The sequence below is a fragment of the Zea mays genome, chromosome 5 (genome assembly GCF_902167145.1).
Source record: "Zea mays cultivar B73 chromosome 5, Zm-B73-REFERENCE-NAM-5.0, whole genome shotgun sequence".
Taxonomy (NCBI): Eukaryota; Viridiplantae; Streptophyta; class Magnoliopsida; order Poales; family Poaceae; genus Zea; species Zea mays.
The window spans coordinates 155703011-155774321 of record NC_050100.1 but is presented as its reverse complement, the minus strand read 5'-3'; the positions used below and the strand labels follow the sequence as shown (position 1 = coordinate 155774321).

General features: G+C 47.9%; 2 protein-coding genes and 1 long non-coding RNA gene across 3 annotated transcripts; 2 read left to right on the top strand and 1 right to left on the bottom strand.

Annotated features, from left to right (window-relative positions):
- Positions 1 to 30401: 30401 nt before the first annotated feature.
- Positions 30402 to 31327, bottom strand: LOC103627078 (adenylate kinase 4). Its single transcript, XM_008647409.2, has 3 exons — positions 31088 to 31327; positions 30878 to 30997; positions 30402 to 30760 (listed from the first exon to the last, which is right to left on the bottom strand). Exons 1-3 carry the CDS (start codon positions 31310 to 31312, stop codon positions 30569 to 30571), a joined length of 537 nt encoding a protein of 178 aa, XP_008645631.1. The 5' UTR covers positions 31313 to 31327; the 3' UTR covers positions 30402 to 30568.
- Positions 31328 to 32830: 1503 nt separating this feature from the next.
- LOC109939548 (uncharacterized) lies at positions 32831 to 33603 on the top strand. Its single transcript, XR_002262028.2, has 3 exons — positions 32831 to 32937; positions 33063 to 33257; positions 33562 to 33603. It is a non-coding gene; the product is annotated as an uncharacterized lncRNA (long non-coding RNA).
- A 1256-nt stretch (positions 33604 to 34859) lies between these two features.
- Positions 34860 to 36339, top strand: LOC100502503 (uncharacterized). Its single transcript, NM_001196981.1, has 4 exons — positions 34860 to 35075; positions 35206 to 35327; positions 35427 to 35640; positions 35729 to 36339. Exons 1-4 carry the CDS (start codon positions 34917 to 34919, stop codon positions 36110 to 36112), a joined length of 879 nt encoding a protein of 292 aa, NP_001183910.1. The 5' UTR covers positions 34860 to 34916; the 3' UTR covers positions 36113 to 36339.
- The last annotated feature ends 34972 nt before the right edge of the window (positions 36340 to 71311 follow it).

Below are 71311 nucleotides of genomic sequence, written 5' to 3'. Positions count from 1 at the left end.
GGACCTTGGCAAGGTGCTACATGGTGTGGAGACGAAGGCAAAACACTCGGTGGGGTTCTTACTAGTGCTGGTGCAGTGTGAAGCCTCAACGTCGATGTATGGCGGCTTGACAACGATCTCCAAGGTCTGTCGCGCGATTCCTACCGTTCTCATCACTCCCCTCCCTCGAGAATGCCACGCACACATGTAGCGCCTCCCAACGATGCTTCCTAGCACAACAGAGACCCTGCCGATGACGAGGGCGCGATCTTCCCCATGGTGACACTACCCTTAGGGCTAATTATATATGAAAGCAAGAATACCAGAGAGGATTGGAGGGGCTAAAATCCCCTTGATATTCAAACTTTAATAGCAAGGGGAATTTAGCCCCTCCAATCCCCTATGGTATCATGGCTCCCAAACTAGCCCTTGTCTCTCACTTCTTTCTAGCAAGGTGGTGGTGCTCGGTGTGTATGCTACATGTGTGTTCTGGATGGTCGAGGGGGTGGTATAAGAAAGAGATATGAATGGAGTTATATGGTTATTTATGTTATTTCCCACATTTCGTATGCTTCTACTTTCATTAATATATACTGCAATGATGAAGGTACATCCTTCATGACCTTCGTCTAAAGATCATTATATCCTAAGGGAGATAATGCTTCAAAGGACGAAGGACTTTAACCATGAACATTTTGTGTTGCCTTGTTCTTAATTCATAGCATTTGAGAACAAGTCCCCAACATTGGCGCCCACCTCCGGTGAACTCATTCGACCACCTTTGGCAAGCTGTGAGCTGCGTCATGCCGCCGAAGAAAGCTTCTTCAGGACTAGGGGCTGCACTTTAGCCACTAGACGTTAACCAGGACACTCTACGTGAAGCCAGAACTCAAAAAAGGAAGGCTACTAGTCCGACACCACAGGAGGAAGAGTTGGACCAAGAGATCAGGGACCTCGAAGCTATTCATCAACAGGTCCAGAGGAAAAGGGAGAAGATGCTTCGTCTCGCCGATCTTCAGAAGAAGATCGATGAGGTCGCTGAAGAAATGTGTCATCTCACTCAAGATGACCAGGACCAAAGGTCTCAGCACAGGGAGCTTCATCAAGACAACTCATTCAACGAAGATGAATGGTATGACGACTTTCATCATGGTAACTTTACTTTTGATGATGCTTCTCCCCTGGCAGTAGAATTGCAGGCTATTCCATGGCCACAATCATAGTTGCCCATGTACGATGGACACTCGGACCCAAAGCAATTTTTGATGAGTTATGAGGCAACAATATCCTCATATAGAGGCAATGCTACTGTCATGGCAAAATCCTTCGTCATGGTAGTCCGAAGTGTGGCCCAGACATGGTACTCTTCTCTCTAGCCAAGGACAATCACGTCATGGCAGAAGCTTAAGGACATGTTGGTCACCAGTTTTCAAGGGTTTCAGACGAAGCCAGTCACCGCTCAGGCCTTGTTTCAGTGCACTCAAGACCATGAGGAGTACCTTCAGGCGTATGTCCGAAGGTTCTTGCGCCTGAGAGCACAAGCGCCTACGGTTTCTAATGAAATCGTCATTGAGGCCATGATCAAAGGTCTTCGGCCAGGGCCTACGGCTCAATACTTCGCCAGGAAACCCCCCAGACTCTGGAGAAGCTGCTTCAGAAAATGGATGAGTACATCTGGGCTGACAATGACTTCCACCAAAGAAGGGAGGAAGCTTACAGATTTTCTGAGATGACTAGGGGCTTCGGAGGAAGAATCCACCCTAGGCCTGTCAGATCAATCCACAGCTCCAGTCAGAACAATGACAAAGGAGGCCAGTTTCAGAGGCCACAACACAGCTCACAGTCTTCAGGACAGCAGCAAAGCTCCTTCAGACCACCGACTCCAAGGGGCCGAGGCGGCAGGGGCTTCAGAGGAAGATATGGGGATCAGCCTAGGAAAATCTATTGCTTATTCTGTGGTGAAGACAAGGGGCACACTACAATAACGTGTCAGATTACCATTCAGAAGCAAAAAGAGATTGCCGAAGCAGAAGCCAGGCAGAACCAGCCGAAGTAAGTTTTACATACTGCTTCGTGCTATTCTCCCTACATACCAGAATATGTGGGCAATCAACCTGCAGCTTCTGTTGCTTCAGCAAGCCACTCACAAGCTTCCTGATCCCAGCTTCCACTGCCACCGCCATTGCCACCTGCTCATACCCAAAGCCAGCAGCCAGAAGGGCGCTAGCACCCCCAACAGCAACGCGACTTCAGGGAGGAGTCCGAAGCTCGTACAGTCAACAGCACTGTACCAGAATAAAGCACATTTATTGAGGAATATCCTACTTTTTGAAGTACCTTTGTCTTTTATATCATTTTACTTTTTTGTATGTAGAACAAGTAATGAAAAATTCAGTTTCAACTTCTTGTAATAATGTTGCAAATACCAGAATGAAATATATCTTCTTCATAGATTTACGAAGCTCGAAAGACGACTCTTAAAGAAACAAAGTAGATTCTGAAGCTCAAAAGTCGTTCCTAAGGGAATGCAGAGCCTAAATTGACGAAGCTACAAAAAGTCGTTCCTAAGGGAGCACAGCGTAAGTTTTATGCTCAAAAGTCATTCCAAAGGGAATGCAGAGACAAATACCGCCGAAATATAAGGCGAAGAAGTTCAAAAGTCGTTCCTAAGGGGATGCAAAACTTATACCACCGAAATATAAGGCGAAGAAGTTCAAAAGTCGTTCCTAAGGGGATGCAGAACTTATACCACCGAAATAGAAGGTGAAGAAGCTCAAAAGTCATTCCTAAGGGGATGCAGAGCATAGAATCAACAGATGTTCCTAAGGGGATGCAGTCTTCCGTGTACCAGTGCGAGCGTATGTGTGGGTGTTAAAGCATCATCATATTGCATCATATCATCACACCATCTAGCATAGCATCACATCATACATCATACCGCATCAACAGAAAGACTGAATACGAAGCAAACCCTTGGAAATACTTTGATTGAATGAAAATGTGCTAAGGCACGAAGCAAGCTTCGGGTCACAATTCTACCAGATCTACCCTAGAAGGGGTTTCATTCTTTACGAAGCATGAAAAGAAGGGAAGGTGTTTTTTCGCCGAAGGCTCAAAAAGCGGTATGTGTGTACGTTTCATGCATCACAAAGAAATAAAGTTACAACAATTTACATATTCGATCCAATGTCACATACATCAAATGTTACATAGTTTTGTTACAATAGAAGCTTAATCTTCCTCTAACTGTTCCATACATTCCAGCATTTCAAAATATTATTACAGTAAAATCTACTCCTCCCTAAGGACTTTTTCTACAACTTCGTTCAAGAGTTTGTCGACAACTTCGTCAATAATGGAGTCTGCCATGCTTATAATATCCAGTGCTTCCTTCATTTCTGGATCAGCTAGGGTATCGTACGGCTCCGGGGGCGGGGATAATTCAGCTGAAGTAGGCAAGTTGATTAGTCCAAAGTCACAAAGAAAGTACTGAAGCTAAAAAAACTAAAAAACAATACCTATACGCCTTTCACGTTCAGCAGCTTCTTTAGCTTGCTTTGCTTCTGCCCGGGCGTCGTGGGTGTCTTTTTCACTCTTTTTTATAAAATTGTGGGCCAGCTCTCGGCCACCATTCACCCAGACATCGTTATAAAACTTCCCGCCCATTAAAGTTGCTTCAGCTGAAGGATCCTTCGTATCGTCTATGGAGAAGGCAGCTTCGGCCTGGGATATTGCCTTAACGTGATCACATCCGGCCTTCTCCAGAATAGCTGAGATTCCCCGCGCACCGGAAAACGCGCAAATATCTTCGCGATCACTCAAAATTTCCTCGAAGGCTTCGACTTATCCACTTATCCATTCAACAATGCCCTCGGGGTCGCCTCGTATGAAGTTTTCTTCAGCAGAGTAGGCGCCCACTTTGGCGAAGCTAGTTTTTAATTTCTTCACGCAATCCAAGGATTTCTCAAAGCACATTTCCTTGGATTCGCGAAGTTCTTCAACATTTTTCTCTAGCTTATTTTTCTAGTATTCACTGATCTCTTGATTAGCCTGTGCGAGTGCGCACCTCTCATTAGCTTCGGCCAGTTGCCTCCGAAGGTCTTCAACCTCAGCTTTTTGGATTTTGGCTTGAGCTTTGTATTGAGCTTCGTCTTCTTTTATCTTATTTACCAATGAAATCAAAATCTTGTCTTTCTCTAGACCTTCGTTTCTTAGCTCAATCACCTCTGAGCGAAGGTTGTTAAGAGCCATCGTATTGCCTTCGTCTTCAACGCTCTTTTGTGCCCTCAAGGCATTACTAAGAATTAAGCCCTGCAAAGAAGAAGAAAGAATTGAGCATGGCAATAAAGTACTTCATTTTCAACTTCAAATTTAACTTCTATACCTTTATACTGTTGTACGCAAGGCTATCAGCAAGATCATCCTTCGACAAGACCGAAAGGCCTTCTTCAAGCTTAGGAAATCCCATACTCTTAGCTATCTCTCGGCAAACGGATATTTCTTTGATGTCCGGGAGACAGTATAGGAAATCATCTTCGTCAGTGCTGTTAAACACTAGAGCTCCCTTCGGATATTTTAATTTTTGCGCATAGTGTCTGGCTTCAAGGATTTCTTCTTTGGATAATTTCTTCCCCGAAGCATGTCGATAAATGTAATCAACAGCTTCGGCTGGGGCTTCGAGGGCAGGGGATTTTGCTTTTTCTGCCATGCTGGTATCCGAAGTTTGCTGATCACCTTCATGTTCAGGTGCGACAGCCTTCGCCTCAATGGGTGTTGAAGGCCCAGCTTCGGCCTCTTCTTGGATTTTGGCAGCTTAAGTAATTTTCTTAGTAGGTCCAGGGCTCAAGGCCTTCGTAGTCTCCAAGACAGCGTCCAGCACGCTGGTCGTTCTCCTCCTTTTAGGAGTAGCGGCAGGAGCCTTTTGCACCTTTAGCAATTTTGCCTCAGCTGGTGGGCTCAGAATTTCTGGCGTTTTCTCTATTTTTTCCACCTGTGGCTTTTCAACCTCATCATTCTTAGCTTCGGCTGGCCCGACTGCAGGTACCTTCAACACTACAGTCGACTCTTCAACGCTCTGCACAATCGGAGCAGTTTGTCTTGCTTCGGCAGTTGAAGAGGCTTCTTTGCCAAATTCAGGCACCACAGCCGGTTCAATATAACGCGGCCGGTGGGTCAGAACCTTCATCTTTTTGCCCTTCGGCACAACTGTGGTGGCTGAAGCGACAGTCTTTCTCTTTTTTCCTTGCCCTCGCAACGGGTAGCGGTAATCAGGGTATACGAAGCCAATCGCATCAAATACCCTGTTCAATCTTTTCTTCCCCTGGCCCCCGAAGGCTGCGGAAAGGGCATCATCTTTGGCCTTGGAATATGTTCCAACCAGCTCGTCACTGGTAGCTTCAATACACTTCAACCAGTCATCGTCTGTCTCATCAAACTTCTCCCTAAATCTGAAGGTATACTTCAATCGGACCAGACCACCCTCACTGGAATCGGCAGTGGTCTCCTTCGGCATATCCCAGCTCTCCACAAGTGGCCATACCCTGAAGGCTATATGCTCTTGAATTAAATCCCTCGTGCCAGTACTAAAGGCCTTCTGACATGCTTCAACATTGCCATCAATTTCCACCTCCGGCCTTCAGAGGCTGAAGCGAGACCAGATGGGGCGCTGGATGATTCCTTTGATATCTTCCCTTATCTTTAAATCATTTTTAACATAAAACCACTCCTTCATCCAGGCCCCGGGCCATCTTTTGTGGAATGTTGGCACCGGGTGGCTTGCATTAGAACGGGCAATGAACCCGTAACAACCGAAGTTGTTGTGGTATTGTTCTTTGCCAATAGCCTTCGTCTCATATAAAAGCTCGTGCATGCTGCAGAAGCACTTTGCGCTCGGCTCCAGCCCCTGGCTCCTTACAGCCCAGACAAATATCCCCATCCTGATTATAGCTTTAGGGGTAATCTGATGAAGAAAGATTTGAAATATCTTTAATACTTCGACCACAAATTTACTCAGCGGAAACCGAAGGCCTGCCTTCAAGAAGCTTCGGTAAATAACAACTTTGTTTTCCTCCGGAGCAGGGGCAGTACTATCTCCTCCAACTCTGACAATAGACATGTCGCGAAAATACCTCCCCCTCATGGCGTCGATATGACTTTGCTTGATAGTTGATTTTCCGAAGATAGTATGACTTGGCCGGCAGGGCCGATCCTCAGAATCTTCATCCCCGGCCACTCTCCACGTCATAACTATCACTGTCTTCAGAATCTTCGGATAAACCCTCCATGATCTCCTTAGTAATTTTCTCTGTATTTGTTTTTGCCATGGACTCATAAAATCCAGCAATGAAAGGATCTACAACTTTTTTCTCTTCATACAGCTTCGTCTCCTCGGTTGTTTTCTTCTCTTCAGTCATCTTCTTCTCTCCACTCATCTTCTTCTCTTTAAATTTGGAGCAAACGTGCCTTTAAACCGAAGCTCTAAAAACTCGAAAATCAGGCAAGAACTAATGAGCAAGAGCTAAAAGTTTGAGAAAATAACGCAAGCGACAGAAATGGTGTATCAAATGTTGCCGCTATGGTCCATATTTATACGCCCAATGCATTGCAACTTGGAGGGCCCCGTCTGTCATTGGCTGTTGCTATTCTAGCAAAGGGAAGGTGTTTTTCAGACCTTCTGCTTAAGGCCTTTTGTTGGGGACATGTTCTCAAATGCTATGAATTAAGAACAAGGCAACATAAAATGTTAAATATCAATGCCCTTCGTCCGCTGAAGCATTATTTCCCCAGGGATGTACTCCGGACGAAGGTTATAATGGAAGAACTACGAAGGTTATACTTTCATAATTGAACTCACAAAGATAATATAAAATAACGTAAGGCATAAAGCATTAAAGACAAATAAATTGGAAATAAATAACATCATTTATATATTATATAAATTTAAGATGTTCAAACATAATATTTAGACACATTTATACCTCTGCCTTGACAAAGGATAATTTCCGAGTGATGCGATTACAATTGCAGGAATGTGTGAACAATAAAAGAATATTGTTCACTATTTATAGGCACAGGACACAGCCCGTGAGGAATTACAATCGTACCCCTCATAAAAGTTTACAATAATGACTCGGACTCTTATGGATTAAAAGGTCATTCTATCTTTAAGTCGGTTTGTAATTCCGAAGCTTCACGAAATGGCACCTTCGGCATCACGTACGAGCAGCTTCAGCCGAAGCTGTTTCTTTCTGCAGGACCTTCGGCGACAAAGCATGGTCCCAACAGTAGCCCCTTCGCGGTGCTAGATCATTTTTCGTAACGAGCTTGATCCGTGAAAAAAGTCTCTTAGGCTTCAGGAAGCCGAAGGTCCGAAAAACACCTTCCCTGAGCTCGTTGTCGAGAAACGATACAGTTTCTGAGCGTAGAGCGGTCCCACAATGCAGGTTCACTATTTGGTTTTTGCGGCCCACCGCGCAGCGGGTGCGAGCAACTGTTTGCCTGGTGTAAAAATCCTGACGATTCACCTTCTTACCTGCAGCACTATATAAACAGACAGGTAGGTGTGAAGTTACCACAGCATTCATTGCTATTGCACTGTTTTGCTGCCAAAAATTTTAACCATAGCCGAAGCTTGACTTTCGCATTCAAACGAAGCTCCTGCTTGGCGTTTGCTTCGTCAGAAGAAGAGCTTCGGAAGAAAAGGTTGTTAATTTCCAAGAAATCTTTCAAGAAATTCAAAATTAAATGGCCAGAGTGCGCTCTACTGCTAGAGTTGAGCGTGAGGGAGACGAAGCCGAAGGTGTGGAGACTGTTCCTATCTCGGAAGCAATGCAGCGATCTGGATTGGTGACATCGGAAGAAGTTCCCGCTGCCGAAGCAGAACAAGCTGCTGCCGAGGCAGAACAAGGAGACATTGAGGAGGCTGATTCTGACAGTGACTACAATATCACAGTACCGAGCAAGCCTAGCCATCTGGACTTCGGAAAGTCGACTATCTCCAAGGCTGATTTTCCCAAGATGGTGAAGTCGGGCTACTTCATCGAAGATGAGAAAAAGCTGATTCGCTTCGGTGGAGAGGAAACTACCCCGAAGCCAGAGAAGGATGAAATAGTGATTTTTCAAGAGTTTTCTTAAAGCTGGCTTGAGATTTCCTTTGAATAGGATGATTGCTGATGTGCTACAAAAGTTTGGGATCTATTTTCACCAACTGACTCCTAACGCCATTGTTAGGCTTAGTGTTTATATCTGGGCTCTCCGAAGCCAGGCGGTTGAGGCATTTGCCGAAGGTTTCTGCCGGGTACACGAGCTACATTACCAAACCAAGGCCAGAGAGGATGGGTTACACGAAAATTTTGGTTGTTATAATTTTGCCTATCGGAAAACCACAAAATTTCCTGTGATCAGCTATCGAAGCAAGTGGCCGGCAGGCTGGAAATCAGAATGGTTCTATGTCAAAGTTGACGATGACAAGGAAAAGCTGGTACAAAGTCCACTTGAACTGATCTTCGGAGAAACCAGACCCCGATGCAATATGACAGCAGAAGGTCCAACCCGGATCGCGCTGGCTGAATTCAGGACTATTGCAGAGCACATTGGCACTAGAGATTTAGTGCAGGAATTTCTAGCCTTCAGAGTATTTCCAACTATGAAGGAGTGGACTATGCCGAAGCTCACAGGGGAGAAGAAAAAGGGGGAGCTTGTCCGGCTACCCTACCATTATAAGTTCAAGAAATATTTTAAGGCACCCTGCCAAGAATGGCTCGATACAATCGAAATAATGAGTACTGAAATTCTTGGAAATTACTCTAAAAAAGAGGACCAATTGATGACAGCAGCCTTCGGCACCCGGCCGAAACGAAGGCTAAACAGAGTACTTGATGCTATAGGCTTTGAATATCCTGACTATGGGCGATTGGGCGGAGATGCTGGCGGCCGAAGAGAAAAAGAATTGCCAGCGCTGTTGACGAAGAGAGCACCAAAGTGGCCAAAAAGAAAAAGGAGATTTCTGAAAAACTGAGTCCTGAAAAATTGAGCCCTGAGCCGAAGGTGGCTGCTGCAAGAAAGAGAAAAACTGCATCTCCAGAACCAAAAACGTTGGTTCAAGAAGAAGATACTCCTGCAACGCCTTCTACTGCCGATGTAGAAGAGATTATGAAGGTAATGACTGAACCCTTGCCTGTCAAGCTAAGTCCGCTGGCGCCGGAACTGACGAAGTTTTTTCAGAAGGACGAAGCAGCTTCGGCAGAAGAAGGTCCTGCACTGCCGAAAAAACGAAGAATTATTCAGATAGCAGATGTGATTCATCAGACGCCGCCATCGGCGACAGTGTCAAAAGTTGCTTTTGTCGAGACCGCCGAAGCCAAAGGCGCCGTAGCCGAAGCCACCAGAGTGAAAGCCCCCAAAGCTGAAACCGGCGCAGCCGAAGCTACCGGGGCCGAAACCGGGGTCACAGAAGATCCGAACCTGGAAGACACACTTGAAGTTATTGATAATATACTCCTGAAAATGGCTGAGGAAGAAACTGTTGTGGCTGCAGCGAGCACAGCTACTGAAAAGGGGAAAAAGCAAATTGAAGACATTTTGGAAGAAAGAGATTTTAACTTTCAAGATTTACTTGGGCAAGAATTGACAGATGCTGAAAAAGAAGAGCTTAAAAATATGCCATATCCTGCGGATATAAGCCAGGGGCTACACTGTTTGGTGGGGTTAACGAAGGAAAGCTGAGATGTCTTCGAAACCGCAGCGAAGCTAAAATTGTTAGAACCCTATCAAAAAACATTGGCCTGCCGAAGCTGGAAGCGGACCTCTGCCGCTACCAACGACACCATATCGTCGGAAGCTTACTTTATGCTAATTTTAAGGTAACAAATATTATTGCTATTTTATTATTATTATTATTATTATTATTATTATTATTATTTAGGTCGTTTTTTAACGAAGATTGTTTTGACAGAGCATATTGTTAAGTAAGGTTCTAAAAATGCAACAAGACCTCGAAGACGAGAAGAACAAAGCCATCATCCAAGATTTGGCTGAAAAAGTTGAAAATTACGAAGCTGATCTGAAAAAGAAAGACTTCACCATCCAAGACCTTGAAATCATGGTTAAAGAGCACGAAGGTGCATTAGAAAAGAAAGACTTTGTTATCTAGTCTATAGAAGGCTCCTTGGCTGAAGTCCAAGCAGAAAACGACAGTTTAAAGAATGAATTGCTGAAACAATCAGAAAAATTTGAGCAAGAAAAGAAACACCTTGAAGCAAGCCTTAAAACTGAGATGGATAAAAATTCAAATTTGCAAAAATCCTTGAAGGAGCTTCAAGGGAAATGCCTAAGCTTCGGCAGCCGATGCGTGCAGCGGCTGAAGGATGTGTTTCATTCTATCAGAGCAAGCTCTGAAAAATTTACACCTTCAGCTGAAAATCTGCCCAGCACATTAGAATATATTGAAGGCGAGGTTGATGCTCTTGACGAAGTTATTGGTGGGCATGCCGACTTCTGCGCCCTGGTAGCTTCTCGGGGCGCAGCTACCGCTTTTCTGAAGGCTGGCTGTACGCATGGAAATATCGTAAATAGACCAAACTTCAGCTTATCAGCATCAGATCTGATAGATATCCCAAGCCTGGCCCGAAGCATTGGAAATAGATTCATGACCCAGATCTGGGTAAGTGGCGGGCGAAAAATGGCGGGTAACGAAGCTCGAAGTCATCTTAAGCCGGTAAGAAACTTATATTTGTTACTTTTACCTTCTCCTTGAAATTTGCACCTTTCTTATTCTGCTGTTTGATATACGCAGGATGACGAAGCTGAAAAATGACGAAGCTGAAGTTTGACGAAGCCTAGCCTGAAGCTTGATAGTTGCTTACAATATACTTTCCTGCAAAAATTCTGGAGAAACTTTTGTAATATAGTTATGGAACAACTCATGTAAATTTGTACATACCTTGTAATATATTTTGTTTCTGCTAACTGTGTACAATCTGCTTTGCTGTGGACGAAACTTCTCTTTTGAGCCGAAGGCGAAAAACACCTTCCCTTCTTTTCGTACACAATGAAGCATAAAATTTTTTCCTTCGAAGTTTTTCCTCATTACTGAAGCACCTGTCTTTTTTGTGTGGTATGACGATGATTCTATATATGTCTAAATGAATGTTTATGAATGCAAATGACATGATGAAATGTATTGTGCAAATGAATATTGGGACACATGTTCAAAAACCATAATCACAGCCCTTCATCCCCTTAGGAATGATTCAAATCTTTTTGCCGTTTACTTTTCGGCTTCACCGTTTACTTTTCGGTGTATCAGCGTTGACTTTTCGCTGTAAGCCTCCCTTGGGAGCTTCTTCGCCTTTTACTTTCAGCGGAATCAGCGTTTATTTTTCGCTGTAAGCCTCCCTTAGGAGCTTCTTCGCCTTCTACTTTCGGCGGAATCAGCGTTTATTTTTCGCTGTAAGCTCTGCATTCCCTTAGGAACGACTTTTGAGCTTCTCCCTGTTTCCTTTTCTTTTTTTCCTTTGCATTTATATTTACATTTTCTGGGGGATATCACTCTCATAGAACTGAAATAAGGAAAATTATATGTTGTGGCCCCATTAAAAACCTTTCTCCCCCTTTGGAAAGGAAAAGGGTGCCACAAAAAAGAATAGAAAAAATTACATCAAGCTAAACATAATATCGCCAAAGCTCATCCGCATTCCATGATCTAGGAATGTCGTTGCCGTCCATATCCTTCAATCTGTAGGAACCAGGTCTTGACGAAGATACTACCAAAAAGGGGCCTTCCCACTTCAGCTGTAATTTGCCTACTGTCTCAGGGTTGGCTACTCTTCGAAGTACCAAGTGTCCTGGTTCAATGTTCTTCAGCTTGACCTTTCTATCACGCCATTTTATTGTTTCAGCTTGATATTTATTGATGTTTTCCACAGCTTGAAGTCTGATCCCTTCTATAGCATCTTTTTCTACAGAGAAATTAGCTTCGTCTTCGCCTTCTGCCGAAGCTACTGTTCTTATTGATCCTGCTTTGGCCTCCTCCGGGGTTATTGCTTCGTCACCAAACAATAGTTTGAAGGGCGTAAAACCTGTTGATCTTGACATGGTTGTGTTATGGCTCCACACCACTTTGATTAACTCGTCTGGCCACTTTCCCCTGGGCTGATTGAAGATTGACTTCATTATTCCTGTCATTATGATCCCATTAGCTCTTTCGACAAGTCCATTTGACTCTGGATGTCGGACTGATGCAAAATGGATCTTCGTGCCAATTTGATCACAAAATTCTCTGAAGGCTTCATAACCAAACTGTGTCCCATTGTCCACAGTAATGGCCTTCGGCACTCCGAAGCGACAAACAATGTTTTGCCAGAAAAACTTTTGAATAGTAAATGAAGTTATTGTGGCTAAGGGCTTTGCCTCAATCCACTTGGAAAAATATTCCACTGCCACTACCACATATCTTAAGTTCCCCTGTGCTGGTGGTAATGGGCCTAGCAAATCAAGGCCCCACCTTTGCAACGGCCAAGTGGGTTGTATTAATTGAGTTAAAGACGAAGGTTGTTTTTGATCTCTTGCACATTTCTGACAACCTTCGCACTTTTGGACTAAATCCGCTGCATCTGAAGCTGCCTTTGGCCAATAAAATCCTTGACGAAAAACTTTCCCAAGCAAAGGCCTAGATCCAATGTGAGATCCACACAGGTCTGCGTGTATTTCCTTCATCAATTCTATGCCTTCGGATCTGGATAAACACTTGAGCAACGGGGAACAGACCCCTCGCTTATATAGTTCCCCTTCTATTATGACATATGGTCGAGCTCTTGCTTCTATCCTCATGTTATAAGCTTCGTCATCTGAAAGAAAATTACCCTGAAGGAAAGAGATGATTTCAGTTCTCCAATCTTCACTATAGACAGGGGATATGTTAAGAACCGCTCTTTCAAGAAGCTCGACCGAAGGTGCTTTTATTGTTTCGAAAAATACTTCCGAAGGTAAAGGCAGCCCTTGTGCTGCTGACTTGGCCAATAGATCAGCGTATTCATTTTCTCCACGAGGATTATTTTTGACAGAGAATCCTTCGAAGGAAGCCTCAATCCTTCGGACTGTATCTAAATATTTTTCAAGCTTCGGGTCTCTTGCTTTGTAGCTCTTGTTAATATGACCAGAAATAACTTGGGAGTCAGTTTTAAGAATGGCCCTTCTGATTCCCATTGCCTTTAACTTCTGAAGACCCAAGAGCAGAGCTTCGTACTCAGCGATATTATTTGTGCAACTAAAATCAAGTCTTGCCGCATAACAAGTTTTAACTTTGGAAGGTGAAATCAACACAGCAGCCGCTCCTGCCCCGAAGGTTCCCCAAGACCCATCGCAAAACACTGTCCATGCTTCGGCATCTTTACTCGTTTCTTCCTCCTGAGCCCCTGGCGTCCAGTCAGCAATGAAGTCTGCCAATGCTTGGGACTGAATCGAAGATCTATGGACATAATCAATACAAAATTCATTGAGCTCTGCAGCCCATTTTCCAATCCTTCCAGTAGCTTCTCGGTTTCTCATAATATCCTTTAGAGGTTGTGAAGAAGGAACAATTATGTTGTAAGCTTGAAAATAATGTCGAAGCTTCCTGGAGGCCATCAAAACAGCATACAGTACTTTCTCCAATTCTATATAATTTTTCTTTGATAAACTAAGAACTTCAGATGCAAAATATATTGGAGCCTGCCTCTTAACTTGGCCTTCAAGCTTCTCCTGGACAAGTGCTGCACTTACCGCTGAGTGCAAAGCTGCCACATATAATAACAAAGGAGCCCCTAGCGTTGGCGGAGTTAATGTTGTTAGATCTATCAAATATTGCTTCAGTTCTTCAAAGGCTCTCTGCTGAACTGGTCCCCATTGAAAAACTTCGGCTGACTTCAGCACTTCGAAAAATGGTAAATTTTTCTCTGCTGATCTAGATATGAATCTGTTAAGAGATGCCAGCCTTCGTGTCAATCTTTGGGCCCCCTTCTTTGTACTTGGTGGTTCCATTCGAAGTATAGCTTCGATTTTGCTTGGATTAGCCTCAATTCCCTTTGTTGAAACTAAGCAGCCAAGAAATTTCCCCTTCTTTACTCCGAAGACACATTTTTCTGGATTCAGCTTTAAGCCAGCCTGTCTAAAATTAGCGAAGGTCTCCTGCAGATCAGCAATGTGGTTATCTTGCTTCGTGCTTTTTACAATGATATCATCAACATAAGTTAGCACATTCCTGCCTATCTGAGAATGGAGGACCTTCGCTGTCATTCTGCTGAAACTTCCTCCGGTATTCTTGAGCCCCTCAGGCATCCGAAGGTAACAATATGTTCCACTGGGGGTTATGAAGCTGGTTTTCGGTTCATCCTCCTTCTTCATCCAGATTTGGTGATAGCCTGAATAGCAATCCAGCAGACTCATAAGCTCTAATGAAGCTGCTGCATCGACTAAGGAATCTATCCTTGGCAATGGAAACTCGTCCTTCGGACAGGCCTTATTGAGATCAGTAAAATCGATGCACATTCTCCATTTACCATTGGCCTTCTTTACCATAACAGTGTTAGCCAACCATTCTGGATATTTTACCTCTCTGATAACTCTAGCACTGAGGAGTCTTTTCACTTTGTTGTGAGCACCTTCGGCTTTGTCATCAGACATCTTCCGAAGCCTTTGCTTTCTTGGTCTGAAGGATGGATCAACATTGAGCGAGTGCTCAATAACATCCCTGTTTACTCCGCAAAGATCATTAGCTGACCAAGCAAAAACGTCTTTGTTGTTGAACAAAAACCTTATCAAGGTTTTCTCCTGCTCTTCGGACAGTTGAGATCCCAATAACACCTTCTGCTCTGCTATGTCCTCACATAAGAGCATGGACTTCGGCTGATCAGCCGAAGCAGCTTTTTCCCTTCTGAACTTGTATTGCTCACAAGCTTCAACTCCATCTATGTTATGGATTGCTTTTGAGTCTGTCCAATTTCCTTCGGCCCTTCTGGCAGCTTCCTGACTTCCATGAATAGCAATGGGCCCTTGGTCCGAAGGTATCTTCATGCAAAGATAGGCTGGATGAAGGATTGCTTCGAAGGCATTGAGAGTACCACGACCAATGATTGCATTGTAAGGGTATTCCATATCAACAATATCAAATACAACTTGTTCAGTCCTTGTGTTGTTGATGAATCCGAAGGTTATTGGCATTGTGATTTTTCCAAGTGCTACGATCTGCCTTCCTCCGAAGCCACAAAGGGGATGTGTGGCATCATGAATTTTATCCTCGGGCTCTTGCATCTGTCTGAAGGCCTTAGCAAATATGATATCAGCTGCGCTGCCTGTATCAACCAAAACATTATGGACCAGGAATCCTTTGATCACACAAGAGATAACCATAGCATCATTGTGTGGGTAATCCTTGAGTTGGAGATCCTCTTGAGAGAAGGTAATTGGAATGTGAGACCATCTTGACTTGATGAAGGGTCCTTGCACCCCAACGTGTTGTATCCTTCTTTGTGCTTCCTTCTTCTGCTTCTTGTTGGCTGGCTCTGAGCATGAACCGCCTGTTATCGGAAGTACCAGCTTCGGAGCCGAAGCAGCTCCAGCTTGATCGTTGAACGAAGCCATCAGCTCAAAAAAGTGGAAGTGAATTCACCGGAGGTGGGCGCCAATGTTGGGGACTTGTTCTCAAATGCTATGAATTAAGAACAAGGCAACATAAAATGTTAAATATCAATGCCCTTCGTCCGCTGAAGCATTATTTCCCCTGGGATGTACTCCGGACGAAGGTTATAATGGCAGAACTACGAAGGTTATACTTTCATAATTGAACTCACAAAGATAATATAAAATAACGTAAGGCATAAAGCATTAAAGACAAATAAATTGGAAATAAATAACATCATTTATATACTATATAAATTTAAGATGTTCAAACATAATATTTAGACACATTTATACTTGTGCCTTGACAAAGGATAATTTCCGAGTGATGCGATTACAATTGCAGGAATGCGTGAACAGTAAAAGAATAATGTTCACTATTTATAGGCATAGGACACAGCCCGTGAGGAATTACAATCGTACCCCTCATAAAAGTTTACAATAATGACTCGGACTCTTATGGATTAAAAGGTCATTCTATCTTTAAGTTGGTTTGTAATTCCGAAGCTTCACGAAATGGCACCTTCGGCATCACGTACGAGCAGCTTCAGCCGAAGCTGTTTCTTTCTGCAGGACCTTCGGCGACAAAGCATGGTCCCAACACCTTCATTCACGTCGCAGTCTGAATTCGTTGTTATAACAAATTAATACTGCGAGGGGCTACTGTTGGGGGCCTTCGTCTTCCGAAGGTCCTCAAAAACACGATTAACAATGTTTCCCAAGTATAATATATGTACAGGAACCTTCGGACTCGGAGTGAAGCTGTACACAATATGAAAAGCATGGTCGAGACGAATGTTGAATCAGTTCCGAAGCTACACGCAAGGAAGCTTCGACTCAGCAGCAGAAAACGGAACCGACCTAAAGAGGAAAAGATCGATCAGTCCATGATAGTTTGTGTCATGGTTATAGTTATTTGTTGAGGGCATGAATGTAATTTCGACCGGGCTGCGTCTCGTGCCTATAAATAGATGAACAGTAACCCCATACTGTTCACGCTGACTTGTATTCACTCGTGCGTCACACTTGGACTTTTTGCCTTCTGTCAAGCCGAAGGTATAAATGTAATTCAATATTGTTCATGTTAATTCATGATGATATAAGAAAGAGATATGAATGGAGTTATATGGTTATTTATGTTATTTCCCACGTTTCGTATGCTTCTACTTTCATTAATATATACTGCGATGATGAAGGTACGTCCTTCATGACCTTCGTCTGAAGATCATTATATTCTAAGGGAGATAATGCTTCAAAGGATGAAGGACTTTAACCATTAATATTTTGTGTTGCCTTGTTCTTAATTCATTGCATTTGAGAACAAGTCCCCAACAACTTTGTACCTAAAAAGGCTGATTGTTCCTCAAACTTCACCGTCTCGATTTGGTCGTGTGTTTCTCGGCCATTTGGCACAACTCCTCTAAGACTTATTGACTTTTCATTTCTATGTCTGCTTCATCTTCCTCAGGATGAAGGTCATCACATTCTTCATTAATGAAAAAAACGTGGTGAGGCCTCAGGAGCTCGGAGTCAGAATCCGAGCTTGTCCGGTTGTTGGAGTCGAGCCGAGATTATGGGAGCTCGAAGTCTAAGTACGACTCTACCCAATTGTTGTCATTAAGTTCGCTTTCTAGTCCCATTGGTGGTGAGGGAATCGAGCATGTTGTTTTATAGATTAGATCAAGCCCTAGTGCCTTTGTGGTGGAGGGGTCTAGCCTAAGCTATCCTACCGCGTTCTTGGCAAAGTGTAGTGACCCAAATTTAATACAATTGATAATTGCATCTGATACTAACCTAATATTGTCAGAGGGGTTGCAGACAAACTTGAGATCTCTGAAAGTGACCTCCTGTCCTTGTGCGAATGTGGCCGCCATCGAATTGGTTGCAATCTACACACCCTTTACTGGCACACCAATCGTCTAGAAAATCTTGATAGTGTTTAAGATATTAGAAAGGGGTACACACGCAAATCAAGTTTCGAAAGTAAAACACAAAGACACAAGAGATTTATACTAGTTGAGACTCTCGAAATGAGATAACACCCTACGTCTAGTTTGCTGATGGTTGTGTTTCTGATTGATTCATCCCTTCAGGATCATTCCCCCCTTTATAGCTGAAGGAGGAGGCTATTACAAGGAATGTTGATCTAAATTCAAACCCTATCCAAACGGATTCCTTATATTTTTGTTGTCGTTTGTTACAACAAAATCACATAAATAAGTTTCATCATCCTATCGCCCGATCTTTTCTCTGATACTGTTGTCGAGTCGTTCCGATCCGTGTTTTATTCTAAGTCCGAGTAGCGGGTTTGGCCGAGTTACACACTCGACTGAATTGTGTTCTTAGCCAAGTTGTAGGTGTCCCCAAACGGGGCCCCACAAAACTATTGTCTTTACTTTAGCATCTTGAGGTATCCCTAGTACACATCTTTTAGAGGTTGGTTGACTTGTTCATGAACTCGTCTGCAACTTGCCTTGCTGACATGCATGTGACCCATGCCAAGTATCAGGCTAACCAACTACACAAAGGTAGATCTCTTAACTTTGATAAGAAATATCAGGACTCTGCCTCAACATTGTGCTGACATTTGTGTTGGAGATATGCCTAAGAGGCAATCACAAACAATTATAGTCCAACTCATATTAGATTATAGGTTTAATGGGCCACAACCCATTAACACACTCTATAAATATATGAAAAGGGATTAGGGTTACATTATCCCATCACACGTGTAAACCCTAGCCGCCACTTCCGTTGAACCTGATCGCGTGACTCTCGTTGTTCCTCCCCGTATATGTGGACTACATGAAGATGCGGCTATGACTGGTGTGCTGACCAACCATAGAGAAGGAGATTATCGTGACCGACTACTTTCTCTCCAACGACATGCGCCTACGTTAGATTGCTACTCTAACTCTTCTTCCGTTGATTTGCGTGTATAGGGATAACGATCCATAATCTCTTACTTGTAAGTTTTCTAGGTTACATGGCAGATGTATCTAGCGCATTCCCTTACAATTTGCCAAAAACCAGTGATTGAACAACAATTCAGAGGAGAACTCAGAGAAGACGAGGAGCATCTACGAGAAGGCTCTGTAGACGATGATGCTACACACGCACGCTCTGCAGGCGAGCTAAGTGCAAAGGTGGACCTAGGCGCCTTGAAGATGCTGATGTTGCGAGCAAAGGTGGCACGACAAGTGGTGGTGGTGTGGGGGGCATGGACTCGGAGGGCGTCACCCTCATCCATGGAAATTGCGATCGAGGCTGCCAAGGCAAAGGTCGAGGAGGAGCACACCACTAGGCTTGTTAGACTCTGCCAAGGATCATCATGACGATGCTTTCGATCGAAACCCCAATTTGCTTGCATGATTATGTGATATAGGAATAAATTACGAAGAACGTCGAACCCATCAAAAGGATGCCCTCAAATTGAATGAAAGGAGGTGGTGATGGGCAACGACGGGAGGTGGCGTATGGTGACAACGTGGAGCGGCTAGCTAGTAGACGATCACAGAAAAACGTCGCACACAAATGCTGACCGTGTCTAAAATTTGAAATATTGAGGAATTAATTATTAAGATCTGATGTGGGAAGATAGTATTTCGGTAAAAGAATTTTTTTATAGCTCTAAAGTATTCTCTCCGTTTTTTATTTATTTATCGCGTTTTAGTTAAAAAATTATTTGACGGACAATAAATATTCGAGAACGAAGATATCTAAGTTATTAAAACCACAACGCCTTCGGGCTCACGCCCGCGTTTCCCGGCCTTGTGCTGTCTCCGCGTCTTGACACGTGACACCGCTTGACCCACCCGGGTCGCTGCACAGGTGTAATGGGCATCTGCGTCCGCTCGATCCAAGTTCGCCAACTCCGTCGTGGGGCTCCGCTCAATCCAAGTTCCCCAACTCCGGCGAGCCCCAACGGCGTTTCCTCTCCGATTTTAGGTGCGCAGAACCTCCTTCCTCCTCTCGCTCCGCCGCCGCCTTGCCCTAGATCCGTCGTCGCGTCGGCGTCGAGGGTGCGCAGAACTTCCTTCCTCCTCTCGCTTCGCCGCCGCCTTCCCCTAGATCCGCCGTCGCGTCTGCGTCGAGCTGCGCCGTTGGGGACGCCATACACCGGCGCCCTCTGTTACGGCCGCGCGGTGCGCCAGCTGCGGCTCACGCGTGCCCAGACAGGCCGCGGGGGTGCAGGCAGACGCGAGCGCCTCTCCGACGAGCAGTGCGCGGGGATCAACCACTTCGTGGCGCTGTACGCCGTGCCGGTGCTCATCTTCCACATGGTGTCCACCAACGACCCGTACCACACGAACGAGCGCCTCATCGCCGCCGACACGCTGCAGAAGGCCGTCATGCTGCTGGCGCTCACGGCCTGGGCGTTCTGGTCCCACCTCAGCAGGCGCCGCGACGGAGGCCGAGGGAAGCGGCAGGTCGTTCAGGGAGCGGAGTCGCCGATCAAGTGGGTGGTGACCAACTTCTCGGTGGCGTCGCTGCCCAGGGTGCCAGGCGGGCCCCGCATCGGCCACTGCTCCACCGCAGATGCGACCGCCTCCGGATGCCGGGCGGGCCCCGCATCGCCCGCTGCTACACGGTGTACGACGCTGGAGTTCGCCTACCTCCCATCCGCGGTCGTCAGCGCCTCGTCGTCGGATGACGCTGCTTATGTGGTCCGTGACGCCGTGCGGGTCCACGTGCAGCCTGTAATAAGGAAAGAGCGGGTGGGCGCGTAGCAGTCGTCCCTCGCTCCCATGCCTCACCAGTGACGGGCATGGCTGAAGACAGCACTGCGCACTGTGCTGCACGACGGTGAGTACTTTTCTCCCCTTTAATATTTTCTTCCCTCTCTCCTCAATCCAAGTTCGCCTTATTAGGTCCTGGAATCGATAGCTTCTCTAGCCCGTCTTTGTAGTTGTTCTCCAGTTTCGTTTCGGCACCCACCGTCGTCATGGCAGCGTGTGGTCTGCTCCTGCTGCCCGCCGCCCTGTAGACATTGGTTGTGACTCCGTAAGTCCGCGTTTGCTCTGCTAGACCCCCTTATGCCGTCTGCATCTCCATTAGGATGTTTGTTCTTTGCACGAAATCTGTTACCGTCTGTCATCCGGTGCAGAATCCGTGTGTGGTTGGTTAATTTTTACTCTTTGGTGCGTGTGTCTGTGTTGGCATGAGTTCCAGATACCTGGATTTGTGAGGGACGGGCTATGCATACTACATCTTTGGTTCACACAGTTTGTTACTTGGAATATGTATGATCTTTTTGCATGATTTGTTCCGCTGTTTGTGATTGTTGAGCTTTAATACTAAATGTGTCGTCAGCCAAGACTATGTTACAAAAATGCTATGGTTGACCAGTGAGTTGGCCATGGGTTTCTTTCATCCCAGCTAGAAATTATGTGCTAGGTAAATACTTTTTTCTTAAGGCAATCGAGGCACATTCATTGCTAGGTCTAAATTGGTTAGAAAGAAGCATACACAAACCAGGGTCTTGATGATGGGCTCCTCTAACGTTTAGGGTATCGTTTGGATTTTGGTGGTCTGGTCAGGATTTGTTTTCCAGTAGTAACATTTATTTTCGGTACCTCAGTGGTACTCAGGTGTCTGATAACTGTCTGGTCTCTCAGTTACAATGGGGAAGTTTGGAAGAGGATAAACAGACTAAAGACATGATAGCTGCTTCTGAGCCATGATTAGAGGCTACACTTAGATGGTGCAAAATCAGAACTTACCGCTTGATTTCTGTTTTAGGCCTGACAAAACATTTCAGTCCTCCATAACTAATCTAGATCCAGGTTTTTTCGATACTAATATCATACATACATACACACATACTACCATTATTGGTTTGTAAAGTGGCAACAAAATATGGCCAATGCAGCAAAGAAATCTGCCTACGTATGTGTTACAGGAACCAAGGAGAGATGATATATGTCATCATGTACTATTGGAGTGTTAACTAATGTTTTTGGTACTTGGGTCTTGATGGTGTGCTCCTCTAACGTTTAGTGTACCATTTGCATTTTGCTGCTCTGGTCAAGATTTGTTTTCCAGTAGTAACATTTTATTTTCAATAGCTCAGTGGTACTCAAGTGTCATCCATTGTTTGCATTGATTTTTTGGTATTTTTTAATAATGTGGATGGCTGGGCTGTTTCTCAGACATAATTAGAGGCTACACTTAGATGGTGCCAAATTAGTACTTACCGCTTCATTTCTGTTTTAGGTCTGACAAAACATTTCGGTTATCCATATCTAATCTAGATTCGTATTTTTCCATATTAATATCATACATATACATACACACATACTACCGTTATCGGTTCGTAAAGTGACAACAAACTATGGCCAATGCAGCAAGGAATCTGCATACATATGTATATTTGCGTGCCTATCTGTATACATATGTCCTTGCTGGTTAGCTAATTCTTTTTTGACTGTTTTTTCAGTGCTCTGGGTGCTTGCTGCCTGGGTGAATTGTGGCGCAACGTGGACGAGACGCTCAACAGTTTGCCTTTTTCGATCAGCGGTTAGTCTGTACACCTATGCACATCATTCTCCTTTTACCTACACTATATTTTCTAATGCCCAGCAATAAGAAAAAGTTCCACGCTTAAGGAGCATGTAGCTAGCGATCACATTGATGTGGCTTCCTACATGGATGTTTCAGCATTTCCAATTTTTGGATGCTTATGTGCAGTTACATGCTGGGTGGTCTAGGTTTCCTACCTGCTGCCCAGCATGTTTAGAGCTTACCAATTTTTACTACGATCTAGATTCTTTGGAATTGATATTCGACATACCAGTCTGCCAGTCTCTAAAAGAGGCACTAGCCTCTACTATGTATAGAGATATATCCTTACTGCTCGGCAATGTGTTGTTTGCTACGGCCCGTTTGGTTCACCAATTGTATGTGACGTTCTTCCATACTATGCGATATATAGAGCTATGCCTGATTCTCCATGTGTGTGTGTCGCGAGATGCCACGAAGTGAAGCGGCCGAGGCACAGTGTAGTTGCAGAGGGTTAGTCCTCACAAGTTCGCTGCTTTGTTTATGCATGCTATGGCCCACCCATCCTAATTTGCGATACTTCTCTTGCGCGCCAAAAAAAAACGCAACCTCTTTAGGTTGCCCAGTCTTTGGGACAACTGATGGCCATCACATTTTTCATGGTGAAGACGAGGTAGACCCATCTAACCTTTCGGGGACCTCTAACCAGCCAATACCTGCGCTACAGGGAAAACGTGCGTACAACCATGTTTGTTCAGCCATTGCTTCAGCAAAAAACAATATGGTGTTAGTGATGCTTATGTCGGCACAGGTAGTAGATCTATAATGTCATTCCCTTCAGCGCTTGCCGCATCCAATAGGCAACGCCGGCGCAGTAGAGTACATCACATGCTACCTGGCGAGCCATTGTCGACCACGCTTCCTTTGGACAGGTCATACGTAGATGCTCTAAAAGGTGTGTATTATGCCCGACATTCCTGGTAACGTTCTTCCTGCTTTGCTTTGGTGCTACCCTTTCTCTTCTTCCTGTGTAGATGCATACCCTGAGAGGTCATACTACGGTGGCCCCGAACATGTATGCCCATACTGCCACGCTGTTTTCTGGTTCCAAGAGCGTGTCAAAAACGATTCCTTCTCCACCCAGAGGAAAATTGTGTACAACCTTTGCTGCAAAGGAGGGAAGGTGAACCTAAAACCATTTGAATATCCGCCGCCTTTGCTTGCTGATCTTTTGAAATTTGATGGAGGTACTCGCTCGAGGCGTTTCTTGAGGCTTATCCGCTCCTACAATTCATTGTTTGCATTCACCTCTTTCGGTGCAGCTATCGACAAAACCATAAATAACGGCACTGCACCTTATGTTTTCAAAATTAATGGGCTGGTGCACCATAGGATTGGCACGCTACTTCCACAGCGTGGGACACAGCCAAAATTTGCCCAACTGTACACATATGACACGGAACATGAGACCCAAAACAGGCTAGGCATTTTTGAGACCGATGACGGTGCTGGTAGCCAGCCAGACCCTGAAATGGTGTCGTCGCTGCTCGATATGTTGAATGAAAACAACTCGCTTGTCAAAGCGTTCCGATGCGCGAGAGAACGCCTTGAGCGCGAGGGTGATCAAAAGATAACGCTCAGATTGCTAGGTTGTAACACACGCCATGATGTACAATACATCCTACCCTCAAATGGTGAGATTGCTGCCATTATTGTTGGCGACTACACGACCGGGGAATACACATATGATGTTCTTGTGCATGATAGAGAGTGCGGCCTCAAACGTGTTTCATGCTTGCATCCAGCGTACATGCCTTTGCAATACCCTTTGTTGTTTCCTTACGGTGAACATGGCTTCCATCTTGGTATTAGGTATTTTGGTGATGACGATGTTGGTTCATCAAAACGAAAATACGTCACGATGCTTGAGTTTGTAAGGAGACACATGCACTACAGATTGGACGAGCCAAACCCATATACATGTTACGGTAGACTAAGTGATCAAATAGATGTCGATGCGTATTCAACTATCGAAGGAAACAGACTACAGTACATAGCAAGCCACCAAAGCGATCTACGGTCAGAAACTGTGCAGGGCATAGCTGACGCCATTGATAAGGGCTTCGTTAATGCTGATTCGATTGGCTGTCGGGTAGTTGTCCCTGCCAGCTTCACTGGTGGTAGAAGGTACCATGTCATGAACTACCAGGACGCGATGGCTATATGTAGGGTATACGGACCACCGGATATTTTTGTAACTTTTACTTGTAATACCAAGTGGAGGGAAATAGCAGATGCTTTACGCTTTGAACCTGGCCAACAACCATGCGACCGTTCTGACTTGGTGGTGCGTGTGTTCCATATGAAGGTAAACGAATTCGTGTCGGATATTAGAGAGGGGAAGACGTTCAGTTCCATACTTGTAGTCCTATACACTGTTGAATTCCAAAAGCGTGGCTTGCCGCATATACACTGCCTTGTGTGGCTAGCCGATGGGAACAAAGAGTTTAGCGCTTCTATTGTTGACAGATTCATTTGTGCTGAGATTCCTGATATCGACGCTGACCCTTTAGGGTTTGCTTTGGTCGACGAATTCATGATGCATGGTCCCTGTGGTGCTGACAACAGAAGGTGCCCATGTATGAAAAACGACAAATGCAGCAAAAATTTCCCAAAGCCCTTCCAAGATGAGACCATCTTAGACGGCTTTGGCTTTACTATCTATAGGCGCAGGCCTGATGACAGACATGTTCTCAAGAATGGTGTGAGACTTGATAATAGAAACGTTGTTCCATATAATATGCACCTCCTGAAAAAGTATAATGCGCACATTAACGTTGAATGGTGCAACAAGTCAAACATGATTAAGTATCTATTCAAGTATGTTACGAAGGGAATTGATAGAGCAAAAGTGTACTTTGAAATCACCGCAAACACATCTAATGTATCGCCTGGTGCGCAAGTAGCACCACCGAATGAAATCCAGGAGTACATCGATGCTAGGTATTTGTCTACATGCGAAGCATTGTGGCGCGCATTTGAATATGACATTCACTTTAGAGTGCCTTCTGTTGAGCGACTTGTTGTACATCTTCCTGGGTTAAACCACGTGCGCTACGAACCTGGCGCGGACCTACATGCGTTGCTTGCTAGCTCCGCGGCCAAAAACACAATGCTAAATGAATGGTTTGAGACTAATTTGAGGCACGAACAAGCTAGATGCTTAACGTATTGCGACTTCCCAAAGAAATGGACATGGGATGCCTCCGCCCGATGTTGGAAATCGAGGTCTCGCTGCACAAAAATTGGACGCATGTACTATGTACATCCTACTGCTGGCGAACTATACTACTTACGCATGCTATTGATGATAGTTAAGGGTTCGACGAGCTATGTTGATATCAGGACGTTCAATGGTCGAGTGTATGACACATTTCGTGATGCGTGCGAGGCGCGTGGGTTGCTTGAGAGCGATAATGAGTGGAAGCTGTTGTTTGACGAGGCGATCATATCTGCGTCGTCGTACCAGCTTAGACAGCTTTTTGTGACCGTAGTTATGTTCTGCCCTGTTGGTAATGTGCGTGCGTTATTTGATACATACTGGCTATCTTTTACAGATGACATTGGTCGACAACTTAGAGATACATTGGGAAATCCTAACTACAACATACCACAAGAACAACTCATGTCCCTCCTGATACGCAAACTATCAGATGTCTTTGCTAATAGTGGTGGCAACATAAATGACTATGGTTTGCCAAAGATAGATGTCCAATGCGCTTTTGTGGATGAGAACATATTAATTAATGATGAAATTGAACATGAGCCATTAATGTTGTCGATGCACGCTGATTCCTTGGTTACATAATTGAATGCGGACCAGCGAGCCGTTTACGATGCCATAGTTGGACGTGTTTGCAGTAACTCACCGGGTTTTTTCTTTGTCTGTGGCCATGGTGGCACAGGCAAAACCTTCCTATGGAACACTATAATCGCAAGGTTACGTTCCGAAAAGAAAATAGTGCTTGCAGTGGCCTCCTCTGGTGTCGCATCCCTACTTTTGCCCAGAGGGCGCACTGCACATTCAAGATTTAAAATACCATTCGATGTAAACGATGCTAGCACGTGCAGTGTCAATAGGGGTACCATGCTTGCTGAACTTATACAGGTGTCCTCCCTCATTATATGGGACGAGGCGCCAATGACCCATCGTTGGTGCTTTGAGGCTTTAGATAGGACATTGCGTGATATTCTTTCAGAACATACTCCTTCAAATGCGCTCCTCCCGTTTGGTGGCAAGCCTGTAGTTCTTGGTGGCGATTTCCGGCAAATACTACCTGTTGTTAGAAAAGGATCTCACTCTTCCATAGTTAACGCCTCTATTACAAACTCTAATCTATGGCGCCATGTCGTCTTCCTTAGGCTGTGCACCAACATGCGCCTTTATGATCCCTCTTTGCAAGTAGATGCGCGAAACGAGCTCGACATGTTTGCCAAGTGGGTACTATCTGTTGGTGATGGTGCCTTGCCTGCTGAAAGAAGAGGGAGCGAGCATGAAGCTACGTGGATTACGATCCCTGAAGATTTGTTGCTCCGGGTTGACGGTGATAAGGTAGCTGCGCTTGTATCAAAAGTATACCCAGATTTTCTACTGAATTACCGAGATCCCACATACCTTTCCTCGCGTGCCATTGTTTGCCCAAATAATGCCACAGTCGATGACGTTAATAACTACGTTCTCTCGCTTGTCCCTGGAGACAGCATCCAATACCTAAGTTGTGACGTTATAGCAAAATCATCGGAACACATACCAGACTTCGACGTCCTCTACCCTACCGAATTCTTAAACTCAATTGATGCGAACAATTTCCCTGCCCACAAACTCGAGCTTAAAAAGGGTGCCATTGTGATGTTGTTGCGCAACCTGAATCAAAATAAAGGTCTCTGTAATGGCACACGGCTTCTTGTCACTCAACTCGGTCAACGCATTTTGCACTGCGTAGCGCTTACATGATCAAATGTTGGGGAAGAAGTCTTAATACCAAGGATTGCCCTCAACACTACAGATGTGAAGTGGCCCTTCACACTTCAGCGACGGCAGTTTCCAGTACGTCTGTGTTATGCAATGACGATAAATAAAAGTCAAGGCCAAACATTATCAAGAGTTGGCATTTACCTCAAGAGACCTGTCTTTACACATGGCCAGCTTTATGTGGCTGTCTCCCGTTCAACGTCTAGAAATGGACTTGTAATACTGATTGAAAATGAAGATGGCTCGTGCGGCTCACAGACTCGGAATGTTGTTTACAAGGAAGTCCTCGCTGCAGCTGATGCGGCTGCCACTTAGCCCCTTTTCTGCTTGGTTATTGTAGTGCCCCGTGTGGCGTTTGTAAATAAATAACGTCGTCGAGTACCTACACGTTTGTTTCTTATACTTTTGTTTCTACGTTTGCAGCTGCTAATGTGTGCTATGTATAGGTTGGTACGAGAGCCATGTTTTTTTGTCATGCTTTGCACATGCTGTTTCATGCATGGCTTCCGATGTCCTTGCTCTTATGTTTTTTCTTCCTACTTTACGTTGTAGATGGGAGACGTGTTGATCCCGGAGCTCCAGCGTGGGAACACTTCTGTGACCATATGCGCTCGTGTTTCTCGTTTATGGGATTTCTGTGATCCTCAGGATGAAGCAAAGTTGCTCCATTGTGATATGGTGCTGCTTGACGAAGAGGTACAACATCTGCACGCTTATTTATTTGGTAAAGGGAATGTGGCATTGGTATGAGATTAATTGCTATTATGTTGTTGTTTCCTCCATCGCTGCTTTGTTCAGGGAAACGGTATCCATGCTGCAATATTCCCACCAGTCATACAAAAGTTCAAGCCACTGATAAAAGAAGGAGTCGTCTACAACATCACATACTTCCGGGTCAGAGCCTCGAACAATTTGTACAAGCCTGTTTTCAATGAGAACATGATTACCTTTACAAACTGGACAAAATTGGAGGAGGTTGTTGAGGTTCCGCCAGCATTTCCTGTGCTTACCTACTCACTCACACCGATAGACCAGCTCCATTTGTGAGTCGACCACAGGGAGTACTACACAGGTAGACTTTCTTACTTATATACTACAAAGGTTAAAAGGCTATAATTTTGTTGTATACATTGATTGGATCCAATACAGATACCATTGGAATTGTCACTTCCATCTCGGCCGTGGCGCCGCACCGATCCAAAGGGCAACATACAACCAGCTCTAAGAGGACTATTTCCCTATGCAGTGTCAGGTTCGTTATACATAGTTGTTACTGTTTTTTAGCCGCATAGGGATTTCTTTCCTCTGCCTTCATCTACATATGCTTCATTGCATGACTCTTCCTACATACTTAAACTAAAAACAGCAACAGCAGTTCGGTAAATGTTGTTCTCTGGGGTGGGCAAGCTAGCTTATTCCCTGGAGAACAGATCTACAACGATGGTCAGTCCTCTCCACAGATCCTGATGTTTGTTGGCACGCTTGTCAAGAAATACGCGGGTATACTAACTTTGAACTTTTGAGTTAAGTGCTTTTTGATAGTTCAGACCTAATGCCCTTTGTTTTAGATGGACTGTGCTTGTCTGGAGGCTCACCCTGTAAGTGGTACATTAATCCTGATGTTCCTGAAGCAAGTGCCCTCATGGCTAGGTAATATTCTGCTATGCCTGCTGCAGTTATAAAACTGTTGTTTGTCTTTGTTGTGTTCTAACTTCAGCTTGACTCATTGTATGTACAAACCAGTGCGACGAAAGCGCATAGTCCCATTAAGTGGAACGAGGTTCTATCTTTGAATCAGCCTATGTCTCATGTTCCTGAGGAACAGAAAATTGCTTATATCAGAGATCTGCACCCATTTGAGAATAAGGTATGTTCCATGTTTCATTCACTTAGCTGCTGTTGCCTTACCAACTGCCATGGTCTTCTGTTACTGTTTTCCTGCAGCCGTGCCATAGTTGGTTGGATCTGGGAATGTAGCATGACCGTATATTTACATGTTCGTGCAGGATAGGGAATTCTTGGTGATAGTCACTGTAAAAAAGATTGGTGATAGGTGGTGGTACAATGCATGCAAAAAAATGCACCCGCACAGCTGTGGCTCATGGAGATTCCTACAAGTGCAGCGATCAATTTTGCGCTAACGTTGGCACGCCCATCCAAAGGTTACTCGGCATCTCTTCACTTCAATTGCCTCCATTCTACCTTTGCCTCCCAACAACTCTCGCTGTTTTGACTCCCACTCATGTCTAATATGCAGCAGCTACTTTTCTATGCATCACCCTGAGTGAACGTTTCTGTTTCCTATACACATGGCCTACCCATTTTCACTGTCCTGACTCGGTATCACCATGTGTTTTAGGTACAAATTGCTTCTCACTGCAGGGGATGAGACGGGTGACACAGACTTCATCCTCTTTGGCCGGATGGCGCAACGCATAATCAAGAAGCCGTGCGATATGCTGATTGCCAACAATCTGCCCGGCTTTATTCCTGATCCAATCACAGATCTGCTCGAGAAGACATATATATGGAATGTGAGTTTATCTGACCACACAATCAATACTGGAAATATTTGTTTCCAGGTCAACGCAGTCGTGGCAGAGATAGATACTTCAAAGGACTCCATCCAAGCATCTTCATCAAGGTCAAAACAGCCACAAACTATGCTGTTGCAAGACGCACCCAGTGGCGTTGAAGACACTCCTAACAAATCCTCTAACTTGGTCATGCCTTCGACCCCGCTCACACCACAAAGTTCCGCAACCAGTGTGCAAGATAAGGTGTGCATCCCATAAACTTCCAATTTTATGCTGCAAACAGTACACCGTCAGTTACTGACCCCTCCTATGCAGACTTTTGGTATTGGCAGCAGCACTGTGGTTCCAGGTGCTACTCTCGCTATAACAAAAGAACTGACATCCACGCCTAGGAAGAGGTAAATTCCGCTTCATCGCACCCCAACACAGCTTTATTACAGGCCTTCATGCTTCATACAAACAAAAAATGTAACTGATAATTATTAGTGTGCATATACTCTGTTTGCTCGTATCTGAAATATGTCACCCATGGCCAAGGAAGCCACGTAGTTCCCTCCGATAGGAAGCAACTCATCACAAATAGAGGGGATAAGCCCCTTAATCTCTCTAACAACCTTATCTAGCAACTGACATTTATCTAATCACATCTGTGTCGGTATTGCTGTCCCAAAAAAAGCATTGGTAGCATATTCACCCAGCCATAAATGTCAAGATGTCATTAACTGGTTCAAAAACTTATGCCACAAGAAGCTGATTGGGAAACTTGAACAACTTACACACTAAAATAGTGAGTCGATCCACACTAAGTCTAGAAGAAAATAGTAATCATATAAATAAGATCGTGGAAACATAAAAATAAGCAGCTTAATTAAATGTTCTGTACTCGACTTACATCATCAACTCCTGGAGACTTTGGAGGTGCAAATTTTGAGTGGTAAGTCCTACCACTGGCTGAGTGGATCCAACGACCAGTAATCCGTTCTTCCAATACAGCATCATCAATTGCAAAGTTCAGGACTTTGTCAACATTGGCACCTTGCTTTGCCAACATCTCATCAAGCTGTACAGGATGTTCAAAAAAACAGCAACGACAAATTATACTAAATCAAATACAGAATCTATAACAATATGATATAGGAATGTTTGTTCATGCTGATGCATCGAGCAAGTATCTGACCTTCTGTGCTTGAGTCACAGTTCTAGGAAAGCCATCAAGAATGAAACCTTTCTGGCATGAGGGTTTCTTCATAGCTTCATCAATAATGCCCACAACCAAATCATCTGAAACAAGCTCTCCCTAAAAGAGGAAGGCAGCACGGAATGGAGTTACAAGAAGCTTTTTATTCTGGTTAGCATTTTACTATATGTTTTGGTCTGCTAATACTACCTTATTCATAGCTTCTTTAGCTTTGATACCTAGAGGTGTCTTGGCCGCCACAGCAGCCCTCAGCATGTCACCAGTGGCTAAATGGCACAAGCAATATTCATCCTTGATAATAGGAGACTGAGTTCCCTTTCCAGAGCCAGGTGGACCTACAAGATTTGTAGAAGAGGTGTCAAATTCTCCAAAATCGAGAGCACTATATAATAGAAATAAAAATAAAAAAGTCATGAATGAGGAAAGAAAAGATTATAAAAGTGTTATGTTTATTACTCTCCACAAAAAGCACCATGACCTTATATCTCCCTTCACAGTATTGCCCTCTTTCATCCTGACTACCAGTACCACAAAATATATCGAACCAAATAGCATAACAACAAACAAGGCCACAATGAAAAGCAAGAAACCATATAGCAGACAGCAGTTGTTTCAATTTACTTGTCTTGAACGACACAGTTTAGTACCATTTTGTTAATGCAGATCAGTTTTTTTGCGGTGTAAATGCAGCAATCATTAGCAGCAAAAACTAAAAACAAATTGCATAAGGGAGTTCACCTCAGTATTGCAGAAATATGGACGACAATACATACTCGGAACCAATGAAAAGTCAAAAAAAAGTGGCATGGCAGAGTATCATCGTTACTTGCCTACACGATGGGACGCCCCCGTCTTAATGTCATGAAGAGAAGGCTTCCACATCAGGTCAAGCTGACTAAGATTATCTGACTTCTAATTTTGATAATCCTTAAAGAACTAGCAACTAGCCATGTGCATCCAACCATGTCCTGATTTGATTTGGACATGGTGCTGCCATTTTTAGTTTTAATACTTCAATACACTATGCAAGTAGTGCTGCCATTTATAGTTTGAATAAATCCACTGCCAGTCCACGTGTTTAGGAGGCTAAAGCACACCTTCCCGCGAGCCTACAAGTTTGGATTAAGCCGCAAACCACCAGTACGGTAATCCACCATCTGTGTACAAACAACCGATCATCCCATGATTCTTAAAGCAAACTTAACGAATAAAGAAAATAGTTAATTGATATAAAGTGCTGAACTCAACAAGATATTACTAGTGGTACATTTGAATACTAAGAAGGGAAGTAGGCAACAGCTACCTACCTGGCAAATCTTTCTCTGTTCGATTGCGGTTTAGAATTGCGGCCACATGTGTGATCATATGATCAGTTTAGTTAGACTTCACATCGTGGATGGATTTATGCTTCGCCCGATCTAAACCCTAAAGTAACTGCAGAGGATCATCGCTGTGGTTACACCTAAACTTAATGCTACTGCTGGAGCTACTTCGCCAGAAGTAACTGCAGAGGATCGTCGCATTGCGGACAGTGATTTCCATGTTCCTCAAGCCCAATTGTTGTTACCCCACTGCTTGCAGGGCTGAGAGGTGCATAGGCAACAGATTAGCTTCTGGCTGATTACCAGTTGCACTGTGCACAGATCAGCGTCCGATTTAGGGATTCACTCAGTTTAGCAAAACTGTATCACTGGCCTTCTTGACTTGGTACGAATTCCTCGCATACAGCATTAATAACAGCTTCCCTATCTCCAGATCCGACCATAACTCCAAAACTAAAGTAAGATACAGAGGCAGCAAAGGCTCAGGAGTAAAGGCTGGACTTAATTGTTTTTTTCATTTTTTTTGAGTTGAAGTAAAGGCTCACTGAACTGAAGGCATAGGGCAGGCCAAAAGGCTTTTGAAATTGTTGCTAACCAAGCTTTTCGTTCTAGGACAAGGTCTTCGCCTGCAAAGACAGTTACAAAGAGGTTGTTCACCGACGTAGATGGAGGAATCGCTGGCTCCAAGGATGCTGCGGATAGCGCTGCTGCCCCTAGGTACCTTTTCCCTTGTACCTCTAAGTTGTCCATGAACACCTAGGCAAGAAAATATTTTGGTTTCGATTCCTGGCCTAGACTGATATGTCCTAGACTATCTAATTGTAACTCTGTCCCCTTTTCAGCTCTACCAAAGATGCTTAGTCACAGAGGGCCACAGGTCTTTTGGGCTCACAGTTGCAGCTGTTCGCTCTTTTGGATGATCGTTGTCTACTACTTTTGTATCCAAGCTGCTATGTACATCTGCTTTTGGAAGGAGATATGATACATGTTCATGTCTACACGCTCGATACAGATTGGCCCAGAGCACACTTAACAAGGTATGCTGGTTTGATCTTATGCTACATACTCCGTCTAGATCTGCACATTTTAGACACCACACAACCGTAGTTCCACAACTTAGACTTTACATGATGAATCAATTGTGTTAGCCTCTGATTACCAGCATCCAGAATGATTTCATCATGCTGAATTGTTGTGCTGTGCAAAAAAAAAAATGTGTCAGCCATGCTCAGTCTCAATTCATTTTGCCTTGGCGTTGATATATCGCTACGATTTGTTTGTGTTAATGGTTTGCTCCAAAAAAAATAAGTGGTCTAAATGTTTCTCACAACTGTGTTTCAGGTTACTACTAGATCAGTGTTCGCCATCGATGCTATGCACAGGTCACGCTGGATTTCTATGCTTGTTGACATGAACGTGCTTCGCTCCCTTTATGTTTAAGCCTAGGCAGCTTGATGTGCTTGTGACAAAGACCTTTTAAGAACTGCGCAATAAACCAATGCTTACAACACGCTTTTGTGTACAACGATCATCTGCTTGTTGCACCGTACATGTATAGTCTATGGAGCTGCAAACTGTTAGAGTTATGTATTATTTCGCAACTGCATGTACACTGTCTTTTAGAGACAGTTGTGGAACCTGCGTCCGCGCCACATGTATTATATTGTCGTATTGTATCCTACAATATGTTCGTGTTCCTACACCGTGTTTGTGTTCCTAAACTACGTTTATATATGATGTTGTTTGTATATGATGTATTACATACTGTGTCTTTCATCACCATAATATGTACTATATTTCGTACACTCTCATCAGTTATGACCATTTTATGTTTTTTCAACTTTTATTCTGGTGAAAGGCACAAAGAACATCAGCGCGGTCTGTACTTTTTCCATACAGACTTTATGTAGGTTTGCTATGAAACGAACAGAATTAATTTGAAGCTAATTGTGTAGTGTTTGATTTTTTTTTTTTGTGCGTTTTCTTGATAGGCCGCCCATAAGGGATAGGGCGCCCATAAGGGCGCCACCTGTTCTAGTAACTTAATAAGCAAGAGATTTTGTAACGCATGCAGTGCCACCCGCAACCCACATGACATCATTTTGACGGCCTTCACCGGAAAGCTGGCCACTGCTACGCACGGGCCGTTACATTGTAACCGCCTGCAATAGAGAGATACGGTGGCGGGAAAGCTTAACGACCTTAGCAAGACTCGCTCGCGCGTCCTCTCAGCATTATTAATCAGAAAACACCTGCATTAGTAGTAAAGCAGTGGACCAAGGAAAGACACCTTCACTGAGTTGAGCTCTTGGCTCTCGATCGGAATATTCGTTCCCAAGAACAATGCGTTCGATTTTGATACCTGAATTTGTGATGGTGCAACCGACCGTCCGGGCGACCCCAAAGGCCAAAAGCAGAATTGCATTTGTGGACGCAATAATGCAGACGCCATCAGAGCGCATTAAGGAAGGAAGGGTACGCCGCCGTCGCGCCTGCATACGTGTTGCTGCCGCCAGTCCAGGCCGCTTCGTCGTTCATGTCCTTAACCCAGCGGAGAGGAGAGCCGTACGTCTCCCTGCCCTGCCATGGTCACCCTATAAATGCGTCTCCAAATGCCGGTCCAACAACGGATCCGCTCTCAGACTCAGAGCAAGCTCTCTCGTAAGAGGCATTTGGCGGCAAGTAACAAGATAAGAATGAGAATGGCGGCGGCGAGCAACGGCGCCCCCCTGGTGGTGTTCGACTTCGACAAGACCATCGTCGACTGCGACAGCGACAACTGGGTCGTCGACGCCCTCGGCGCGACCCGCCGCTTCGACGAGCTCCTGCGCCACCTCCCATGGAACCACGCCATCGTAAGTGCCAGCGGCCGCGTGCTACTGGCAGCCAGCAGGCTGCAGTGCACACCTCATTTGCCTCCCTGAACCGTTGGTTAATAGGAGCTAGCAGCATTCCTGTATATGTATATAATATATATGCACGCAGGATGCAATGATGGGCGAGCTGCACTCGGAGGGCAAGACGGCCGAGGACATCAGAGGCAGCCTCAGAAGGGCGCCGCTGTCCCCGCACGTCGTCGCGGCCATCAAAACCGCCTACGCCCTCGGGTACGTACGAGCTGCGCGCCTGCGCCTGCGCTGCCCTTTGGCCCCTTCCCTTCCCTGCGAGTTCTCTCTTGATCCTCCCCAGATCCTCCTCTTCTTCAGGTGCGAGCTGCGCATCCTGAGCGACGCCAACGCCTTCTTCGTCGACACCATCCTCGCGCACCACGGCCTCGCCGACTACTTCTCCGGCACCGACACCAACCCGGCCCACGTCGACGCCGCCGGCCGCCTCAGGATCCGCCCCTACCACGAGTTCGGCGCCGCCGCCCACGGCCACGGATGCGCCCTCCCGACCTGCCCGCCCAACATGTGCAAGGTGGGCGTGTGTTGCTTCTTGGTCATCACTGGTTGCCGGACCTGGCTCGTTCCTGACGCCGACCGTGTCACTTGATTACTTCATTCAGGGCAAGGTGATGGAGAGGATCCTGCTCCAAGAAGAAGCAGCAGCCGCAGCCGCAGCCGCCTCGGCGAAGTCGCGGCGGCGGAGGGCCGTGGTGTACCTGGGCGACGGGCGGGGCGACTACTGCCCGTCCCTGAAGCTGCGGGGTGGTGACTACGTGATGCCGCGGGCCGGCCACCCCCTGTGCGACCTCATCGCGGCCTCGCCGCCCGCCGCCGCCGTCCGCGGGTGGGCCGGCTTCGAGGACCTCGCCAGGGTTCTCCTCGGCATCGTCGACGGCGAGATCGCCCGCGCCGCCGCGGAAGAAGGCGCTGGCGCGGGCGTCGTTGTCGTCGTGCCGGCGCGTCAGGAGGCGCTCATGCCCCAGGCGGTCCGCGTGCCCAACTGATTGATGATCGTTCTCTGATACAGGTGGATGCGTGGAATATGGCGCGCCAAATTACTAGTATTAATAACTCCAGGCTCCATCTATTGTGCTGAGTGCTGACTGGATCATGCTGGAAATCTGCCTCAAACTGAGAGCCAATTAGTTGCTGGTTTCTTCGTGATATGTACTAGTATTCCTATGGATCCACCCAAGATATCCATTCCCTTGCTGCACGATTCTGAGTGATTCATTGTGATCCTATCCTGACCTCATCAAATCGACCAAAATCGGAGTCAACAGTGATCGTTAAAAATGGCATGCATTGGAGAAGCTTTCGTTGGGTCTTTCTAGTTGTGTCACTTAGGATCCCTATGATCCTATGATGTGATGGATTTAGTTCTGAACTTATCGCAAAATCGAATTATTATAGAAAACGACAAAAGATATAAACAAAGTTAAATGTCAATTGTCATGTCACAAGTCACACAAATAATCATGCAAAATATGTGTGCATGTGACTTTAACTTCCCCTCTCATGCTTCCTTTTAAGAAAGGGAAGAGGCAAGCAATTTAAGTTGGTTTCGTACTCCTCACTTTTCATGCAAGACTACAAAATCACCATTTCCAATCCTACCATTCCTGAGTGGACCTGTGACATTTTTTGTAGAATTTAATGTTAAGTAAATGGGTCAAGCCCAATAAACTCCAACAACTCCCAACCATATCTCGAAGGCACAACATAACCAACTCTCTAAATGTCCTCAAATGTTGTTTATATACCACTTTTATGATGTACACCATTAAGTTCAACATCTAACTAGACTCAAGAGTAACACTAGCTCACAACTACATAATGGACTATGCATTGAATTGGTAGTTTGCGCAAACTAGTTTCAGTCAAGAATCTGACTAATACTTGGCACCCTTTAAGGTACCTCATCGAGTGGGACTTATAAGTTTTACTGTCTCTTTGATGACCTTCTTAGAAAATTTCCACAACTCACAGACCATGACCAATATTCAACTTGTATAGGTGTGTTCGTACATGAATACCCTGTAGGATGGTATCTCGTAGTTAAGCCTTAAAACACATTAAGACAAAATCCATCCTTCCTTATAAACTTGAGAGTATTGCATCTTCCTTAGAGTGTATAACATAATATATACTCTCCTAGTTATATTCATAACTTCTTTTTCCCAAAGTCCTAATTCACACGATTTCTGATCACAAAGGATCGAGTTGACGTCATGTGCAACTCAAGTGGGTCTCAAACTTATCTCCTTCGATGCACTACATATCATGTTTTGAGATAGAGCTTTCGTAAAAGGATCTACTAGATTCTTAGCTATGTTTATATAATCAACAAGTATTACTCTAGTGTTTCTCAGTTTCTCGACATACGTCAACCATTTTTTCACATGCCTTAACGATTTCATATTATCCTTGAACTTGACACTTTTGTGATAACAATTTGGTTATCACACTTCATAAGGATTACTGGAATGGGTTTTTCTACTATGGGTAAACCCATCAAGAATTCTCTTAGACATTCAGATTCCTCAATAGTTGTATCAAATGGGTACATCCATGGTTGACATCGTAATTATGGTCTATTTCTATGACCTCCATGAGTAAAGACATACCTAGTCAATGTCTTTATCACATCAATGTCAAAAATGCAACTGAAATCATTATGTCCCTCAAGTACCATGTCATATATCTGCCACTTGGGGGCTATCTAAAAAGGGACAATTTTAGACCAACAAATCTCTTATGTGCGACACATGCGATAAGTGTCGATCCAAAACAGGTAAAATATAGGATTCGCTACTATACTTACATAATATTAAAACAGTTAAATAATTTTGCATAGGAGCTAGCAAGTCATACCTGACTGTTATTGATAGAGGTCCTGACGTGAGTTAGGTGATGCCTAGCGTGGGGCCAGGCGTGGCGGCGGTGGGCGTGCGAACGATCACAGTGCGGTTAGGCATAGGCGGGGATAGGGTGGATATCGAGTCAGCTCGGTTCAGCTCGACCGAGCTCGAGCTAGCTCGTTAGGATAATGAGTTGGCTCGGTTCGACTCGACTCGTTAAGCAACCGAGGTAGAGAACCAGTTCGGCTTGGCTCGTTTGCGAGCTCGAGCTGGCTCGTTTGGCTCACGAGCCATAACAAAAAAATAATATACATGTATATATACAACAATATAATCAATTGCTGGTTAATTTCATACTATTTAACACTAGAAAAACTAATAATACTCATAATTTCATATATCACATCATTTAAACTCTAAATTAACATAGTTCATCACTTATTAATTTATCCAATATAAATATAGGTTTTGTTTTACTGATAAATGCTAGCTCATTCGAGCTAACGAGCTAGCTCGAACTCGTATCGAGCTGGCTCGTTAACGAACCAAGCTGAGATATTAGCTCAGCTGGTGACAAAATTGAAACAAGCTGAGTCGAGCCGAGCTGACTACAAGTCGAGCAAACTCATGAGTATTTTGTCCAATGCTAGGCTTGGATGACGGAAGCAGGGTGACAAGAGTGACCAGCATGGCTAGGGCAGCACGCCGCATGGCAGGTGAAGCATCGTGTCATGAGCAGTGTGTGCAGGCGACACAGTGACGAGGGTATAGGTGACGAGGGCTATGGTGTGTAGAGGGAGGAGCGAGGGCACAGGGTGGCGACACGAGTACAACCTTTATGTCCGCTTTTTTCGATGGCGAGGTGCTAAGTGTCGAAAATAAAAAGGTTAATATTCAACGTTCAGGTTATCTGCACTCATAGAACCCTAAATTTCTACTCTAAAAAGAATATTTCATCCTGATCAGCGAGATTCTCTACCCTATCCCATAATACTCCGCGGTCATATTTACTCTAAATATCTACCCTATACCATATACCATATATTCTATTATTTATTTTCACCTCTTTCCTTTCCACACCCAACTAGCAGCCAATAGAAAGAGGAGGGAGATTATTCAGTCCACCGCAGAAGGTGCGCTAGCTGTGAAGTTCCTGAGAGCCGTAAAAATTTACAGTTCCTGTTGCAGTCCACCGCTGCATCGTTTGTGAGAGCTGTAAAAATTTACAGTTCCTGTTTGCAGTCGCGACTGCGGATAGCCTCAGTCGTAGCGCCAAAAATATGTTTCTTTTTCGATGGCTGATTCAGGTCGATGAAAATAAATTTATTATTTTTGGTGGTATGGTGTTAACCATCAAAATAAGTTATTTTTCAGTGCCTCTCTTAGAGGCCACCAAATATTATTGTAGCCATTAAAAGTATCTCGATTTTTTGTAGTGCTAGTCTAGCCTGAAACACATGTTATGCTATCTAGGGTAGGTGTAAGGAAAATAGATCTCGGCCCATTTGACTACAAGTTTTAGTGTTTGATGGTCAAAATAACCATTTGGACTGTTGGTCCTTGTTCTCGGGTGCTATACACCAAGAACAAAGCAACACAATCGTTAACGATTAGAGACCTTCATCCTTCGAAGCATTATTTCCCTTTGAATATAATGATCTTCAGACGAAGGTCATGAAGGGCATACCTTAATCATTTCAATGAGTAAAGATGATAAAGACATACGAAACACAAAAAGAATATAAATAATCGTTTCAAATTATTAGATTATTTATATTCTTATTTTATAAACATAAACAAACATCAATAATATTTATATTACATTTGCACCTTCGATTCGGCAGAAGGTGAAAATACGAGAGTGACGCAAGAGTGATTACAAGTCAGCGTGAACAGTACGATGTTATTGTTCATCTATTTATAGGCACAGAACACAGCATGAACAAAATTACATTCATATCCATGACATTTATTAATGACCATAAAGTCAGCTGTCGAGGACTGAGCAGTCTTTTCTCCTTTAGGTCGGTTCCATCTTTCACCATCGTCCTTGTGCTAAGTCGAAGCTCCTTCCGCCACAGCTTCAGAACTGGTTCATCCTTCCTTCAGACTGCACCTTCATACCATACACACCTTCATCTCAACGTCGAAGCATCCTGCAGCAATCTATGTTATACTGAAAACCATGTTAGTTATGTTTTTGAGGACCTTCGGAAGAGGAAGGCCCCAATAGTAGCCCCTCGCAGTGTTTATTTGTTTTTGCATTTAACAAATCTAGACTACGACGTGAACGAAGGCCTTTAGCCGAAGGTCTGAAAAATATCTTCCCTTCGCTAGAATAGCGAAAGTCAATGACATGTAGGGCCCGCCGAGTTGCAATGCACTGGGCATATAAATAGAACTCACAACAATAGCATTTGCTGCACCATCTCAGACGTTTGTGCTATTGTTTTCAGGCTTGAATTTTCTTGCTGTTAAATTTTCGCTTGATTCGTGAGCTTCGGCATTTGCACAAGTGATTACCAAATGGCTGAAGAGAAGAAGGTTGTTGATCCTGCTCTGGCTAGTTTTTACGAGGCCATGGAGAGAACCAATGCAGAAAAAATTGCACATGAAACATTGGCTGGGATATCTGAGAGCTCCAACGATGAAGGGAGTTTTGATGTAGAGAGTGAGGACAAAGATGTCGAAAATCGCCCATGGTGACCAAGCCACACTGTCTTCGATAAATCAACCATTAAACAAAGTTAGATTGACGCAATGAAGGGAAGATATTTCCGCGATATTTCTATTGTGAGGGCTGGAGGTGATAACACTGCCCCTATACCCGAAGCTGAAGAAGTGGTTGTGTACAGGAGCTTCATGAAGGCAGGACTCCGGTTCCCGTTGAGTAAATTTCTGGTTGAAGTGTTGAAGACTTTTGAAAATTTTCTTCATCAGATTACCCCCGAAGCCATCATCAGGATGGGGGTTTTTATTTGGGTTGTGAAAAGCCAAGGACTGGAGCCAAGTGCAAAGTGCTTCTGCAATATGCATGAGCTGTCTTATGAAACAAAGGCTACTAGGAAGGAACAATATCACAATAATTTTGGTTGTTATAGCTTCGTGCCTCGCTCTGACGTGAGTTATCCAGTTCCGACCTTCCGAAAGAGGTGGCCAGGTGCTTGGATGGAGGAATGGTTTTATGTGAAGAATAACTTGGTTGAGAGGGAAGGTATAAAAGGGATTATCCAATGCCCTATTTGGTCTCGCTTCGGCATCAGAAGGCCAGCCACTGCCCTCGGGAATGAAATAGAAACATGCTAGAGGAGTTTCAACACTGTGTGTACTTTTATTGGCACCAGAGACTTGGTTCAAGAGCACATTGCCTACAGAGTATGGCCGCTTGTGAGTGACTGGGAGATGCCTACAGAGTATGGCAGTTTGGTTTATTTGAAATACACCTTTAGATACAAAGATCAGTTTGATGAGCCGAACGATGACTGGCTGACCTGTGTTGATGCGACTAGCGATGAGTTGCTTGGGGTGTACACGAGAGCCGAAGATGATGCCATGACCTTGGCCTTCGAAGGACGAGGCAAGAGAAGGTTAAACAGAGTTTTTGACATTATCGGTATCATGTACCTAGACTATACTTATCCCTCACGAAAGTAGGGAAAGAAAAGGAAAACTGCTACTTTGGCCATTTCTGCTGCGCTGAAGGGCAAAAAGATCAAGGTTTTGACGCAGTGGCCAAGATATATTGAGACGGCCATAGTGCCTAAGTTTACTGAAAGGATATCTACCGCTGAGCCAGGACAACCTGCTCCTGCCGGCTTCAAGGAAGAACCGGCTGAAGTGCCAAAGGTTCCTGCAACTGGATCGGCCGAAGCGCCGAAACATACTGCCGAGGCCAAAGAAAAGGCGGCCGAAGAGCCAGAGCTAGGGGAAATGGCAAGACTGCCAAAAATCTTGAGCCTACCAACGGAGCCAGAATTGCCGAAGGTATCGAAAGCTCTCGCAATAACTCCCAAGAGGAGGAGGATGGCTAGCGTGCTGGACACCGTCCTGGAGTCCACAAGGGCAACTCCTGCTCCTACAATGGAGACTGCCGAAGCTACTACAGCTCGTGTTGAACTCGAAGCAGGGCCCTTAGTGCCCGCTGAAGCAGAGCCTACTAGGACTGAGCAGAGAACTGAACGAGGATTTTCAGATGCTGGTTTGGCTTCAGAGAAAAGGACACGTCCGAGAAAGTTAAATCTTCTACTCCCGAAGCACCTTCTGAAGATCTTGACTTTATTATTCGATATGCTCGGGAACTGAAGTATCCAAAAGGGGCTTTGGTGTACAACGGCACCGACGAAGATGACTTCCTATACTGCCTCCCGGACAACAAGGAAATATCTGTTTGCCGGGAGATGGCAAAAAACATGGGATTTCTGAAGCTTGAAGTTGGCCTTTCTGCCATGTCGAAGGATGACCTGGTAGACAGCCTTGCGTATAATAGTTTGAAGGTACAAAAGTTATGGACTTATAAAACAGATTATTTTTGTCTTTTATTCTAGTGCTAATCCTTTGTCTCTGCTCTGTTTGTAGGGCTTAATTCTGAGCAACGCTTTGAGAGCACAGAAAAATGCTAAGGACGAAGGGTGCCAGATAGCCCTTGGTAACCTTCGGTCAGAGGTTATCAAAATAGGGGATGAGGCCCTGGAAAAAGATAAGATTCTATTTTCCTTAGTAGATAGGTTGAAGAAAAACGAAGCAAAGCTAACTGCACAATCCGAAGCGCACGAGGCCGAAATCGAAAATCTTCAGAAACAACTTGCCGAAGCTGCTGAGAATTTTGAACTTGCGAAAGCAAATCAAGAAATAAGCGAATGGAAAAACACAAGATTGGAAAAGAATGTGAGAGAGCTTCGCGAGTCCAAGGAGAGGTGTTACGAGAAATCCTTGGATTGCGCAGGAAAATTAAAAAACAGTTTTGCGAAGGTGGGTGCATACTCATCTGAGCAACGGTTTATTCGAGGCGATCCCGAAGGAATTATTGAGTGGATCGGCGAAGAGAGTGAAGCTTTTGAAGAAATCCTTAGCGATCGTGGGGATATTTGTGCCTTCGTCGGCGCTCGAGGGGTTGCAGCAATTCTAGAGAAGGCTGGCTATGAACATGTTAAAGCTACAGCACAGGCCGAAGCTGTCTTCTCCACAAACGACATAAGGGACCCTTCAGCCGAAGCTAATTTAATGGGTGGGAAATTCTATTCCGGTGTCTGGATGAAAGGCGGTCGAGAAATGGCCAATGAAATTATAAAGAAAAATGAAAAGGCTCCCATGAAGCCCGAGAAGAAGCTATGCGGGCCGAAGAGGCCGCTGAGCGCGCAAGGCGTATAGGTATTATTACTGAATTGTAGCTTCAGTGTTTGTTTTTTGGCTTCGGACTAACAATTTGTTTGTTACAGCTGAACTTTCACCGCTACCTAAGCCATACAACCCCCAGGCCGATCTCGTTATGAAAGAGGCTCTGGATGTGATGAGTGTTGCTAATGTCATCGTCGACAAAGTCGTCGACAGACTGCTGAATGAGGCCGTCGAGAAAATTCTCAAAGAAGACTAGGCTTTTGTTGTGGTGATGCAATGTAATATTTGTATGAGTTAAACATTGTATATCTATGTGTACATTAATATAATATATTTCTTTGTGATGCATGAAATTTGCGTACATACCATTTTTGAGCCTTCGGCGAAAAAAACACCTTCCCTTCTTTTCATGCTTCGTAAAGAAAAAGTCCCTCTATAGCAAAGTTGTTGTATGATTGTTGTCGACAAAAAAAATTCCTAGTAAGATTGTAATTGCCAAAGGCTTGCTTCGTAGTCCAGCACATTTTTATTCATCATGTAATTGTCGAAGGTTTGCTTCGTGCTCAATCTTGCTGTTGATGCGACATGATATATGATGTGATGCTATGCGGAATGATGCAATGATATGATGTAGCATGATGTTTATGCCGAAGACACATCCACACGGAAACACTTAGACTCTACATCCCCTTAGGGACGTCTTTTGAGTCTCTTCACCTTATATTTTGGTGGCATTTAAGCTCTGCATCCCCTTAGGAACGACTTTGGAGCTTCTTTACCTTCTATTTCGGTGGTATTTAAGCTCTGTATCCCCTTAGGAACGACTTTGAAGCTTTTTCACCTTCTATTTCGGTGGTATTTAAGCTCTGCATCCCCTTAGGAACGACTTTGGAGCTTCTTCACCTTCTATTTTTGGTGTTATTTTGGCTCTGCATTCCCTTAGGAACGACTTTTGAGCTTCAGAACTTACTCTGCGCTCCCTTAGGAACGACTTTTGTAGCTTTGAAACTTACTCTGCACTCCCTTAGGAACGACTTTTGTAGCTTCAGAACTTTGTTAAGACAAGCATTTCACTTTGATGATATGAGTACTTTTATTACATGAAATCAGAATTCAATCCTTCATGAATTGTTTTTCATGCAAGAAAAATAAAACGACAGAAAAGATAAAGATACACCAGAGGTAGGATATTCTTCAGTAGTTGTGCTTGGATTCAGGCACAACGTTGTTGATTGTGCGAGCTTCGGAATCCTCTCGAAAATCGCACTGCTGTTGAGCGTGTTGGTGCCATTCTGGCTGCTGGCCTCGGGCCAGAGTAGGTGGTAGCGGTGGTGGTGGTGGGAGCTGGGCCTAGGAAGCTTGAGAGTGGCTTGCCGAAGCCACAGAGGCCGTAGGTTGTTGATTACCTACGTACTCTGGAACATAGGGAGAATAGCATGAAGCAGTATGTAGGACTTGCTTCGGCTGATTCTACCGTGCTTCAGCTTCGGCAATCTCTTTCTGCTTCTGAATCGTGACTTGGCACGTTCTTGTGGTGTGGCCTTTGTCCTCACCGTAGAACAAGCAAAACAGTCTCCTAGGCTGGTCTCCATATCTCCCTCCGAAGCTTCTGCCCCCTCTGCCTCTTCGAGCTGGTGGCCTGAAGGAACTTTGTTGCTGCCCGGATGATTAGGAGATGTGCTGTTGTCTTTGGGGTTGGCTTCCCCTGTCATCACTTGGGTTAGCATTATGGATTGACCTGACGTGTCTGGGGTGAATTCTTCATCCGAAGCCTCTAGCCATCTCAAAACCTGTATGCTTCTTCCCTTCTTTGGCGGAAGTCATTATCAGCCCGGATGTATTCATCCATCTTTTGAAGGAGCTTCTCCAGGGTTTGTGGGGGCTTCATGGCAAAATATTGAGCTGTAGGTCCTGGCTAAAGCCCCTTGATCATGGCCTCAATAACAATTTCATTGGGCACTGTAGGCGCTTGCGCCCTTAGACACAGGAACCTTCGAACATACACCTGAAGATATTTGTCCTGGTCTTGAGTGCATTGGAACAGTGCCTGAGCAGTGACCGACTTCGTCTGGAAACCTTGGAAGCTGGTGATCAACATGTCCTTAAGCTTTTGCCATGATGTAATTGTTTCTGGCCAAAGAGAGGAGTACCATGTCTGGGCCACACTTCGGACAGCCATGACGAAGGACTTTGCCATGACAGCGGCGTTGCCTCCATATGAGGATATTGTTGCCTCATAACTCATTAAGAATTGCTTTGGGTCTGAGTGCCCATCGTTGAGAGCACCTAGAGGGGGGTGAATAGGTGATCCTGTAAAACTTGAGACTTAATGCCACAAAACTTGATTAGGCGTTAGCACAATAATGCCAAGTGGCTTAGAGAGGAGTCTCAACAAAACACAATAACCACAAAGATATCAACACAGAGATGGCACAGTGGTTTATCCCGTGGTTCGGCCAAGACCAACGCTTGCCTACTCCACGTTGTGGCGTCCCAACGGACGAGGGTTGCAATCAACCCCTCTCAAGCGGTCCAAAGACCCACTTGAATACCATGGTCTTTTGCTTTGCTTTTCTTTATCCCGTTTGCGAGGAATCTCCACAACTTGGAGTCTCTCGCCCTTACACTTTGATGATCACAAAGAAGCACGGAGTAAGGGAGGGATGAGCAACGCACACAAGACACAAAATCAGAATGTCAACACGCACACAAGTCGCAACAAGAGCTCGCAACACAACCCGACGAGTTCACAACTCAACTAGAGCTCTAGATGCTATCACGAAGAAACAAATGTGTGGAATCGAAGTCTTGGTGCTTAGGAATGCTTTGAGTATGCTTGGTGTTCTCCTCCATGCCCCTAGGGGTCCCTTTTATAGCCCCAAGGCAGCTAGGAGCCGTTGAGAGCATTCCAGGAAGGCAGATCTTGCCTTCAGTCGCCTGGCGCACCGGACAGTCCGGTGCACCACCGGACACTTTCCGGTGCGGATTTCTTTCCTTGTTTGGTGAAGCCGACCGTTGGAGATTCAGAGCCGTTGGCACACCGGACACTGTCCGGTGCACACCGGACAGTCTGGTGCTCCAATGTGACCGTTGGCTCATCCACGCGTCACGCGCGGAATCCTCGGACGACCGTTGCCCCGGCTGACCGTTGGCTCACCGGACCGGACAGTCCGGTGCACCACCGGACAGTCCGGTGAATTATAGTTGTACACCGTTAATCATCTCCCGAGAGCGACGAGTTCGCCTATGAACGGCTCACTGGACAGTCCGGTGCACCACCGGACAGTCCGATGATTTATAGTCGTACACCGCCGTCGAACTCCCGAGAGCAGCAAGTTCGCCAGAGCCAGCCTGGCGCACCGGACACTGTTCGGTGCACCACCGGACAGTCCAGTGTACCCAGACTGCGCAGACTTTGGCTGAACAAAGCCATCTCTTTTCTAATTCGATTTCTCCTGTTTCCAGCACTTAGACACAATACATTAGTCCATAAAACAATGTACTAAGTCTAGAAACATACCTTTTGACTTGATTTGCACTTTGTCCACCATTTTGCATAGATTAACACAAAAAGCACTTGTGTTGGCACTCAATCACCAAAATACTTAGAAATGGCCCAAGGGCACATTTCCCTTTCAATCTCCCCCTTTTTGGTGATTTATGCCAACACAACATAAAGCAACTAGAACAAGTGCAATATCAATGCAAATGAAAACTCAAGGTTGTTTTGAATCAAATTTGGCATATATGGATCATACTTTGCCACCACTTGGTTTGTTTTTGCAAATCAAACTCAAATTCCTATCTCTAAGTCAAATTCACTTGTAGAGGCATAAAGAGAGGTATTCCAAGAGAAATTGATCAAGGATTTCAAAAACTCCCCCTTTTTCCCATAATCAACCATTCTCCCCACAAGAGACCAACTTTTGACAAAAAGAGCCAATAAGAGTATTTTGACAAAACAAAAGCTCTATTCTATTATTTTCAAAATTCTCAAGTGGTAGCTGATCCATTTATTGCTTTGGCCTTATTTTCTCCCCCTTTGGCATCAAGCACCAAAACGGGATCAATCTTGGCCCCAGAACCCCATTGCCTCACCAAAGTCTTCAAATAAGAATACAAAGGCAATAAGAGTACATGAGATGAACTTGGAATAAGTTACCCTCTCATCAGAGTGCAGTGGAAGTCTTTCATGGTCCAAGTCCACCTTTTCCCTTTCAAACCTCCTTTGAGACTAAATTAAGAACACTCAAACACATGGTTAGTCTCAAAGGGTCAAGTTGTAGCACATCTCCCCCTAAATATGTGCATCACTTGCAAATGGACTTGTGAGGTCCGGGGAGTACTTGTACAACTTGAGCACCATAAGTAAACAACAAAATGCATAAGGAACATGATCAAAGGCATAAACACATGTATGCTATAAATCAATCCAAGTTCCGCGAATCTAAGACATTTAGCTCACTACACAGCCTGCAAAAGGTCTTCTCATCTAGAGGCTTGGTAAAGATATCGGCTAGCTGGTTCTCGGTGCTAACATAAAACACTTCGATATCTCCCTTTTGCTGGTGGTCTCTCAAAAAGTGATGCCGGATGTCAATGTGCTTTGTGCGGCTGTGCTCAACAGGATTTTCCGCTATTCGGATAGCACTCTCATTATCACATAGGAGTGAGACTTTGCTCAGATTGTAGCCAAAGTCCCGGAGGGTTTGCCTCATCCAAAGTAGTTGCGCGCAACACTGTCCTGCGGCAACATACTCGGCCTCAGCGGTGGACAGGGCAACGGAAGTTTGTTTCTTAGAGTTCCATGACACCAGGGACCTTCCTAAGAATTGGCACGTCCCTGATGTACTCTTCCTATCGACCTTACATCCAGCATAGTTGGAATCTGAATATCCAATCAAGTCAAAGTTAGACCCCTTTGGATACCAGATCCCGAAGCAAGGCGTAGCGACTAAATATCTAAGAATTCGCTTCACGGCCACTAAGTGACACTCCCTTGGATCAGATTGAAATCTAGCACACATGCATACGCTAAGCATAATATCCGGTCTACTAGCACATAAATAAAGCAAAGAACCTATCATGGACCGGTATGCTTTTTGATCAACGGACTTACCTCCTTTGTTGAGGTCGGTGTGTCCGTCAGTTCCCATCGGCGTCTTTGCGGGCTTGGCGTCCTTCATCCCAAACCGCTTTAGCAAGTATTGCGTGTACTTCGTTTAGGAGATGAAGGTGCCGTCCTTGAGTTGCTTCACTTGGAACCCAAGGAAGTAGTTCAACTCGCCCATCATCGACATCTCGAATTTCTGCGTCATCACCCTGCTAAACTCTTCACAAGACTTTTGGTTAGTAGAACCAAATATTATGTCATCGACATAAATTTGGCACACAAAAAGATCACCATCGCAAGTCTTAGTAAAAAGAGTTGGATCGGCTTTCCCAACCTTGAAAGCATTAGCAATTAAAAAGTCTCTAAGGCATTCATACCATGCTCTTGGGGCTTGCTTAAGTCCATAGAGCGCCTTAGAGAGCTTACACACGTGGTCGGGGTACCGTTCATCCTCGAAGCCAGGGGGTTGCTCCACGTACACCTCCTCCTTTGTCGGCCCGTTGAGGAAAGCGCTCTTCACATCCATTTGGAACAACCTGAAAGAATGGTGAGCGGCATATGCTAGCAAAATACGAATTGATTCTAGCCTAGCCACAGGAGCGAAAGTCTCCTCAAAGTCCAAACCTGCGACTTGGGCATAACCTTTTGCCACAAGTCGAGCCTTGTTCCTCGTCACCACCCCGTGCTCGTCCTGTTTGTTGCGGAACACCCACTTGGTTCCCACAATGTTTTGCTTGGGACGAGGCATCAGTGTCCAAACTTCATTACGCTTGAAGTTGTTGAGCTCTTCCTGCATGGCCAACACCCAGTCCGGATCTAGCAAGGCCTCTTCTACCCTGAAAGGCTCAATAGAAGAGACAAAAGAGTAATGCTCACAAAAATTCACCAATCTAGAGCGAGTAGTTACTCCCTTGCTAATATCACCCAAAATTTGGTCGATGGGATGATTCCTTTGAATCGTCGCTCGAACTTGGGTTGGAGGTGCCTGAGGTGCTTCTTCTTCTTCAACTTGGACATCCTATGCCCCCCCTTGATCACATGCCTCCACTTGAGGTACCTGTTTGTCATCTTGGGTTGGAGGATGCACCATTGTTGAGGCAGAAGGTTGATCTTGCTCCTCGAGTTCCTGTGGTCGCACATCGCCAATCGCCATGGTGCGTATTTCGTCCGTCGGAACGTCTCCTTCATCTACATCATCAAGATCAGCAACTTGCTCTCGTGGAGAGCCATTAGTCTCATCAAATACAACGTCGCTAGAGACTTCAACCAAACCCGATGATTTGTTGAAGACTCTATACGCCTTTGTATTTGAGTCATAACCTAACAAAAACCCTTCTACAACTTTGGGAGCAAATTTAGAATTCCTACCCTTCTTCACTAGAATGTAGCATTTACTCCCAAAAACTCGAAAATACGAAACATTGGGTTTGTTACCGGTTAGCAGCTCATACGAAGTCTTCTTGAGGAGGCGGTGAAGGTAGACCCGGTTGATGGCGTGGCAAGCCGTGTTCACGGCTTCCGACCAAAAGCGCTCGGGGGTCTTGAATTCTCCAAGCATCGTCCTCGCCATATCGATGAGCGTCCTGTTCTTCCTCTCTACCACACCATTTTGCTGTGGTGTGTAGGGAGCGGAGAACTCGTGCTTGATCCCTTCCTCCTCAAGATACTCCTCCACTTGAAGGTTCTTGAACTCGGACCCGTTGTCGCTCCTTATCTTCTTCACTTTGAGTTCAAACTCATTTTGAGCTCTCCTGAGGAAGCGCTTGAGGGTCCCTTGGGTTTCAGATTTATCCTGCAAAAATAATACCCAAGTGAAGCGGGAAAAATCATCAACTATAACAAGACCATACTTACTTCCTCCTATGCTTAGATAGGCGACGGGTCCGAAGAGGTCCATATGCAGCAGCTCCAGGGGTCTCGACGTAGTCATCACATTCTTGATGTGATGAGCACTTCCCACTTGTTTACCTGCTTGACAAGCCGCACAAGGTCTATCTTTTTCGAAATGCACGTTAGTTAGACCTATCACGTGTTCTCCCTTTAGAAGCTTGTGAAGGTTCTTCATCCCCACATGTGCTAAACGGCGATGCCATAGCCAGCCCATGCAAGTCTTAGCAATTAAGCATGCAACTAGATCGGCCTCCTCTTTTGCAAAATCAACTAAATAAAGTTTGTCGTCTAGTACACCCTTAAAGGCTAGTGAACCATCACACCTTCTAAAGACAGACACATCTACATTTGTGAATAAACAATTATATCCCATTTTACAAAGTTGACTAACGGATAACAGATTATATCCAAGCGACTCAACTAAAAACACATTAGAAATAGAGTGCTCGGATGAAATAGCAATCTTCCCTAACCCTTTTACCTTGCCTTGGTTCCCATCACCGAATATGATTGAATCTTGGGAATCCTTGTTCTTGACGTAGGAGGTGAACATCTTCTTCTCCCCCATCATGTGGTTTGTGCATCCGCTGTCGATAATCCAGCTTGAACCCCCCGGATGCATAAACCTGCAAGGCAAATTTAGGCTTGGGTCTTAGGTACCCAACTCATGTTGGGTCCTACAAGGTTAGTTACAATAGTCTTAGGGACCCAAATGCAGGTTTTGTCTCCCTTACATTTGGCCCCTAACTTCTTAGCAATTATCTTCTTACCCTTTCTACAAATAGCAAAGGAAGCATTGCAAGCATAATAAATTGTAGAGGGTTCATTAACTACTTTCCTAGGAACATGAACAACATTTTTTCTAGGCATGGCATTTTTCCTAGCAACATTTCTATCATGCATAATAGAAGAACTAGAAGCAGCCATGGCATGGGAATCAAAAGCACCATAACTTCTAAAATCATTCCTAGAATGTCTCCTATCATGGTATAAGAAAGCATGGTTCTTTTTAGCACTACTAGCCATAGGGGCCTTCCCTTTCTCCTTGGCGGAGATGGGAGCCTTATGGCTTGTTAAGTTCTTGGCTTCCCTCTTGAAGCCAAGTCCATCCTTAATTGAGGGGTGTCTACCAATCGTGTAGGTATCCCTTGCAAATTTTAGCTTGTCAAATTCATTCTTGCTAGTCTTAAGTTGGGCATTAAGACTAGCCACTTCATCATTTAATTTAGAAATGCAAACTAGGTGTTCACTACAAGCATCAACATTAAAATCTTTGCACCTATTGCAAATCATAACATGTTCTACACAAGAGTTAGATTTACTTGCTACTTCTAATTTAGCATTTAAATTATCATTAACACCTTTTAAAGTAGAAATGGTTTCATGACAAGTAGATAGTTCACAAGAAAGCATTTCATTCCTTTTAACTTCTAGAGCAAGTGAATTTTGTGCACTAACAAATTTATCATGCTCTTCATATAAAAGGTCCTCTTGTTTCTCTAAAAGTCTATCCTTTTCATTCAAGGCATCAATCAATTCATTAATCTTATCTATTTTAGTTCTATCCAATCCCTTGAACAAACTAGAGTAATCTATTTCTTCATCACTAGACTCATGATCACTAGAAGAATCATAAGTGGCATTGTTTCGAGTACATACCTTCTTCTCCTTCGCCATGAGGCATGTGTGACGCTCATTGGGGAAGAGGGATGACTTGTTGAAGGCGGTGGCGGCGAGTCCTTCATTGTCGGAGTCGGATGACGAACAATCCGGGTCCCACTCCTTGCCAAGGTGTGCCTCGCCCTTAGCCTTCTTGTATGCCTTCTTCTTCTCCCTCTTGTTCCCTTGTTCCTGCTCGCTATCATTATCGGGACAGTTAGCGATAAAATGGCCAATATTACCACATTTGAAGCATGAGCGCTTCCCCTTTGTCTTGGTCTTGCTTGGCTGCCCCTTGCGACCCTTTAGCGTCGTCTTGAAGCGCTTGATGATGAGGGCCATCTCTTCATCATTGAGCCCTGCCGCCTCAACTTGCGCCACTTTGCTAGGTAGCGCCTCCTTGCTCCTCGTTGCCTTGAGAGCAACGGGTTGAGGCTCATTGATTGGACCATTCAACGTGTCGTCCACGTATCTCGCCTCCTTGATCATCATTCGCCCGCTTACGAACTTCCCAAGAACTTCTTCGGGCGACATCTTGGTGTACCTAGGATTTTCACGAATATTGTTCACCAGATGTGGATCAAGTACAGTAAAGGACCTTAGCATTAGGCGAACGACGTCATGGTCCGTCCATCGCGTGCTTCCGTAGCTCCTTATTTTGTTGACAAGGGTCTTGGCCGGTTGTACATTTGGGTTGGCTCCTCGCCCCTTATCATCGCGAATCTCCCGAGTTCGCCTTCCACCAACTCCATTTTGGTGAGCATGGTGACGTCGTTCCCCTCATGTGAGATCCTGAGGGTGTCCCAGATCTGCTTGGCATTGTCCAAGCCGCTCACCTTATTGTACTCTTCCCTGCACAAAGATGCTAAAAGGACAGTAGTAGCTTGTGCATTTTTATGGATTTGTTCATTTATAAACATGGGACTATCTGAGCTATCAAATTTCATTCCACTTTCTACAATCTCCCATATGCTTGGATGGAGAGAGAACAAGTGACTACGCATTTTGTGACTCCAAAATCCGTAGTCCTCCCCATCAAAGTGTGGAGGTTTGCCAAGAGGAATGGAAAGCAGATGTGTATTTGAGCTATGCGGAATACACGAATAATCGAAAGAGAAGTTTGAGTTAACCGTCTTTCTCTTGTCGTAGTCATTGTCGTCGTTGTCCTTTTGGGAAGAAGTGGACTCGTCGCTGTCGTCGTAGTAGACGATCTCCTTGATGTGTCTTGTCTTCTTCTTCTTCCCGTCTTTGCGTTTGTGGCCCGAGCCCGAGTCGGTAGGCTTGTCATCCTTCGGCTCGTTGATGAAGGACTCCGTCTCCTTATCGTTGATCACAATCCCCTTGCCCTTAGGATCCATCTCTTCGGGCAATTAGTCCCTTTGTGAAGAGAACGGCTCCGATACCAATTGAGAGCACCTAGAGGGGGGTGAATAGGTGATCCTGTAAAACTTGAGACTTAATGCCACAAAACTTGATTAGGCGTTAGCACAATAATGCCAAGTGGCTTAGAGAGGAGTCTCAACAAAACACAATAACCACAAAGATATCAACACAGAGATGGCACAGTGGTTTATCCCGTGGTTCGGCCAATACCAACGCTTGCCTACTCCACGTTGTGGCGTCCCAACGGACGAGGGTTGCAATCAACCCCTCTCAAGCAGTCCAAAGACCCACTTGAATACCACGGTCTTTTGCTTTGCTTTTCTTTATCCCGTTTGCGAGGAATCTCCACAACTTGGAGTCTCTCGCCCTTACACTTTGATGATCACAAAGAAGCACGGAGTAAGGGAGGGATGAGCAACGCACACAAGACACAAAATCAGAATGTCAACACGCACACAAGTCACAACAAGAGCTCGCAACACAACCCGACGAGTTCACAACTCAACTAGAGCTCTAGATGCTATCACGAAGAAACAAATGCGTGGAATCGAAGTCTTGGTGCTTAGGAATGCTTTGAGTATGCTTGGTGTTCTCCTCCATGCGCCTAGGGGTCCCTTTTATAGCCCCAAGGCAGCTAGGAGCCGTTGAGAGCATTCTAGGAAGGCAGATCTTGCCTTCAGTCGCCTGGCGCACCGGACAGTCCGGTGCACCACCGGACACTGTCCGGTGCGGATTTCTTTCCTTGTTTGGCGAAGCCGACCGTTGGAGATTCAGAGCCGTTGGCACACCGGACACTGTCCGGTGCTCCAATGTGACCGTTGGCTCAGCCACGCGTCACGCGCGGAATCCTCGACCGACCGTTGCCCCGGCTGACCGTTGGCTCACCGGACAGTCCGGTGCACCACCGGACAGTCCGGTGCACCACCGGGCAGTCCGGTGAATTATAGTCGTACGCCGTTAATCATCTCCCGAGAGCGACGAGTTCGCCTGTGAACGGCTCACCGGACAGTCCGGTGCACCACCAGACAGTCCGGTGATTTATAGTCGTACACCACCGTCGAACTCCCGAGAGTAGCAAGTTCGCCAGAGCTAGCCTGGCGCACCGGACACTGTCCGGTGCACCACCAGACAGTCCGGTGTACCCAGACTGTGCAGACTTTGGCTGAACAAAGCCATCTCTTTTCTAATTCGATTTCTCCTGTTTCCAGCACTTAGACACAATACATTAGTCCATAAAATAATGTACTAAGTCTAGAAACATACCTTTTGACTTGATTTGCACTTTGTCCACCATTTTGCATAGATTAACACAAAAAGCACTTGTGTTGGCACTCAATCACCAAAATACTTAGAAATGGCCCAAGGGCACATTTCCCTTTCAATCGTACATGGCCAACTGCGGTGGCTTGTAGGATTGTGGCCATGGGATAGCCTGCAGTTCTGCTGCCAGAGGAGAGGCATTGTCAAAAGTAAAGTTGTCATGATGGAAGTCATCATATCATTCATCGTCGTTGAATGAACTGTCTTGACGAAGCTCCCTGTACTGGGGCCTTCGGTCCTGGTCATCTTGAGTAAGATGACGCATTTCTTCAGCAGCTTCATCAATCTTCTTCTATAAATCGGCCAGACAGGCCATCTTCTCCTTCTTTCTATGTACCTGTTGGTGAATGATTTCTAGGTCTCTGATCTCCTGGTCTAGCTCCTCCTCCTGAAGTGTTGGGCTAGTATCCTTCCTCTTCTGGCTCCTAGCTTCGCGTAGCGTCTCCTGATTAATGTCCAATGGCTGCAATGCAGCCCCTGGCGCTGCTGTCTTCTTCGGCGGCATGACGAAGGTCGATGCTTGCCGAAGGTGGTCAAATGAGTTCACAGGAGGTGGGCGCCAATGTTGGTCCTTGTTCTCGGATGTTATACACCAAGAACGAAGCAACACAATCATTAACAATTAGAGACCTTCGTCCTTCGAAGCATTATTTCCCTTGGGATATAATGATCTTCAGAGGAAGGTCATAAATGGCATACTTTAATCATTTCAATGAGTAAAGATGTGAATAAAGACATACAAAACACCAAAAAGAATATAAATGGTCGTTTCAAATTATTAGATTATTTATATTCTTATTTTATAAACATGAACAAACATCAATAATATTTATATTATTTGTACCTTCGGTTCGGTAGAAGGTGAAAATGCAGGAGTGATGCAAGAGTGATTACAAGTCAGCGTGAACAGTACGGTGTTACTGTTCATCTATTTATAGGCACATGTGTAGCCTGGATAAAATTACATTCATATCCATGACATTTATTAATGACCATAAAGTCAGTTGTCGAGGACTGAGCAGTCTTTTCTCCTTTAGGTCGGTTCCATATTTCACCATCATCCTTGTGCTAAGTCGAAGCTCCTTCTGCCGCAGCTTCGGAACTAGTTCATCCTTCCTTCAGACTTGTCGGCGTTTCGACCCCGGGGGTCCCTGGACCGACGAGTAAATTGTCGCTGCGTGTCCCAGCCCAGATGGGTCGGCGCGAGACGGAGTACAAGGGGGGAAAACCAGTGAGGGGGAAATCGCGACCTCGTGTTGTCCTGCGCCCAGGGCGGATGCGCTTGTAGTAGGGGGTTACAAGCATTCACGAGGGAGAGAGAGAGAGGGCGTGAGACTGCACGTCAGCCCGTTCTCCCGCGCGGCCACCTTCTCGTACGAGGGCCCTGGACCTTCCTTTTATAGACGTAAGGAGAGGGTCCAGGTGTACAACGGGGGGTGTAGCAGTTTGCTAACGTGTCTAGCAGAGAGGAGCCAGAGCCCTATGTACATGCTGACATGGATGTCGGAGAGGTGTTGGAGCCCTGTTCATGTGGCGTCGTGGCCGTCGGAGGAGCGCTTGAGCCCTGTAGAAGCACAGCTGTCGGGGCTGTCGGATCCTTGCTGACGTCTCCTTGCTTCCGTAAGGGGCTAAGAACCGCCGTCGTGGACCACGCGGGGTGCCATCATTACTTGTTTTACCGGGGCGAGCCAGATGGGACGTCGGTCTTGTTCCTCGTAGCCTGGGCTAGCTTGGGCTAGCTAGGGTAGGGTAATGATGGCCCCCCTCTTGTTGCGTGGTCGGCCCAAGCGAGGTGGTGACTCCTCCGAGGTCGAGGTTGAGTCCGAGCCGGGGGTCGGGCGAGGCGGAGACTGTCGTCCGAGGTCGAGGTTGAGCCCGAGCCCTGGGGTCGGGCGAGGCGGAGACCGTCGTCCGAGGTCGAGGTTGAGCCCGAGCCCTAGGGTCAGGCGAGGCAGAGACCATCGTCCGAGGTCGAGGTTGAGCCCGAGCCCTAGGGTCGGGCGAGGCGGAGACCGTCTTCCGAGTCGAGGTTGTGCCCGAGCCCTAGGGTCGGGCGAGGCGGAGACCGTCGTCTGAAGTCGAGGTGGAGTCCGAGCCCTGGGGTCGGGCGAGGCGGAGATTCCTATGGCGCCCGAGGCTAGACTTGGCTGCTGTTAGCCTCACCCTGGCAGGTGGCACAGCAGTCGGAGCAGCGCAGGTGGCGCTGTTTTCCTGTCAGGTCAGTCAGTGGAGGGGCAAAGTGACTGCGGTCACTTGGGTCTTGTCGACTGGAGAGCACGCGTCAGGATAAGGTGTCAGGCGATCCTTGCATTGAATGCTCCTGCGATCCGGTCGGCTGGCGAGGCGATCTGGCCAAGGTTGCTTCTCCGTGAAGCCTGCCTGAGCTGGGCCTCGGGCGAGTCGAAGGTGCGCCCGTTGCTTGAGGAGACCCTCAGGCGAGGCGCGAATCTGCCTTGGTCTACCGTTCCTGCTCGAGGCTGGGCTCGAATGAGGCGAGATCATGTCCCTTGAGTGGACGGAGCCTTTGACCGGAATTGCGCCCATCAGGCCTTTGCAGCTTTGTGCTGATGGGGGTTACCAGCTGAGATTAGGAGCCTTTGGGGTACCCCTAATTACGGTCCCCGACAGTAGCCCCTGAGCCTCAAAGGGAGTGTGGGTACTCGCTTGGAGGCTTTGCCGCACTTTTTTGCAAGGGGGCTGGCCTTTTTCGGTTGCATTTTGTTTCAGTGGGTGCGCGCGAGCGCACCCACCGGGTGTAGCCCCCGAGGCCTCGGAGGAGTGGTTTGACTCCTTCGAGGTCTTAGTGCCTTTCGTGATGGCTTGGCCAGTCTGGTTGTTCCCTCATGCGAACTGGTCGTTGCCCGGGTGCATAGTCAGGTTTCGAGTTCTCGGGCTAGTATGTTGACGCTGTCAACGGTTTGGCCGGAGCCGGGTTTGCGAGAGCAGCCCCCGAGCCTCTGCATAGGGCGAGAGGACGGTCAAGGGCAGACTCGGCTTTTTTCATACGCCCCTGTGTCGCCTTTCCGCAAGGAGGAGGGGAGGAAGCACCATGTTGCCCTCGGAGGGCGCTGAACATGGTGTCTCTAGTGAGTTGCTAACGGGTGATCCGAGTGGACGCCCGTGCCCCATTCAATAAGGGTCGGCTAGTGGCCCAGAGGCGCGTTCCAAAAGTACCTGCAGGTGATTTGCCGGACCCAATCCCGTTCGATAGGGTCCGAGGGCTCGATGCCTCCCTCTGATGGGATTCCGTTACAGAATCGCTCCTGCTGGTCTCGGAAATGTCCTAGGGTACCTCGGGAGCGTAGCCCGAGCCTTGGTTATGTATCGAACGTACCCAGGGTCATCCCTCACTCTGCGTGCTCTGAGGCGGCTATCGAACCCTTCAGGGGGCTAGCCTACGAACCCCTGATCAGTAGTGGGCGCGGAGCCCGAGTGGCCTGAGGCGGCTGTCGAACCCTTCTGAGGGGCCAGCCTTCGAACCTCTGACCAGTAGTGGGCGTGGAGCCCGAGTGCTCCGAGGCGGCTGTCGAACCCTTCCGAGGGGCCAGCCTTTGAACCTCTGATCAGTTGGGGGCGCGGAGCCTGAGTGCTCTGAGGCGGCTGTCGAACCCTTCCAAGGGGCCAGCTTTCGAACCTCTGATCAGTAGGGGGGCTCGGGGCCCGCTTCCTTCGCGGAGAAGGATCCCTTTCGGAGTATCCCCCTTTCCCGGTCCCTGTAGCAAGAGATAGAAAGGAGAAGAGGAAAAGGATACGAAATTGAACGATGTGGCACACCTTTTTTGACGCGGTCATTATGGCGGAGGTGAAGCGTCGCCTGCTTCGCCTGCCAAAGGTGTCACCTGTCCTGCCGCAGAGTTAATGCGACGGGACGAGTGGTTCACGGGGCAGCTGTTGTGCATGCGCGAGCCGTTCGAGGAACGGAACACGGGTGCGTCGTCTTCACGCCGTGGGAGAGGGCTCTCTCACTGTTCCAGGAGGGGACGTGAGCCTGCAGATGATTTGACTGCTGCTTCCGCCCGCCTGCCGCCGCCATTACTGTCGGCCCACTTCTGGCCATATCGATTGTCGCGCCTTCTCCCGCGGCTGACTGACCCGTGACCGGCGTGCCTGGTTGGCACTGCTGGGCCATGTGCAGGGTTGCCTCGAGTCGCGGCACCGGTTCCGTGGTCGAGAAGGCGCGGCGCTGGCACAAGTGGCGCTGCAGTTTTTTGCACGTAGTAACCGGTGAGCCGGTCACATGACGTGTGGGCCTGGGCCTCCATGCTGGACGCGTCGAAGTCGAAAGGGTGCGCCCCCTTGGTGAAGTTGCATGCCGCCTGCATGGCGGTCTGCCCTTTCACCCGCTGGTTTGGGCGAAGACGGAGGAATGCTTGTAACCGCTGGGCGGTTACACGCTCCGCGCATGGCGGTTTGGCTTCTTCTGTCCTGGGGCAGCTTGCACATCGCGTGGGGCCCAGCCCCCATGTTGTAGGGGGATGACCTTGGAGCGTGTTGGTGAAGACTCAGTCCGCGACGGCTGAGGACGCGAGCAGGATGAGTCGTCTTTAAAAAGGGGTCGACCTCCTGGGCGGTAGCCATGCCTTCACACTTCCCTCATGCGTCGCACCCTTCCGCCTTCCGAGCCCCCGGATGGGGAGCGCCCACGTTGCCTTGCTCTTGCTGTCGTTGGAGGAGCGTGGCCTTGTGGAGATCGGCACCTTTGATCCATCGCTCGGCTTCAAGGATTTTCGTCGTGCAGCCCGGCTGCATCCCCTCGCCGATGGTCGCCCAAGACGGTGACCACCGGTTTGATGGTGGGGAGAAGCAAGTCGGGCTGCGGCCTTTGCCCCGCCCTCAGCTTCAAGGATCTTCGTCATCCTTGCTGGGGCGGAGGGCGAGGCAAGGCGGGGCCTGCCTCGGCGTGGGCTGGCGTCCCGCTTCTTCCTCCAGCTTCTGGGGGTGGAAACCATCCTCCAGCTCTGCGGAGGAGGCGTCCTCCAGCCATGCCGGGGAAGGCGAATTGCTGCTGCCCAGCCAGGGTGCAGCATTCTATCCTCTGTCCGGGCGGTGGTCGCGCCGCGTACGGGCCAGCCACGTCCAGGTCTTCCTCGCGCCGATAGCCGTGCTAGAGGGTTTCCCAGCACGCCGCACGCCGCGAGGGCGGTGCTCATGTTCTGGGGCGGCCTCGGCGAGGGCGGGAGTGAGGACCTGCCGGTGCGCTTTGGGGCAGCCGGTGCCCGCTGGTGCGGTGTTGGCGGATAGGTGGACGCCACCGTCGGTGCTGAGGTGGTGGCAGCCGGAGAAGGTTTCTCTGCCGACAAGATTGCCAACTCCGCCTGCACCCCTGGACCTCCGTCTCCCTGGCTTGAATGGCTGGTTCTCGTCCTTTGTGGGCGAGAGCTTTTCCGCCGCAGCGTTTGCCCGGAAGCCGTTGCTACAGCTGTCTTGCCGCCCGGGACGGAGGTTGTTGCCGCTGCTGTCGGAGCGGGCGGCGGTGAGCCGCTTGGAGTTCGTTGTCCCGCGGGCCTCCTGGTATGGAGGTTGTTCATACCCGCGGGAACGGAACCGGAGTCCCGTTTGTAATGGCACCTTGAGTGATGCCGTATGTTCATTGTGGCTGTCGGGGCCTGAACATCTGTGTATTTGGGCGTAAAGCCGTGTTTCTTCCCCATTTCATGCACTAGGACTCGTTTGTCGGCTAGCTAGACCGCTTAACCGAGTGTGAGTTGCCCTGTGCGGAAGGTGACGAGTGAGGTATCCGTATCCCGGAGGCGTAGGAATCCCTCGGCTCGGTCGGCCTTGCCGCTCGAGGCTTCTCTTGCTTAGTGAAGGAACCCTCGGCTGCTCTGCGATGAGCCGAAGCCGGAGGCAGCGGTATTAGCATGGACAGAGGCGGAGTTGGCTGGAGAAGAAACTTCGTCGGCCCAGGAGTAGGGGACTTCCCAGGCCGACGAGGCGTTGCAGTGGCGGCTGGGACCTGGCCAGGTCGTCCACTGGCGGGAGCAACCCTAGAGTCGGGCTGCCGAGGCCATGAGCCGGGCTGGTGTCCTCGGGGGACAGCTGGCTGAGGCTACGGAGCGGCCGGTCCGGCCGTCTGCTTGGGCCGGGTTCCTGGAGGAGACCCTAGCGGCGATGGCCTAGGCACGGTGCTAACATCTTCCTTCGAGGTGGAGATCCTTCGACCGTGTTGCTGTCCGAGGCCGGGTCGGATTCCACCGAAGGTGGAGTCGATGCCGAGGGTGCTGCTGCTCCCCCCTGCTGACGTCTGAACCTGCAGGAACAGTTTGTCTGTAGTGTGCGTATGTTTTTTGCGGCCGCCGAGGCCAAAACATGTCGTCGTTGTGTTGTAAAGCTGCGTTTCTTTTCCCCTTGTTTCGAGTATCAGGACTTGTTCGTCGGTAACAGAGTCGTCTATCCGAGCGTGAGTTACTTATCGCAGAAGGTGATGAGTGAGGTATCCGTATCCCGGAGGTGTAGGAATCCCTCGGCTCGGTCGGCCTTGCCTGCTTATGTGTACTCTTACTCGTCCGTAGGATTCTGTTATCGATATAGTCGAGATGGTACGAAAAATCGTTTCAGCAGAAAAAGTTTTCGAGCGTTAAGACTTGTTCGGACATCGGGATCCCTTATCCGAGCGCGAGTTACTTATCGCAGAAGGTGATGAGTGAGGTATCTGTATCCTGGAGGCGTAGGAGTCCCTCGGCTCGGTCGGCCTTGCCTGCTTACGTGTACTCCGTCGTTTTTAGGATTCCACTTTCGAAGTAGTCGAAAAGCACGAAAAATGTTCTAGCAGAAAGATTTTTTCCGAGGAAAATTTTGACGTAGAGGGGGTTCCCCCCTTCTAGCCCCCGAGGGAGGGTCGGGCTTTGCCGAGGCAAGGCTGACCCTTCCTTGAAGGTTAGACTTTGCTTGGGTATGTAAACGAGGTACATGAACGACTTGAAAACATCTTAAGGGTAGAAGCGACGTAGCTGTTGGATGTTCCAAGCGTTGCTGTAGACCTCGCCTTGACTGTTGGCCAGCTTGTATGTTCCGGGCTTCAGAATCTTGGCGATGATGAACGACCCTTCCCAAAGAGGCGTGAGCTTGTGGCACCCTCTGGCGTCTTGTCGTAGCCGAAGCACCAAGTCACCCACCTAGAGGTCTCGGGACCGAACCCCTCGGGCGTGGTAGCATCGTAGGGACTGCTGATACCGCGCCGAGTGTAGTAAGGCCATGTCTCGAGCCTCTTCCAGCTGGTCCAGTGAGTCTTCTCAGTTTGTCTGGTTGCTTCGGGCATCGTATGCCCTTGTCCTCGGGGAGCCGTATTCTAAGTCTGTGGGCAAGATAGCCTCGACCCCATAGACTAGAAAAAACAGCGTGAAGCCCGTGGCTTGGCTTGGCATCGTCCTCAGACTCCAGACCACCGAGGGGAGTTCCTTCATCCACCGCCTGCCGAACTTGTTGAGGTCGTTGTAGATCCTCGGCTTGAGTCCCTGTAGAATCATGCCGTTGGCACGCTCTACCTGCCCATTCGTCATGGGGTGAGCTACGGCAGCCCAATCCACCCGGATGTGGTGGTCCTCGCAGAAGTCCAGGAACTTTCTGCCAGTGAACTGGGTGCCGTTGTCGGTGATGATGGAGTTCAGGACCCCGAAGTGATGGATGATGTTGGTGAAGAACGCCACCGCCTGTTCAGACCTGATGCTGTTTAGGGCTCGGACCTCGATCCACTTGGAGAATTTGTCGATGGCGACCAGCAGGTGCGTGAAGCCCCCGGGTGCCTTCTGCAAGGGACCGACGAGGTCCAGACCCCACACAGCAAACGACCAAGTGGTGGGTATTGTTTGCAGAGCCTGAGTGGGCAGGTGCGTCTGCCTTGCGTAGAATTGACACCCTTGGCAGGTGCGTACAATCCTAGTGGCGTCGACCACCGCGGTTGGCCAGTAGAAACCCTGTCGGAAGGCGTTTCCCACGAGGGCTCGAGGTGCTGCGTGGTGACCGCAAGCCCCCGAGTGTATTTCTTGCAATAACTCCTGACCTTCGGCGATGGATATGCATCACTGGAGGATGCCTGAGGGGCTGCGGTGGTAGAGCTCCTTTTCGTCACCCAGCAAGACAAACGACTTGGCGCACCGCGCCAGTCGCCGAGCTTTGGCTCTATCGAGGGGTAGCTCTCCTCGGTGGAGATATTGCAGGTATGGGGTCTGCTAGTTTTGATTAGGTGTGACCCCATTCCGCTCTTCCTCGACGCGCAGTGCCTCACCCTCGGGGGCCGAGGGTGCCTCGGGCGGGGCCGAGGCTGCCTCGGGCTGAGCTGAGGGCGCCTCGGGCTGAGCCGAGGGCGCCTCGGGCTGAGCCGAGGCCTTCTCGGGCTCGGACGTGTCGTCGGTCTTGACAGAGGGTTGATGTAGGTCTCGGGAGAAGACGTCCGGAGGAACCGTTGTCCGCCCCGAGGCTATCTTAGCCAGATCGTCTGCAGTCTCGTTGTATTGTCGAGCGACGTGGTTGAGCTCGAACCCGTAGAACTTGTCCTCCAGGCGCCGAACCTCGTCGCAGTAGGTTTCCATCTTCGGGCCGTGGCAGTGGGAGTTCTTCATGACTTGGTCGATGACAAGCTGCGAGTCGCCACGAGCGTCGAGGCGCCGAACCCCTAGCTCGATGGCGATGCGCAACCCGTTAACCAAAGCCTCATACTCGGCCACGTTGTTGGACGCCGGGAAATGGAGGCGCAGCACGTAGCGGAGGTGCTTCCCGAGGGGTGAGATGAAGAACAGGCCCGCGCCCGTTCCTGTTTTCATCAGCGACCCGTCAAAAAACATGGTCCAGAGTTCTAATTGGATCGGAGCTGCTGGAAGCTGGGTGTCGACCCATTCAGCCACAAAGTCTGCCAAGACTTGGGACTTGATGGCCTTCCGAGGGGCGAACGAGATCGTCTCGCCCATGATCTCCACCACCCACTTTGCAATCCTACCCGAGGCCTCTCGGCACTGGATGATCTCCCCCAGGGGGAAGGATGACACCACAGTCACCGGATGAGACTCACTGATGAAGTAGACCAGCCTCTGGACGGGTAATGCGTGCCCTTCTTCTCGTCTCTCGATCACGATCGCGGCACTGACCACCTGAGTGGTAGCGGCGACGTAGATCAAGAGGGCTTCTCCGGTAGCAGGGGGCACCAGGATGGGCGCGCTTGTAAGGAGCGCCTTCAAGTTCCCGAGGGCTTCCTCGGCCTCGGGGGTCCAAGTGAAGCGCTCGGTCTTCCTTAAGAGGCGATACAGGGGCAGGCCTCTTTCGCCGAGGCGCGAGATGAAGCGGCTCAGAGCCGCAAGGCATCCCATGACCCTCTGTACTCCTTTCAAGTCCTTGATGGGCCCCTTGTTGGTGATGGCCGCGATTTTCTCCGGGTTGGCCTCGATGCCCCGCTCGGAGACGATGAACCCCAAAAGCATGCCTCGCGGGACTCTGAAGACACACTTCTCGGGATTGAGTTTTACGCCTTTCGCTTTGAGACACTTGAATGTTGTTTCAAGGTCGGAGAGGAGGTCAGAGGCTTTCCTCGTCTTGACTATGATGTCATCGACGTAAGCCTCGACCGTTCGGCCAATGTGATGTCCGAACACGTGGTTCATGCACCTTTGGTATGTCGCACCCGCATTCCTCAAACCGAATGGCATAGTAATGTAGCAGTACATGCCAAAGGGTGTGATGAAAGAAGTCGCGAGCTGGTCAGATTCTTTCATCCTGATTTGGTGATACCCTGAGTAGGCATCGAGGAATGACAGGGTTTCGCACCCAGCAGTGGAATCCACGATTTGATCGATGCAAGGCAGAGGGTAGGGAACTTTCGGACATGCTTTGTTTAGACCAGTGTAGTCTACACACATCCGCCATTTCCCACCATTCTTTTTCACAAGCACCAGGTTGGCAAGCCATTCGGGATGGAATACCTCTTTGATGAACCCAGCAGCCATCAGCTTGTGGATCTCCTCGCCTATGGCTCTGCGCTTCGTCGAATCGGCGCAGAGGCTGCTTCACGGGTCGGGCTCTAGCTCGGATATCCAGTGAGTGCTCGGCGACATCCCTCGGTATGCATGGCATGTTCGAGGGACTCCACGCAAAAACCTCGGCGTTTGCGCGGAGAAAGTCGACGAGCACTACTTCCTATTTGGGGTCGAGCTCGGAGCAGATCCGGATCTGCTTGGAGGTGTCGTTGCTGGGGTCGAGAGGGATGGACTTAACTACCTCTGCTGGTTCGAAGTTGCCGGCGTGGCGCTTCGCATCTGGCACCTCCTTGGGGAGGCTTTCCAGGTCGGCGATGAGGGCCTCGGATTCGGTGAGGGCCTCGGCGTACTCCACGCACTCCACGTCGCATTCGTACGCATGTCGGTACGTGGGGCCAACGGTGATGACCCCGTTGGGGCCCGGCATCTTGAGCTTGAGGTAGGTGTAGTTGGGGACGGCAATGAACTTGGCGTAGCATGGTCTCCCCAGCACTGCGTGGTAGGTTCCTCGGAACCCGACCACCTCGAACGTGAGGGTTTCCTTTTGGAAGTTGGAGGGAGTCCCAAAGCAGACAGGCAGATCCAGTTGTCCAAGGGGCTGGACACGCTTCCCGAGAATGATCCCGTGAAAGGGCGCCGCGCCGGCCCGGATCGAGGACAGATCGATCTGCAGGAGCCCGAGGGTGTCGGTGTAGATGATGTTGAGGCTGCTGCCTCCGTCCATGAGGACCTTGGTAAGCCTGACGTTGCCGATGACAGGATCAACAACGAGCGGGTACTTCCCCGGGCTTGGCACGCGGTCGGGGTGGTCTCCTTGGTCGAAGGTGATGGGCTTGTCGGACCAGTCTAGGTAGACTGGCGCCGCCACCTTTACCGAGCAGACCTCCCGGCGCTCTTGCTTATGGTGCCGAGCCGAGGCGTTCGCCACCCGCCCACCGTAGATCATGAAGCAGTCATGGACCTCGGGGAACTCCTCTGCCTTGTGGGCTTCCTTCTTGTCGTTGTCGGGGGCTCTGCCACCTTCCGCCGGTGGCCCGGCCTTGTGGAAGTAGCGCCGGAGCATGACGCACTCCTCAAGGGTGTGCTTGACGGGACCCTAATGATAGGGGCACGACTCCTTGAGCATCTTGTCAAACAAGTTGGCGCCTCCGGGAGGCTTCCGAGGGTTCTTGTGCTCGGCGGCGGCGACAAGGTCCGCGTCGGCAGCGTCGCGTTTCGCTTGCAACTTCTTCTTGCCCTTCCTCTTCGTGCCGCGCTGAGCGGACGCCTCGGGGACGTCATCCGGCTGGCGCCCCTGAGGCTGCTTGTCCTTCCGGAAGATGGCCTCGACCGCCTCCTGGCCAGAGGCGAACTTGGTGGCGATGTCCATCAGCTCGCTCGCCCTGGTGGGAGTCTTGCGACCCAGCTTGCTCACTAGGTCGCGGCAAGTGGTGCCGGCGAGGAACGCGCCGATGACATCTGAGTCGGTGATGTTGGGCAGCTCGGTGCGCTGCTTCGAGAATCGTCGGATGTAGTCCCGCAAGGATTCTCCCGGCTGCTGGCGGCAGCTTCGGAGATCCCAAGAGTTCCCAGGGTGCACGTATGTGCCCTGGAAGTTGTCGGCGAAGGCTTTGACCAAGTCGTCCCAGTTGGAGATCTGCGCAGGAGGCAGATGCTCTAGCCAGGCTCGGGCGGCGTCGGAGAGGAACAGGGGGAGGTTGCGGATGATGAGGTTGTCATCGTCCGTTCCACCCAGCTGGCAGGCCAGCCGATAGTCCGCGAGCCACAGTTCTGGCCTCGTCTCCCCCGAGTACTTGGTGATGGTAGTCGGGGCCCGGAACCGGGTCGGGAATGGCGCCCGTCGTATGGCCCAGCTGAAAGCTTGCGGACCAGGTGGTAGGGGTGGGCACATTTTTACCATAAACCGAAAACCGAACCGAACCGTACCGAACCGAACCAAAATTTCGGTTTTTTTGGTAGTTCGGTTCGGTTTCGGTTTTTGTATCTAAGAAGTTCGGTTTTCGGTATCGTAATCGGTTTTCACCGTATACCGAACCGAAAAAACCGAATACCAAACTTTATCAATTCTCAAATTTGACTATTCGATTATGTGAACTAATTGTGTGATACAATTAAATTGTTATTCACTTATTTGTATGTGATGTATGATGTATATCTAAATATTTGTACCTATATAATTTTTACTTTTTAAAATTATATGTAATCTATCATGTAAACTTGTTGTATGTATTGTCTTGATTATATGTTTGGTATTCGGTTTTTCATTTTCTAGAAAACCGAACGGTTTCTAATGTTTGAAAAACCGAAGTTTTTTAAAACCGAAAAACCGAACCAAAGTTTAGAAAAAAACCGAATGCCCAGCCCTACCAGGTGGTTCGGGCGAAGGGCTCCGATCCTCCTCGCTGTCGTAGCGTCCCCCACGCCTGGGGTGGTAGCCTCGGTGCACCCTCTCGTCGAGGTGGGCCCGACGGTCGCGGCGATGGTGCTCGTTGCCGAGGCGGCCCAGGGCCGCAGGCGCTGCGTCCCGCGTGCGCCCGGTGTGGACCGAGGCTTCCCGCATGAATCGGAAAGTCACGGTGCGATGCTCCAGGGGGTACCCCTGCCTCCGGGAGGCAGAGCTTTCGGCCCGTCGGACCGCGGCATCCTCCAGGAGGTTCTTGAGTTCTCCCTGGATACGCCGCCCCTCGGTGGTGGATGGTTCCGGCATCGCTCGGAGTAGTATTGCTGCTGTAGCCAGGTTCTGGCCGACCCCACTGGAAGCCGGGGGCAGCCTTGCCCTGGCATTGTCGGTGATGCGGTGCTAGACGTCCTGGGCCAGATGACACGCTTCTCCGGCTCGTGCTCGGCCTGCTCGCTCCTGCCCGATGTTCTGCCGGAGCTGCACAAGTTGTCCTGCTTCCTCGTTGAGCCTGGCCTGCATCTCGCGGATTTGCTCGAGCTGTGTGTCCTGACCCCCCGCAGGGACTGGGACCACAGCTAGCTCCCGAAGGATGTCAACGCGAGGCGCAGGCCCAGAGGGATCACCGTTCTCCGGCATACCAAGGTGGTTGCCTTCGTCGAGACCCTCTAGATCGACGTGGAAACATTCGCGACTTGGGCCACAGCCCCCGTCGCCGAGGCTGTGGCAATCATCGGAGTAATCGGAGAGGCAGTAGTCGCATGCCGTCATGAAGTCCCGCATGGCACTAGGGTTATCGAGCCCGGAGAAATCCCAACCAGAGTCGGGCTCGTCATCTTCCTCGGAACCCGGGGGCCAGTAGGTCGAGACGGTCGTCAATCGGTCCCAGGTTGACCACATATGATACCCCGGAAGGTTTGGATATGCCTTTATGAAAGCGTCCACCGAAGCGGGGTCGCTTGGTGGGTCAAAGCTGAATCTAAAAGGCATAGGATGGGAAACTGTCAGTACCTCTTGATCGACGGACGGTGACGAAGTCGCGTCAGGGACGGACTGCACCGTTATCTCAGGTACGAGGCTAACGCCCAGCAAGTCCTTCGCGAGCGTGCTGGCGTCGTTCGTCTGCTTGGGGTTGGCGTGTTGCGGGGAAACGATGCTCGTCTTCGTCTCAGACGTGAGGTCAACACCCGACGTGTCCCCCGCTGGGGCGCCGGCACCGTCGACTCGCTCGACAGCCGACGAGGCGCCGCCTCCTGCTTGGCCATGGTTGCCCCGCCTCCTCCCCCATCAACGGGGAAGGTGACGGGACAGACTCGGATGCTGTTCTTCTGCCATGCGGGGAAGACGTCGTCGATTCTGCCACCGGCAGGCGGGCTGACGGCCGCCATTGTCGTTGTCGCGCGGCGGAGGAAGGAGTATCATGTCGTAGCTGTCGTCGAGGGACATGAACTCGAGACTCCCGAAATGGAGCTTCGTCTTGGGTTGGAGAGGTCGCTGGAGACTCCCCATTTGGAGCTTGACGAGAAGTTGTTCGTCAACACGCAGCAGGCCCCTACCTGGCGCGCCAACTGTCGGCGTTTCGACCTTGGGGGGTCCCTGGACCGACGAGTAAATTGTCGCTGCGTGTCCCAGCCCAGATGGGTCAGCGCGAGACGGAGCACAAGGGGGAAAACCAGTGAGGGGGAAACCGCAGCCTCGTGTTGTCCTGCGCCCAGGGCGGATGCGCTTGAAGTAGGGGGTTACAAGCATTCGCGAGGGAGAGAGAGAGAGAGAGGGCGTGAGACTGCACGTCAGCCCGTTCTCCCGCGCGGCCACCTTCTCGTATGACGACCCTGGACCTTCCTTTTATAGACATAAGGAGAGGGTCCAGGTGTACAACGGGGGGTGTACCAGTGTGCTAACGTGTCTAGCAGAGAGGAGCCAGAGCCCTATGTACATGCCGACGTGGCTATCGGAGAGGTGTTGGAGCCCTGTTCATGTGGCGTCATGGCCATCGGAGGAGCGCTTGAGCCCTGTAGAAGCACAGCTGTCGAGGCTATCGGATCCTTGCTGACGTCTCCTTGCTTCTGTAAGGGGCTGAGAACCGCCGTCGTGGAGCACGCGGGGTGCCATCATTACTTGTTTTACCGGGGCGAGCCAGATGGGACGTCGTTCTTGTTCCCCGTAGCCTGGGCTAGCCTGGGCTATCTAGGGTAGGGTAATGATGGCCCCCCTTGTGGCGTGGTCGGCCCGAGCGAGGTGGTGACTCCTCCGAGGTCGAGGTTGAGTCTGAGCCCGAGGGTCGGGCGAGGCGAAGACCGTCGTCCGAGGTCGAGGTTGAGCCCGAGCCCTGGGGTCGGGCGAGGCGGAGACCGTTGTCCGAGGTCGAGGTTGAGCCCGAGCCCTGGGGTCGGGCGAGGCGGAGACCATCGTCCGAGGTCGAGGTTGAGCCCGAGCCCTGGGGTCGGGCGAGGTGGAGACCGTCTTCCGAGTCGAGGTTGAGCCCGAGCCCTAGGGTCGGGCGAGGCGGAGACCGTCGTCTGAAGTCGAGGTGGAGTCTGAGCCCTGGGGTCGGGCGAGGCGGAGATTCCTATGGCGCCCAAGGCTGGACTTGGCTGCTGTCAGCCTCACCCTGGCAGGTGGCACAACAGTCAAAGCAGCGCAGGCAGCGCTGTTTTCCTGTCAGGTCAGTTAGTGGAGGGGCGAAGTGACTGCGGTCACTTCGGTCTTATCGACTGGAGAGCACGCGTCAGGATAAGGTGTCAGGCGATCCTTGCATTGAATGCTCCTGCGATCCGGTCGGCTGGCAAGGCGATCTGGCCAAGGTTGCTTCTCCATGAAGCCTGCCCGAGCTGGGCCTCGGGTGAGTCGAAGGTGCGCCCGTTGCTTGAGGAGACCCTCGGGCGAGGCGCGAATCTGCCTTGGTCTACCGTTCCTGCTCGAGGCTGGGCTCGGATGAGGCGAGATCGTGTCCCTTGAGTGGACGGAGCCTTTGACCGGAATTGCGCCCATCAGGCCTTTGCAGCTTTGTGCTGATGGGGGTTACCAGCTGAGATTAGGAACCTTGGGGGTATCTCTAATTACGATCCCCGACAAGACTGCACCTTCATACCATACACACCTTCATCTCAATGCCGAAGCATCCTGTAGCAATCTACGTTATACTGAAAACTAGGTTAGTTAAGTTTTTGAGGACCTTCAGAAGAGGAAGGCCCCCAACATGGACTAGTGTGTGTGCTAGTGTTTATGTTTATAGTTCAAAAGATGTAGTGTGGACTTGGATGAAGGAGACGAGGTGGTAGAGGAGATCAATAGTTCGAAGAAAAATATTAGAAGACTTATTGAAGACCTATCAAGATTATGAAAGAGTCCAAGACACAACAAAAATAAAGCCCAAGCAAAGAAACACGAAGACATGAAGAAAATAGGCTACATAGAGTGCACCGGACATGTCAAGTGGCACACCAAATGTCACACTAGATAGATGTGTTGCTTGGGATGAATATTGGGTTGAAGACTTAGTGCACCTACCCTTCCGTTGTACATCGAATATGTAGGCATTGGATAGAGCACACAGAGATCACTACACAGCGGCCCTAGGAGTTGAAGGGCACTAGACATATTTGGTGTCACACCCGGATTTAAAGGATAAAGTCGGGTGCATCTCATATGTGCGCTAGAGAAGAACAACACATATAATAACAGAATGTATAGAGATAAATATCATAAATATTATAAATGTACTTATTACATAGCGGAAGTCTTATAAAATAATTGATAAAATAAAGCAAACTAAATATTATTCTCCTGGCGCCACAAAGCTGTCTGAGAGACGCCACCTAGATCAAGTCGTAAGCTTCAAAGTTAGGCGGCTCCTCTTCGACCACCTATTCTTCTCATGTGGGGGGTGAGGCAGCAAGGCTGAGCTCACATATGTTCATCGCTCAACAAGTTGTCAGGAATAATGTGCACGAACTCACCAAAGGTGGGAGTTCATGTGAAGTGTAAGGCTGATCAACAAAATAAAGGCTGAAGCTGAGCATTGCTTTTATAAGTTGGTCAAAATTTTATTAGCATTTACTAAGTGTAAGTAAATACCAAACCATAATAATAATACATAAAAGTAATAATAAAATAATCCCAATGCGATGCATATGACAAATTAAATTTAATTCCATAAGTTAATCATGTGAGGGTCCGAGCTGCTCATGACCGCGAGCACGGCTAGTATACCAGTTTTACACTCTGCAGAGGTTGCACATCTTTACCCACAAGTCATGTTACCCATTTGCCATGGGGTTGAT

What these genes read in the sequence shown, in the direction of transcription:
- LOC103627078 (XM_008647409.2), bottom strand. Translation starts at nt 31,312, where the DNA reads ATGACTTTTTTATTTTTATTTCTATTATATAGTGCTCTCGATTTTGGA. An exon ending in CTAAAGAAGCTATGAATAAG is followed by an intron (nt 30,998 to 31,087) that starts GTAGTATTAGCA and finishes TTCCTCTTTTAG; the next exon opens with GGAGAGCTTGTTTCAGATGA. An exon ending in CTGTGACTCAAGCACAGAAG is followed by an intron (nt 30,761 to 30,877) that starts GTCAGATACTTG and finishes CATCCTGTACAG; the next exon opens with CTTGATGAGATGTTGGCAAA.
- LOC100502503 (NM_001196981.1), top strand. Translation starts at nt 34,917, where the DNA reads ATGAGAATGGCGGCGGCGAGCAACGGCGCCCCCCTGGTGGTGTTCGAC. An exon ending in AAAACCGCCTACGCCCTCGG is followed by an intron (nt 35,328 to 35,426) that starts GTACGTACGAGC and finishes CCTCTTCTTCAG; the next exon opens with GTGCGAGCTGCGCATCCTGA. An exon ending in GCCCGCCCAACATGTGCAAG is followed by an intron (nt 35,641 to 35,728) that starts GTGGGCGTGTGT and finishes TACTTCATTCAG; the next exon opens with GGCAAGGTGATGGAGAGGAT.